Genomic DNA, 60,948 nt, shown 5'->3' with positions numbered 1-60,948 from the left:
AGCAAATTTGGAAAACTCAGCAGTGGCCATAGGTTGGAAAAGGTCAGTTTTCATTCTAATCTCAAAGAAAGGCAATGCCAAAGAATGTTCAAACTACCACACAATTGCCTTAATCTCACACGGTAGCAAAGTAATGCTCAAAATTCTTCAAGCAAGGCTTCAACAGTATGTGAACCGAAAACTTCCAGATGTTCAACCGGGGTTTAGAAAAGGCAGAGGAACCAGAGAACAAATTGCCAACATCCATTGGATCATTGAAAAAGTAAGAGAGTTCCAGAAAACCATCTACTTTTGTTTTATTGACTATGCCAAAGCCTTTGACTGTGTGGATCACAAGAAACTGTGGAAAATTCTTAAGAGATGGGAATACCAGACCACCTGACCTGTCTCATGTGAAGTGTGTGTACAGGTCACAAAGCAACAGTTAGAACTGGACATGGAACAACACACTGGTTCAAAACTGGGAAAGGAGTACATCAAGGCTGTATATTGTCAGCATGCTTATTTAACACATATGCAGAGTACATCATGAGAAATGCTGGGTGGGATGAAGCACAAGCTGGAATCAAGATTGCTGGGACAAATATCAATAATCTCAGATATGCAGATGACACCACCCATTATGGCAGAAAGTAAAGAAGAACTAAAGAGCCTCTTGATAAAAGTGAAAGAGGAGAGTGAAAAAGTTGGCTTAAAGCTCAACATTCAGAAAACAAAGATCATGGCATCTGGTCCCATCACTTCATGGCAAATAGATGGGGAAGCAATGGAAACAGTGACAGACTTTATTTTGGGGGGCTCCAAAATCGCTGTGGTAGGCAACTGCGGCCATGAAATTAAAAGATGCTTACTCCTTGGAAGAAAAGTCATGACCAACCTAGTTGGCATATTAAAAAGCAGAGACATTACTTTGCCAACAAAAATCCGTCTAGTCAAAGCTGTGGTTTTTCCAGTAGTCATGTCTGGATGTGAGAGTTGGGCCATAAAGGAAGCTGAGCACAGAAGAATTAATTGATGCATTTGAACTGTGGTGTTGGAGAAGACTCTTGACAGTCCCTTGGGCTGCAAGGAGATCCAACCAGTCCATCCTAAAGGAAATCAGTCCTAAATATTCATTGGAAGGACTGATGCTGAAGCTGAAACTCCAATACTTTGGGCACCTGATGTGAAGAACTGACTCATTTGAAAAGACCCTGATGCTGGGAAAGATTGAAGGCAGGAGAGGAAGGGGACGGCAGAGGATGAGACGATTGGATGACATCACTGACTCAATGGACATGAGTTTGGATAAACTCCAGGAGTTGGTGATGGACAGGGAGGCCTGGTGTGCTGCAGTCCATGGGGTTGCAAAGAGTCAGAAACGACTGAGCAATTGAACTGAATAGAATCTTGAATGACATTCTGTCTGCTGCTCTGCTTTGTCTTCTGGTAGGAGAAAGCTAACAGATTTCTCTCATGCCCTGTGCTTCACTGCAGTGGTCCTGTTAGTGTATTAGGGTTCCCCAGTAAAGCAGAACCAATAGGATTTGTACATATATTACAGGTAATTGGCTTATGAGATTATGTACAAATGCATGTATGCATTTAGTATGTTATTGGCTCACATGTTTGTGGAGGCTGGAAAGCCCCAACATCTGTAGGGTGAACCTGCAAACCAGAGACCTGGGATATCCCATGGTGTGCTCCAGTCAGCATCTGAAGTTCTGAGAACAAGGCAGTCTTGAGACCCAGGAAAAAACAATGTTTCAAGTCCAAAGGCAGGAAAAATCCAGTGTCCCAGTTCAAAGACAGTCATACAGGAAGAATTCTCTCCTAAATCGGGTGAGGGTCAGTCTTTTTGTTGTATTCAGGTCTTCAACTGATTGGACGAGGCCCACCCATATTAAGAAGGGCTATCTGCTTTAATCTTAATCTTATGCAAAATCACTCTCCCAGAAAAACCTAGAATAACGCTTGACTAAATATCCAGTCACCTTGTGGCCCAGTCAAGTTGACAATCAACGTTAACTGCCACACCAGATTTAAAGTTACTATGATCTGAAGGTAATTTGCAGAATATGTGAGAAAAAAGTTTTATGCAGAAAGAATTTTTAGAATTAAACTCCATCAACAAAAAAATAGGGGATATTTGTGGGAGAGCATTTTAAAGCTTAATTCAAAAAGATGGGAAATGATGTTGGCTTAGTACTTTGAAGTGGTATACTTTCCAGAGATTCTGTATTCAACATTCAGTTACAGGAAGCCAGTAGGATTTATACTAAATTTCATGATGCTAATGAAAATGAAGATCAGATACTGGCCCATTGTAAATATAACAGGAAGACCCAATATCCCTTGACACCACTTAGGAAGTAGAAAAAAGTCCAAACTGAATATAATCAACCCTCTAGATCTAACTACCAGTTTACAGGAAATAGAGGGAGTACAGCTACACATTCAGTGACACGATAGAGATGAAAGAGTGGAGTCCAGAATGTAGAATATTCTACAGGACACGTATGACCCAGTTTCTCCAATAAATAAATGTCCGAAAAAGAGAGATAGGAAGCGGGAATTTACACATTAAAAGCAACTTAAGAGACTTATATGACCAAATACAATGTGGAAACTGGATTCTGATTCAAACGATCCAGATGTGAAACAAACAAAAATTAACAAATTAAAGAGAAGTCAGGGGGAGGTATACACTGACTGAAATGATCACTATAATTTTATAAGCATGCTGATAGCAGTGTATCTATAGTAAAGATGCTGCTTAGCATTTTAATTGGGTAGTAGTCACTTGAGCAATGCATTTGTCAGAATTCACAGACCTGTACAGAAAAAAGATGTATTTTACTGTATATAAACCCTAACTTAATAAAACTACACATTGCAAAGAGAAGGAAATGCCACAGGAGAAAACAGACAGGAAAGAACACCCTGAAACAAAAAAAACTGGGGTTTTGAGTGACAATGGACAAGGCTGTTCCAACTCCAATGAGCAGTAACCAAGAGTTATAACATGAACTAGGTCGCGAAGAGTCAGACACAACTGAGCGACTTGACTTTCACTTTTCACTTTCATGCATTGGAGAAGGAAATGGCAACCCACTCCAGTGTTCTTGCCTGGAGAATCCCAGGGACGGGGGAGCCTGGCGGGCTGCCATCTATGGGGTCACACAGAGTCGGACACGACTGAAGCGCCTTAGCAGCAGTAGCAGCAGTCATAACTCAAATTCCCTACTGGAGCAGAGCATCCTGGCAATTCCTACAAAACATAATTTGATCATTGTTATGGGGTTGTAACTGCCAAATTTTCCATTATCCTCTTTTCTGAATAAAAATTTAAGTTCCTGGATTCTGGCCATACTCCACTCTGGTGTATCAGGTGTGTGAGTAGCATGAGGAGGAATGGGCTGATATGTCTCTGGGCCATGAGGAGTGGCATTCAGGTGTGATGAAGAGAAACACGTTACCCAGCAATGCTGGACTATCTTGGAGAGTGAGTAGGTGTGCTTCATGTCATGGAAGGAAGTGTATATAAGGTACTAAGGGGGCTGAATGGGTAGGACTGTGATTAAGGTTGCTCAGTTCAGTTCAGTCACTCAGTCGTGTCCGACTCCTTGTGACCCCATGGACTGCAGCACACCAGGCTTCCCTGTCCATCACCAACTCCCAGAGTTTACTCAAACTCATGTCCATTGAGTCAGTCATGCCATCCAACTATCTCATCCTCTGTCATCCCCTTCTCCCGCCTTCGATCTTTCCCAGCATCAGGGTCTTTTCCAATGAGTCATTCTTCGCATCATGTGGCCAAAGTATTGGAGTTTCAGCTTCAGTATCAGTTCTTCCAATGAATATTCAGGACTGATACCCTTTAGGATAGACTGTTTGGATCTCCTTGCAGTCCAAGGGACTTTCAAGAGTCGTCTCCAACACCACAGTTCAAAAACATCAATTCTTCAGTGCTCAGCTTCCTTTATAGTCCAACTCTCACATCCAGACATGACTACTGGAAAAACCATAGCTTTTACTAGACAGACCTTTGCTGGCAAAGTAATGTCTCTACTTTTGAATATGCTATCTAGGTTGGTCATGACTTTTCTTCCAAGGAGCAAGCGTCTTAATTTCATGGCTGCAGTCACCATCTTCAGTGATTTTGGAGCCCCCCAAAATAAATAAGGCTGCTAGTTTACCCAATATCCATTTTCCTATCCTTCCACAGTATTAGAATTTAGGCTATGCATCTGGTCAAGTAGAACAAAGACAACATTTCACAGTCTGATTATAGTTTTAAAAAATTTTATACAATTTTAAAGGTTACACTCCATTTACAGTCATAAAATATTGGCTGTATTTCCTGTGTTGTACAATACATCCTGTGGTCTACCTCACATCCAGTAAGTACTGCACCACCGAACTGAAGTATTTAAAGTGATGCTTTAGATTGCTGAAAAGAAAAAAAGCCAATGAGAGAAAAGAAAATCAATGCTCATTTGAGCTCTAATATGTGTTTTGTACATCCACATGATTCTCTTAAAGTTTTTTTCTAATTGAGAAATTATATTCATTATACTTTAAAGAAACAGCCCCAAATGTTGAGTTGGCCAAAAAGTTTTTTTTTTTTTTTCATTTTCACCAAGAACTTTACTGAATAATGTATTTACTGCCTTTTGCCATTTTTCAGGCAATTTTATAATATTTTCATCTTTTTGATCAAAGAACTGTTCCAGATGTCTTTTATAGTTTTCCAGGGAATTGAATTTTTTCCATTAAGAGAACTCTGTAAAGACCAAAACAAATGAACATCTGAAGTTGCAGTGTCTGATGAAGATGGTGGATGAATCAGAACTTCTCAGCTAGACTGTAACAATTTTTGCCTGTTTATCAAAGAAACATGCAGTCTGTGTCATCCTGATGTAAGAGGATGCACTGTCTGTTGACTAATTCCGGATACTTCGTGCAAGTGCTGCCTTCAGGTGGCCTAATTCAGAGCAGTACTTATTGGAATTAATCATTTGGTTTTCCAGAAGAAGCTCATAATAGAGGACACCCTTCCAGTCCCACCATACACACACATTACTTCTTAGGACAGAGACTGGCCTTTGGTGGGGTTGGTGGCAGTTCATTTCACTTGCTCCACGATCTCTTCCATTCCATACTATTGTACAGTATCCACTTTTCACCACCCATTACAATTTGTTTTAATGGAAAGTTTTTGTTAGGTGTCAGTAGAGAATTCCATATGGAAATGCAGTCAAGGTTTTTCTCGCTTAACTTATGTGGAACCCAAACATCAAAGTGATGAACATAACCAAGCTGGTGCAAATGATTTTCAATGCTTGATTCAGATATTTTGAGTATGTCAGCTATCTCCTGCGTGATATAACACTGATTGCTCTCAGTTAATGTCTAGATTGGATCACTATTAACATCAATTTGTCTATTAGATCATGGAGCATTGTCCAGTGAGAAATCTCCAGCACACAAATTAGCAAACCACTCCATACACTGCACAAATCTTTTAATTTCAATAGTTTTAACCTTACTTGAAATAATAAAGCATAATATGCCAACAATGTTTTCTTCTATCTTCAATATTAAAATGGCTACACAAAAATTCACTAATTTTGATGTTTTTTTAAAATGCCTGCTGATACAACAGCTGTCACAATATGAATACAATATAATGAAATTGTTTCAAATGAAGTTTAAGAAAACTAAGAACTACTAGAGCCATCATACAGAAAAAAAAAAAAAACAAACCAACTTGTGGCCATCCCAATACTTTAAATCATTGGCATGTGTTTTTGAAAGCAGCATCCTTTTCCTAATATTGCATGGATTCAATCTGACTTTCTTGAAGTGACAGTTCTTGTTTGTTATCTTTCTCTTCATTGTGGCTCTCATTTTTCTCTTCTTGTAATAATTTGTACAAGTTCTCATCTTTCTGTTTAATATCACAAAGAATAGATTCCATAGAATAGCCAAATTCAATAAGGGCATAAGCCTTATTTACACGGCTATAAAAATGCCCAAAGCTGTGCATAGCAACCAACTTGCCAGATGCATTAAACACTGGGGAGCCAGAAGACCCACTAGAAAAATAAGTATCATAACTAAGTGTGTTAGTGCTCCACACCTCTGACAAGAAACTTCTCTGGGTAAACATAGGGAAAGCATTATAAATGTCTGAACAGGATCCTGGTACTACCCCATCTGAATAATGTTCTTTGTACCTCTCTAACCGTTGCTCTAGAGAAATCACAGAACAACCATCTATTTTCTTGATCTGGCCTTCTGGGTGACCAATTAAATAAAGTAAACCATCAGATGGTTGACGAAAAATCAGTTTTGACAGACCTGGAGGAAATCCATTTCCATTTTCACTCAGTTTTAAAATGGCATAATCTAGAGTTTCACCAGACACCATAAACCATGGCTCAAAGGAAAGCCAATCAACATCGTTAGGGCAGAACTCTTTATAAGCAAAAGTAACCTTTGCACATGTGCTTATTATATCTGGCCATGACTTTCGATCTGTACCTTCTCCCACGATGAGGTGTAAAACATGTCTACAGGTGAAAATAAAACCATCGTTGAAAACAAAGCAAGTAGCATTGCCTGTGTTTCCATTATTGTCCCATTTCATGAATCCAACTGACTTACTAAGATGAACAAGACGTTCACAGATTGCAACTGAAACAGAATTTTCAGTCACTTTTCCAAAGTAATGTTTATACATGCTGAATTGTTTAGACGTTGTCAGTTTCATTCTCTCCCGTTCTTCCTGAAAATACTTTTGTATCCGAAGTGCTTCTTTATTAAAATTTGGATACTGATGCATCATAACTTTATTCAATATTTGTAAATTCTTTACCCAGAGATTAGTTGTCTCCCTTTGGATTGCCAGAATAGCATATTGCCTACCTAGAGAGGGCCTTCGCCTAACTCGTGTGATTTTTCTCCGAAGTCTTTTGTAGAGATTATTATTGTAATAACGTTTAATTTCGGAAATGGACCGGCGTGTCTTATGTTTAATATCAAGCCCTAGACTCTCACATGGGAGAATTTTTTCTCTGTTGTGTTCTACATCTTCAGTTTCTCCATCTTTCTCTGGTTCATGGGCTTTGCTCTTAGACTGTGTTAAAGCCTGCAGACTGATATCTGCAGTGGCATTTTCATCTTCTGGTTTAATTTTTCTATGGGTACATTTCTTGATAGACAGTTTTTTAAGAATTTCCAATTCTAAGACTTTTCCAGATACTATATCCACAATGGACTGTTTTCCATAAACGTTTTTGTGATCTCTTAGTGTCCATTCAAGTGTGTCTAGATTTGAGAGAAATCGGCCATCATTGCAAAGGGCTTCTTTGATAGTCTCACCTTTCAAGGCATAGACACAAAGTGTAGTTCCTCGTTCATGAAGTTCATTAATCTTAACAATCTTCTTTTTGGTCTTCCCAATAGCAACAACGTGAAAAAGAATGCATTCAGTGTCTGGATTTTTACATGGGCGTAATACCTGATCATCTTTCTGGTTACTCCTTCTTTGACCAAATGTTATTTTCAAATGGGAACCACTAGGTAGGCATCTGAGAGGCATTCCTAAATTTATATACGCTTTTATTGTTTCTTCTTCATAAACAATGATGTTCTTCTTTACATGTTTCTTCATCCTTTCACTGAAATGGTCATCAGCACTCAGAACTGAATAGATATTCTCATTGGGCCCACCAAATGCTGTAAACACACTATGGTCTAACTTCCTGAGGCGTTCATTCAAACTAAAGGTGAAAAGACATTTCTCACTGGTGCTCACGTGTGGGTTCTGTCGTTCAGAGGATGTTTCCTGCTCAATGACTTCACTTTTAACTTTAATGGTGCTGTTATGTTCTCGTATGTCAGACAGAGACTGATCAACAGGTGTGCCAGGACATGCCTCCTCTATGACAGTATCCTTAGAAAAGGAAAGATTAAAAATTTAGTAAGGATCACCTTTAATAATAATGTTCCATGCCTTTTGAATTATAAAATCAAAATATACCATGCTGCATATGAGTTCATGTTTCACTAAGCAGTCTGTCAGTGCTTTTGCATATCATTAAACAACCTTTGAAAACATAATTTGAAGGGCTATATGATAGTTCACTGTACAATAGTTTCTAATCCATTCTTCTGTTGCTGGCTATTTAGATTATTTCTAATTTTTTTACTATTCTAAATATGACAAACTTTTCTATACACAAAACGTTTTGTCTAAAGTCTTAAAATATTTTCCTATGCTAGATTCCCAGCAGCGGAAATAGATTATAAATGTACTTCACCACGTACACTGCCAAACTGCTTTCTCGGAAGGTCACATCAATTCCCCCTCCCCGTTCTTTCCTTATTGCCCAAGGAAATCAGTATTATGGTTAATTCTTCAAAAGGATTTGAGTACTACCATTTTAAAGGTTTGGTAACTGGGAGATATAGCTTGACTTTTTTTTTTACATTTATATGTATTTACTTACTAACAAAGCTGGTTTAACATATCACTTGGACATTTGAAGTACCACCTTTTAAAAAATTCCTGTGAAATATTTACTGTCCAGTTTATTCTGTACATGGTATCAACAGCACTAAGGAAAGATACTAACATGATTAATGAATCACAGGATTGGACAGATATACAAATCCATATTAAAAACATATTATACAATCAGTTGGAAATCGCCTAGGAAAAAGTATTTTGATAATCTGCTGGCAACAGATTCTTTAGGGACATATACGTATAGTGGCTCAGATGGCAAAGGAACTGCCTGCAATGCAGGAGACAAGGGTTCAATCCCTGGGTTGGGAAGATACCCTGGAGAAGGAAATGGCAACTCACTTCAGTATTCCTGCCTAGAGAATTCCATGGATAGAGGAGCCTGGTGGGATACAGTTCATGGGGTCGCAGAGTTGGATAGGACTGAGCAACTAACACACACATATAAGTAGCATAGTCTTTAGCTTTGTCTGTTTTTGATTTTTGCATAAATGCATCTTTTGAATGTGTCTTCTTTTTTTTTTTTTTAGTTTTATTTACTTATTTTACTTTACCATATTGTATTGGTTTTGCCATACATTGACTTGAATCTGCCATGGGTGTACATGAGTTCCCCATCCTGAACGCCCCTCCCACCTCCCTCCCCATCCCTTCTCTCTGGGTCATCCCAGTGCACCAGCCCCAAGCACCCTGGATCATGCATTGAACCTCGACTGGTGGTTCATTTCACATATGATAATTTACATGTTTCAATGCCATTCTCCCATACCATCCCACCCTCACCCTCTCCCACAGAGTCCGAAAGACTGATCAATACATCTGTGTCTCTTTTGCTGTCTCACATACATGAATATGTCTTCTGCGATTTGTTTCACTATTTTTTTGACGTTCTTTCCAGTTGATGGAGCTTTAAATTCACTTTCACAGTTAAATAGAATCCACTGAAGAAATTAACTGGTTATGTGCATTTCAGTTATTTCTAGTTTTTTTTTTTTTTTCTACCAACTACAGTAGTACAGTTCTGCTGTGAATATCTATTAATATGTTTCCTGGTGCACACGTGCAAGAGTGTCTCTTGGGAATAGATTAGGAGCTGAATTGCTCAACATCTGGAATACACATACTCACCATTATTAAATACTGTCAAATGATTTACTAAATGGTTGTACCACTTTACACCTCTACCAGTGGGAAATGGGAGTTCTCACTGCCTCCACATCCTTATTAAAACATGGTACTGCCCAACTGTTAAAGTTTGCCAATCTTGTGAATGTGAAATGACATCTTTCAAACAAATTTTCACTAGGGTATAGTTGATTTGCAATGTTGTGTTAATTTCAGGGGTACAGCAAAGCTAATCACGTATCAGTTCAGTTCAGTCGCTCAGTCGTGTCCGACTCTTTGCGACCCCATGAATCAGCACGCCAGGCCTCCCTGTCCATCACCAACTCCCAGAGTTCACTCACACTCATGTCCATCGAGTCAGTGATGCCATCCAGCCATCTCATCCTCTGTTGTCCCCTTCTCCTCCTGCCCCCAATCCCTCCCAGCATCAGAGTCTTTTCCAATGAGTCAGCTCTTCGCATGAGGTGGCCAAAGTACTGGAGTTTCAGCTTTAGCATCATTCCTTCCAAAGAAATCCCAGGGCTGATCTTCTTCAGAATGGACTGGTTGGATCTCCTTCCAGTCCAAGGGACTCTCCAGAGTCCTCTCCAACACCACAGTTCAAAAGCATCAATTCTTCGGCGCTCAGCTTTCTTCACAGTCCAACTCTCACATCCATAAATGACCACTGGAAAAACCATAGCCTTGACTAGACGGACCTTTGTTGGAAAAGTAATGTCTCTGCTTTTCAATATGCTATCTAGATTGGTCATATCTGTCCTTCCAAGGAGTAAGCGTCTTTTAATTTCATGGCTGCAGTCACCATCTGCAGTGATTTTGGAGCCCAGAAAAATAAAGTCTGACACTGTTTCCACTGTTTCCCCATCTATTTCCCATGAAGTGATGGGACCAGATGCCGTGATCTTTGTTTTCTGAATGTTGAGTTTTAAGCCAACTTTTTTACTCTCCTCTTTCACCTTCATCAAGAGGCTTTTTAGTTCCTCTTCACTTTCTGCCATAAGGGTGGTGTCATCTGCATATCTGAGGTTATTGATATTTCTCCCGGCAATCTTGATTCCAGCTTGTGCTTCTTCCAGCCCAGCATTTCTCATGATGTACTCTGCATGTAAGTTAAATAAGCAGGGTGACAATATACAGCCTTGACGAACTCCTTTTCCTATTTGGAACCAGTCTGTTGTTCCATGTCCAGTTCTAACTGTTGCTTCCTGACCTGCATACAAATTTCTCAAGAGGCAGGTCAGATGTTCTAGTATTCACATCTCTTTCAGAATTTTCCACAGTTTATTGTGATCCACACAGTCAAAGGCTTTGGGATAGTCAATAAAGCAGAAATAGATGTTTTTCTGGAACTCTCTTCCTTTTTCGATGATCCAGCAGATGTTGGCAATTTGGTCTCTGGTTCCTCTGCCTTTTCTAAAACCAGCTTGAACAACTGAAAGTTCACGGATCACGTATTGCTAAAGCCTGGCTTGGAGAATTTTGAGTATTACTTTACTAGCATGTAAGGTGAGTGCAATTGTACAGTAGTTTGAGCATTCTTTGGCATTGCCTTTCTTTGGGATTGGAATGAAAACTGACCTTTTCCAGTCCTGTGGCCACTGCTGAGTTTTCCAAATTTGCTGGCATATTGAGTGCAGCACTTTCACAGCATCATCTTTCAGGATCTGAAATAGCTCAACTGGAATTCCATCATGTATACATACATATATATCCGCTCTTTTTGTTAAGATTCTTTTCCCATATAGACCATTACACAGCACTGAGTATAATTCCCCATGTATACAGCAGGCTATTATTAGTTATCTACTTTATATATGTGCTTAGTCGCTTAGTCAAATCCGACTCTTTGCAATGCCATGGACTGTAGCCCACCAAGCCCCTCTGTCCAAGGGGATTCTCCAGGCAAGAATACTGGAGTGTGTTGCCATGCCCTCTGCCAGGGGATCTTCCCAATCCAGGGATTGAACCCGGGTCTCCTGAACTGCAGGCATATTCTTTACTGTCTGAGCCACCAGGGAAGCCCAACTTTATATATAGTAGTGTGCATATGTCACTCCAAATCTCCCAATTTATCCCTCCCCTGAAATGGCATCTTATTGGTAGTTTAATAAGTTTAATAACTTCTGCCTGTTCATGTCTTTTACCCATCTTTCTATTGGATTATTTTTCATTATTGAAAGTACTTTGTATATCCTGGACACATATTATTTATTCATCATATGTATTAAAAATGTATTCTCTGAGTTTGTGGACTTCCCAGGTGGCTCAGATGGTAAAGAATCTGCCTGCAGAGCAGGAGACCCAGGTTGGATTCTTGGATTGGGAAGATCCCCTGGAGAAGGAAATAGCAACCCACTCCAGTATTCTTGCCTGGGAAATCTCATGGACAGAAGTGCCTGGCAAGCTACAGCCCTTAGGGTCACAAAGAGTAGGACACGACTCACTTTCTTTCACTTTCTAAGTTTGTGGATTGCTTTTCGTATCAGTTCAGTTCAGTTCAGTCACTCAGTCGTGTCCGACTCTTTGAGACCCCATGAACTGCAGGACACCAGGCCTCTCTGTCCATCACCAACTCTTGGAGTTCACTCAAACTCAAGTCCATCAAGTCGGTGATGCCATCCAGCCATCTCATCCTCTGTCGTCCCGTTCTCCTTCTGCCACCAATCCCTCCCAGCATCAAAGTCTCTTCCAATGAGTCAACTCTTCACATGAGGTGGCCAAAGTACTGGAGTTTCAGCTTTAGCATCAGTCCTTCCAAAGAACACCCAGGACAGGTCTCCTTCAGAATGGACTCGTTGGATCTCCTTGCAGTCCAAGGGACTCTCCAGAGTCTTCTCCAACACCACAGTTCAAAAGCATCAATTCTTCGGCACTCAGCTTTCTTCACAGTCCAACTCTCACATCCATAAATGACCAGAGGAAAAACCATAGCCTTGACTAGATGGACCTTTGTTGGAAAAGTAATGTCTCTGCTTTTCAATATGCTATCTAGGTTGGTCATAACTTTCCTTCCAAGGAATAAGCGTCTTTTAACTTCATGACTGCAACCACCATCTGCAGTGATTTTGGAGCCCAGAAAAATAAAGTCTGACACTGTTTCCACTGTTTCCCCATCTATTTCCCATGAAGTGGTGGGACTGGATGCCATGATCTTCGTTTTCTCAATGTTGAGCTTTAAGCCAACTTTTTTACTCTCCACTTTCACTTTCATCAAGAGGCTTTTGAGTTTCTCTTCACTTTCTGCCATAAGGGTGGTGTCATCTGCATATCTGAGGTTATTGATATTTCTCCCGGGAATCTTGATTCCAGCTTGTGTTTCTTCCAGTCCAGCATTTCTTATGATGTACTCTGCATATAATTTAAATAAGCAAGGTGACAATATACAGCCTTGACGTACTCCTTTTCCTATTTGGAACCAGTCTGTTGTTCCATGTCCAGTTCTAACTGTTGCTTCCTGACCTGCATACAAATTTCTCAAGAGGCGGATCAAGTGTTCTGGTATTCACATCTCTTTCAGAATTCTCCACAGTTTATTGTGATCCACACAGTCAAAGGCTTTGGCATAGTCAATAAAACAGAAGTAGATGTTCTTCTGGAACTCTCTTGCTTTTTCCATGATCCAGCAGATGTTGGCAATTTCATCTCTGGTTCCTCTGCCTTTTCTAAAACCAGCTTGAACATCTGGAAGTTCATGGTTCATGTATTGCTGAAGCCTGGCTTGGAGAATTTTGAGCATTACTTTACTAGCATGTGAGATGAGTGCAATTGTGCAGTAGTTTGAGCATTCTTTGGCATTGCCTTTCTTTGGGATTGGAATGAAAACTGACTTTTTCCAGTCCTGTGGCCACTGCTGAGTTTTCCAAATTTGCTGGCATATTGAGTGCAGCATTTTCACAGCATCCTCTTTCAGGATTTGAAATAGCTCAACTGGAATTCCATCACCTCCACTAGCTTTGTTCATAGTGATGCTTTCTAAGGCCCACTTGACTTCACATTCCAGGATGTCTGGCTCTAGGTGAGTGATCATACCATCATGATTATCTCGGTCATGAAGATCTTTTTTGTACAGTTCTTCTGTGTCTTCTTGCCACCTCTTCTTAATATCTTCTGCTTCTGTTAGGTCCATATCATTTCTGTCCTTTATTGAGCCCATCTTTGCATGAAATGTTCCCTTGGTATTTCTAATTTTCTTGAAGAGATCTCTAGTCTTTCTCATTCTGTTGTTTCCCTCTATTTCTTTGCATTGATCGCTGAGGAAGACTTTCTTATCTCTCCTTGCTATTCTTTGGAACTCTGCATTCAGATGCTTATATCTTTCCTTTTCTCCTTTGCTTTTCACAGCTATTTGTAAGGCCTCCTCAGACAGCCATTTTGCTTTTTTGCATTTCTTTTCCATGGGGATGGTCTTGATCTCTGTCTCCTGTACAAGGTTATGAACCTCCGTCCATAGTTCATCAGGCACTCTATCAGATCTAGTCCCTTAAATTGATTTCTCACTTCCACTGTATAATCATAAGGAATTTGATTTAGGTCATACTTGAATGGTCTAGTGGTTTTCCCTAACTTTCTTCAATTTAAGTCTGAATTTGCCAATAAGGAGTTCATGACCTGAGCCACAGTCAGCCCCCGGTCTTGTTTTTGCTGACTGCATAGAGCTTCTCCATCTTTGGCTGCAAAGAATATAATCAATCTGATTTTGGTGTTGACCATCTGGTGATGTCCATGTGTAGAGTCTTCTCTTGTGTTGTTGGAAGAGGGTGTTTGCTATGACCAGTGTGTTCTCTTGGCAAAACTCTATTAGCCTTTGCCCTGCTTCACTCCATATTCCAAGCCCAAATTTGCCTGTTACCCCAGGTGTTTCTTGACTTCCTACTTTTGCATTCCAGTCTGCTATAATGAAAAGGAAATCTTTTTTGGTTGTTAGTTCTAAAAGGTCTTGTAGGTCTTCATAGCACCATTCAACTTCAGCTTCTTCAGCATTACTGGTTGGGGCATAGTCTTGGATTACTATGATATTGAATGGTTTGCCTTGGAAACAAACAGAGATCATTTCTGAGATTGCATCCAAGTACTGCATTTCGGACTCTTTTGCTGACCATGATGGCTACTCCATTTCTTCCAAGGGATTCCTGCCCACAGTAGTACGTATAATGGTCATCTGAGTTAAATTCACCCATTCCAGTCCATTAGTTAGCTGATTCCTAGAATGTCGACGTTCACTCTTGCCATTTCCTGTTTGACCACTTCCAATTTGCCTTGATTCATGGACCTAACATTCCAGGTTCCTATGCAATATTGCTCTTTACAGCATCGGACCTTGCTTCTATCACCAGTCACATCCACAACTGAGTATTGTTTTTGCTTTGGCTCCATCCCTTCATTCTTTCTGGAGTTATTTCTCCACTGATCTCCAGTAGCATATTGGGCACCTACCGGCCTGGGGAGTTCCTCTTTCAGTATCCTATCATTTTGCCTTTTCATACTGTTCATGGGGTTCTCAAGGCAAGAATACTGAAGTGGTTTGCCATTCCCTTCTCCAGTGGACCACATTCTGTCAGACCTCTCCACCATGACCCGCCCGTCTTGGGTGGACCCACACAGCATGGCTTAGTTTCATTGAGTTAAACAAGGCTGTGGTCTGCGTGATTAGATTGGCTAGTTTCCTGTGGTTTGTGTGTCTGCCCTCTGATGCCTCTCACAGCACCTACTGTTTTACCTGGGTTTCTCTTACCTTGGACATGGGGAAGAAGCTATTAGGTGGCATCAATACTGCTAGTATACAGACCACACTTTGAGAAGGACAGAGTTCCTTAACCTAGAGTAGCAGTTTGCAACTTTCTGCAATGATGGAAATTTTCTATATCTGCTTTGTTCAATATGGCAGCCATGAGCCACATATGGCTTCTGAGCACTTGAAATGTGGTTAGTGCAAAAGAAAATTAATTTTAAATTTCATTTACCTTTAATCCAATGAATCATTTTTGTTATTTCAAAGTTAGATGATTTTCCCCTGACAAAATGTTTTTACTGATATAGTCTACTGTGATCTTATACTAAATCGTATTCCCAGTATTACTTGCCTACTATGTTCTTGAATTCTCCTTACATACATACCATCAAATCTAGCTATACGATTCCTCAAATAGGTTTGCCTGTGTACATGACTTTACCCAGACTATTCCCTTATACTTGATCCACCTACCTTGTGAAATTGTGGCCATTCTTTAAGATATTTCTCACATGACATAACTTTAATTTCTTGAGTCTCAATTAAACACTCTTTTCTCTGCACTCTAAAAGCAGTTGTTTATATTTTGATTTAGTATTACTATTTTGCGTACTTTGAGTACAACCGCGTGTTGGTCCAAAATTGCGTTCTGAAGTCTGATTGCCTGGGTTAAAATCCTTGCTCTGAAGTCCATTACTTTTGCAATTTTAAGAAAAGTGAGGGTCAGTTTCTCTATTTAGGGATGATAATTTCTATTGCAAAGAGTTTTATTAAATGTTAAAGGAGATAATCCACAGGAAGTGACAAGCCTAATTCCAAGTACTCAGTAATTTCTCAGTACATATTAACTACCTTATTATTTTTGCCCATCTATATTTCCAATGATACTGAATGTCTATACTGTCACCTTGCTGTTTAACAAGGTATTCTTTGCTTTGTTAATTCATATACTATCATTTTGTTTTTACACAAACACTTATATATATGATCTCCCTAAATATATTTTAAACAATACATGAGAAGGGGTTATAATTGCCATTCTTTATACACTTATCCCCTTCAAGGATCCTAAGACAGTTCTATAGTTAGAGTGCCATTCCAGCAAAGTTGTTTAGAAGTACACACACCTTTGATGCTTCAGGTCTGGTACTCTGGTCATTTCCTGTAGCACTGAATGATGTATTCTCTTCAGTCTTTATGAAATTCATGATGAGTCCCAAGAGAATATGACTTTCTTCCACTACTGGCCAAGAAAGAGAAACAGGATTGAATTTACCAACCCCTTAATGACTAAAACAATAAAACACAACATATATGAAATAGTAAGTTTCAAACACTGGTTATCAGGCAGGGCAAAACAGTGATCTCTGACCCCAAGAGAGAGAGAGAGAAATCGGAGGTAGGACCTACAGACATCTACCTTGCTGCCTGGGGAGCATCTCCAGGCTGTATCTCAGGGAAGGGAGACACAAGCAGAGCCTGGCACTTTCCCCAAGTGGAGAAGACAAGCTAAGAGTCCTGGTGGGGCCAGGAGGCTGGAGTTTGTAGGGCTAGAGTACTAGAGAGCTACAGCTACACAGAGTGTTAGAGATCTGTAGTGGGCACTGCCGGGGTCCAGCCCCGGCTGATCCAGGGAGTTCGAAGCGGGGATGGCGTCGGCGAGGATCAGGATACAATAGCTTCAATTAGATATTAATTAAAGATGTAAAGAGTAATAGAATGAGGATAGCTCAGTAGGAAAATTCAGTGGAGAAAAGAGGCTGAGTAGCTTGGTTTACGCGGGAATCCAGTAAAACTTCAAGACAAGAAGCTTGCACCACTTACATAGGCCGCAGGCGTCCTTCCGTTCTCCCAAAGGGGAGGAGACACTGAGGCCTCCCCGGTCGGATCTTAGAAGCCCAGGCATAATTAGTAAGCATGGCGGGTTCCGCACTCCAGATGGAGACTCAGCCAGAGTGAGAGAGAGAGAGAGAGAGAGAGAGAGAGAGAGAGAGACATGGGAAGACCAGTCTTTCAAGGAACTGATCCCAATTCTTTATTTTCCATGGTCTACTTTTATACACTGAGATGTTAAGCAAAAGTCACGCGGGGTCAGCAGTCCTGACTTTTATCAAAGTCAGGTGCTTCGTACAAATGTATACAGAGGTCTTAGGGGTGTTACATCATCTTCTGGCCAGGGGGCCTGCTGACAATTTATGACCCTCTCCTTGTGACAGCAGTCAGTCAACCAGGACACTTATTTTTCCAGGGGTGATTATTCTTAAAACAGACGCCACCCAAATAAAGTTACATTCCTATAGGGTAAGGGTGTAGTGGGTTTTAGTTAAGGAAAGAATTTACTTAGCCTAAGGTCTACTGTGATTAATATCAAAGGTTAATACTTATTTCTTCTATATATTCATTAATGTGTGTAAGGGCAAGGGATGTGGAGACTTAGCAGTAAACATTGGCTCAACAAATGAAAAACCCTTCACCAATACAATTTCTAATCATCCCACTATACTTATACTAATGGTTTTCTAACTTTTCTAAGGAACCTGTTTTTAGAAGGTTTAAAGCATCTCGTGCCTCTCCCGGTTGGGAGGCTGTGAGCAATCACATGTGGCTGGACAAGCCTGTCAGGTAGGCTAGAGAACCTTCAGAGGAGTTTGTAAGTTAAAACACTCTTGTCACACCCAGGAGTTTTTATTAACTGGAGCTCTAAGTTAACTCCTTCTCCGAAAGAGGTGGTGGGGGACAGCCCCCTGTAAAGTCAGAGGTGTAGGTGAGGGCACAAAGTAGTAAAGTAGGCAGGCTCTGGTTATGGGGGTAGATGCTCAAGGATTTCCAGGGGGACTCTTGAGGCTTGATCCCACCTTTGCGTATGTCAAGCCTCCTTCCTCATGACCTTTGCCACAGGCGGAGTGCCTCCCACCGGCTCCCCGCAGGGCACCCCTGAAATTTCAGCTGACTAGCGGTCTGTTTCTCACACTCAACTGAGAACAGTTTCTGTTTCCCACACTCAGCTGAGAATAGTTTCTGTTTCTCATGCTCAGCTGACAATAATTTGTGTTCCCAGAAGTCAAACTGGAAAACTTCATAATTCATAACATATTAGGTATTGACAAAAGTATTAGCCATAGACCAAAGACTGCTCTGGTCCCACCTGACAAAATTTAAAAGCAAGCTTTGGAAGCGTAACACTTTTCCACTAACACAATTAGAACAAAGCTCAAAAATGCTGATAGGAATAGAAACATTTCTAGCGCTCATATATGTGAAATTGACAAAGTTTGATATCCAGTACAATTCTGAGGCATAAAAAGAAGCAGAAAAATAATACCCACAATGAGGAGAGAAGTCAATGAACAGAAACATATCCAGAAGTGACTCAGATGATAGAACTAGTAGACAAGAACATTAAAATGGTTATTATCTTGGATATCTGGCCAAAGTGACAGGGACCTGACTTGCCCTTCAGTCTGAAAGCAAAAGAAGACAATAAGCTAAACAGATGGAACAAGAATTTGCAAGGAACTAGACATCATGCAGTTCGTGGCAGTGACAAATGAAGGGCATCCTGTGATGACTCCAGCTGACTGCCTTGAGAGATTCCAGGCCAGGGCGCCACGAGGGGCAGCCAGGCAGGGCCCGTTGGCATTCCTGACTTGAGGAGACAGCTGAGAGACCAAGGTGGCAGGAGTTCAAAAGACACAGAAAAGAGAGACCTGCACAGAGGGAAGTCCGGATAGATGAACACTCCGAGGCATTCAGCTGAGAACTGATCACAACAGCAACGGAAGAAGTACCCGGGGCCAGGAGAGAACCTCCACAATCCACCAAACCTCCGCGAGGTGATACTCCTTTTAGAAATCTCAGTTTCCTCATTTGTAAATTAAGGAGCTCGGCTGAAAGTTGTATTGGTCCTGAGAATTCTCCCCTCTGAATTTTTTTTTTTTTAAAGAAGAAGAAGATACCTGAATCCCATCCTCACTACGCTTGGGATGCAGTTATGGGAATCTCCACTATTAAATCAACTTTAACCACCACCACCACCCTTCCACGCCCAAGGCACACAAACGTTAACTGGAATAGCTCCCTAGGCTATCTGGAAGTGTCCTTCCAGGTGTAAAACTCTTGACCTTTGAACCTGGGGAGGGGGTTACCACAAGAGAAAACTGCTTATGCCCCCTCCCTCCAAAATTTTCTTGGATCTGGGCTGAGATCCTTCTAACTGGCGCCCTTGACAAACCTGCGCCTCGCCGCCCCAAGAACTCCACGTCCTCCTCAAGATCAGAGGAGCCGCTCACAGAAGCGGAGAATCTGCCCCGGCGGTGAGGGTGATGGCGGGACAGGGATCCGCGATCCAGGCTGCGAGGACGGCGCTCGGAGGAAACTCTTCCCGCGCGAAAGTTATCCCCCTGCAGAAGCCGATTGGCCGAGCCACTGAGAGCGGCGGCCAGAAAGGGTGGAAGCGGACCCGGTGGCGGGGCGGTTCGCGCGTCATGAGGGCACCGCCTCCAGCCGGTCCATTCGCGCGAGACCCAGCGCTCTTGCCACAGTCCGCGTCCTTGTTCCGGGTCGGGCTTCGAGCCGTCCTGTCCCTTCATGCAGCCCGCCCCCGCGTCCGCTGCTGTCAGGAGCGGGCGGAGTCGGCGGACTCACCCGTCCCCGCAGGGCCGGTTACATGAAGGCTGCGCGGAGCGCGGGGCAAAGCGCTTGGCCTCCGGAGCCGCGAGGCCAATAGCGCGGCCCGGCGGCGCAGGGAGCTCGGCCGTCACGGCTCTTCGGCCACTGTCGGGCGGCCGGCGGCTGTGGACTGGGCTCTGGAGAGGCTCCCCACCCAGCCCGTGGGGACGTCGGCGCGGTGAGCTTCGTCAGCTTCCAGCGCAGAAATGGTCCAAAGCAGGCAGTCGAGTTTCTGTCTCTAACAAAGGAGCCAGCTTAGCTTAGAACTTGTTGCAACACGGATCCTCCAGCCAGGAGGAAGAGCCCAGCTCTCCTGGTTCCCAGGCCCTGCATGGGTACATGCAGAATTTTCCAGTCCCAAGGGAGGGCTCCAGAACTAGGCGTTTCCAAACTGACGACCAAAGCAGGGGCTTGAGAAAACATCGTACAGTTTAAGAAACAATAGGAGGGGATGCCTTCACTATTAGGTGCTGTTTTGGAAAGGCTGGTCAGAGAAGGGGAGAACACAGTTGATACGTGAAGATGGTGACAACTCGTTTGAAATAGATGTTTATGTAAAAGTCGATGATATTGGAATAGTACTGAAAGCTTTTCCTAACTTGGCTTAATGTAAAATATATACAGAGAAACTATAATCACTGCTTAAATTCCAGGTACTCAGTGGGATTTGGAGAGAGTAAACTTTAGAAGTGTTACTGTAAAAAGCTAGAAGAAAAGAAGAGAAAAACTATGAGAGTTTCATCAAATCGCTGTTATTCCTTACATCATCTTAGAGCATACAGGTGACTGATAGTAACATACGTAGATGGAGAATGAATTATTGCACAAGGGACTTACAGATTCTCTTATCTTTGTAGACCCTGAGGATGTTAAAAACTTGTAAAAAGGAAGCAGTAGAGAATGGTGCTATTGAAGTTGCCTGACATTTCTAGGGACAGAGAATTTGTCCTGGAAAGGAACATACCTTAAGGAGCACATGTATTTGTCATTACCACTAAGTACCTTGTGGGCTGGATTTTATTATAAATTGAAGATTTATTCTAACAGTTTGAAACAAGGGTGCGATATAACCTGACTTTTAAAAAAAACCACTGGCAGCTGTGTGGACCAAAAACTCTAGGGGGCAAGAGTGGATGCAGATGAAGAAAGCAATTAGGAGGAGGCTCGTCCAACTTTCCACCAATGTGGGAGGCACAGCTTGACTGGTATTGAGGTGTGAATACTGGTTGGATTCTACATGTATTTATTTATTTATTTATTTTTTTGGCTGCACTTCAAGGGGTGGGGGAATCTTAGTTACCTGACCAGGGATTGGATCCATGCCCCCTTCAGTGGAAACCTAGAGTCCACTGAGTAAATGGAGGAAGTCCCTGTATATATTTTGAAGGACAAACCCATATGCTTTGTGTACGGATGGAGGGAGTTCAAGAAACAAGAGAAAAAGAGGGTTCAGTCATGATTTCTGGGCTTTTGACTTGAGTAAATGGAGTAAGGATAAAGTCTCCCTTAACTGGTGTGAGAAATCCAGGGAAGGAGTTGCTGCCGGCGTGTGTGTCTCTGAATTCTACTTTTGACATATTGACTTAGAGATACTAATCCACTCCAACTGAATGACGAGTGAAATGAAAGAATTCACATTCAGTACGTGATAGTGAACACCCAGGGAGGCTCAGGAAGGGGCATGGAACTGCCCATGGCAAGCAGTAACAGACTAAAGTGGAAGAAGAACAGAGACGTAAAGACCGAGAAGATTCAACTGGATGACGGTAATGACTTTGGCCATTAACTAAGAGCATTTGAGATGCAGTGAAAAGGCAAAGGATAAGAGGCTTATGGAAGCTTCCTGATGGGAGAGACAGGGGGAAAGTGGGTCTTGTTCTGATGGCGGGGCCATGCTCAGTAAATATTTTTTTAATTAATTAATTTATTTTAATTGTAGGTTAATTACTTTACAATATTGTAGTGGTTTTGCCATACATTGACATGAATCAGCCATGAGTGTACATGTGTTCCCCATCCTGAACCCACCCCCCCCCACCACCACCTCGCTCCCCATCCCATCCCTCAGGGTCATCCCAGTGCACCAGCCCTGAGAACCCTGTCTCATGCATCAAATCTGGACTGGAGATCTGTTTCATATATAATAATCAGTAACTCTTTAATTCAATTTTCTACTGATGGATGGGGCTGTGTTTCCTCCCTGTTGTTTGACCTGAGACCAAACTATGGTGGAGGCAATGAAGAAAATGGCTACCTCCTTCAAAAGGTCTCATGCGTACACTGCTGCACTCAGTGCCCCCGACCCTGTAGCAGGCCACTGCTGACCCACGCCTCCGCTGGAGACTCCTGGACACTCACTAGCAAGTCTGGGTCAGTCTCTTGTGGGGTCACTGCTCCTTTCTCCTGGGTCCTGGTGCACCCAAGGTTTTGTTTGTGACCTTCAAAAAGAAGTAGGGCAAAGGCTAACAGTTTTGCCAAGAGAAGGCACTGGTCATAGCAAACACCCTCTTCCAACAGTACAAGAGAAGATTCTACACATGGACATCACCAGATGGTCAATACCAAAATCAAATTGATTCTGTTCTTTGCAGCCAAAGATGGAGAAGCTCTATACAGTCAGCAAAAACAAGACCGGGACCTGTCTGTTGCTCAGATCATGAATGCCTTATTGCCAAATTCTGACTTAAATTGAAGAAAGTAGGGAAAACCCCTAGACCATTCAAGTATGACCTAAATCAAATTCCTTATGATTATACAGTGGAAGTGAGAAATAGATTCAAGGGATTAGATCTGAAAGACAGGTGCCTGAAGAACTATGGACAGAGGTTCGTGACATTGTACAGGAGGCAGGGATAAAGACCATCCCCAAGAAAAAGAAATGCAAAAAGGCAAAATGGTTGTCTGAGGAGGCCTTACAAATAGCTGTGAAAAGAAGAGAAGTGAAAAGCAAAGGAGAAAAAGAAAGATGTACCCATTTGAATGCAAAGTTCCGAAGAATAGAAAGAAAAGATAAGAAAGACTTCCTCGGTGATCAATGCAAAGAAACAGGAAAACAACAGAATAGGAAAGACTAGAGATCTCTTCAAAAAAATTAGAGATACGAAGGGAACATTTCATGCAAAGATGGGCACAATAAAGGACAGAAATGGTATGGACCTAACAGAAACAGACAATATTAAGAAGAGGTGGCAAGAATACACAGAAGAACTGTACCAGATAACCATGGTGGTGTGATCAACCTACCTAGAGCCAGACATCCTGGGATGCGAACTCAAGTGGGTCTTAGGAAGCATCTCTACGAACAAAGCTAGGGGAGGTGATGGCATTCTAGTTGAGCTCCTTCACATCCTAAAAGATGATTCTGTGAAAGTGCTGCACTCAATATGCCAGCAAATTTGGAAAACTCAGCAGTGGCCACAGGATGGAAAAGGTCAGTTTTCATTCCAATCCCAAAGAAAGGCAATGCCAAAGAATGTTCAAACTACCACACAATTGCACTCATCTCACACACTAGCAAAGTAATGCTCAAAATTCTCCAAGCCAGGTTTCAACAGTACATGAGCTGTGAAATTCCAGATGTTCAAGCTGGATTTAAAAGAGGCAGAGGAACCAGAGGTCAAATTGCCAAAATCCACTGGATCATCAAAAAAGCAAGAGAGTTCCAGAAAAACATCTACTTCTGCTTTATTGACTCCACCAAAGCATTTGGCTGTGTGTCACAACAAACTATGGAAAATTCTTCAAGTGATGGGGATACCAGACCACCTTATCTGGCTCCTGAGAAATCTGTATGCATGTCACAAAGCAACAGTTAGAACTGGACACGGAACAACAGACTGTTCAAATTTGGGAAAGGAGTAAGTCAAGGCTGTATATTGTCACCCTGCTTATTTAACTTATATGCAGTACATCATGTGAAACGCTGGGCTGGATGAAGCACAAGCTGGAATCAAGATTGCAAGGAGAAATATCAATAACCTCAGATACACACATGACCCCCCCCCCCCTTATGGCAAAGAGTGAAAGTGAAGTCACTTAGTCGTGTCCGACTCTTTGTGACTCCATGGACTGTAGCCCACCAGGCTCCTCCATCCATGGGATTCTCCAGGCAAGAGGACTGGAGTGGGTTGCCATTTCCTTCTCCAGGGGATCTTCCCGACCCAGGGACTGAAGCCAGGTCTCCCACATTGTAGGCAGACGCTTTACTGTCTGAGTCACCAGGGAAGTGAAGAAGAACTAAAGAGCCTCTTGATGAAAGTAAAGGAGGAGAGTGAAAAAGTTGGCTTAAAACTCAACATTCAGAAAACTAAAATCATGGCATCAGGTCCCATCACTTCATGGCAAATAGATGGGGAAACAGTGGAAACAGTGGCTGACTTTATTTTTTTTGCGCTCCAAAATCACTGCAGATGGTGACTGCCACTGTAGGAAGCAAGTACAAGAGAGAAAAAGCAGACCCCAGGAAAGGCTTGTGAAAGCATTATCAACCTTGCTGACCAGACACCTCAAGACATAGGACTCTTGGATTAAGCCCAGAGGGAACAGAAAAACATCTTGAAAGCAGGATGTGTGCCTGGAGGTGGAAAGCCATCATCAGACTATTCCATGACCGGGCATCTCTGAGTCAAATGTTTTTCGCATCTGGAACTTTGTTATTGAGACAACAACTTAAATCATTAGTACAAGTAAATCTTTCTTAGTTCATCTTTATGTTACATTCCTATCCTGTCTTAACAGCCTTGTGGCTCCATATGCTTCTGAGAAAGCGTTTTCCCTTGCACGGACTCCCCTGCCTGAAAACATGTAATAAAGCTGACCTGATCGGTTTGGGCACTTTCACCTGGGAGCGGTGTTGGTCTCCTGATCCTCGCTTTCAGTTCTTGTGTCTTTCTCATTCTTTCGCTGTTTTGTGCTTTCTGAAAACCCTGGCTTGTTGAGCCGGACTCGACAAGTGGCATGGGAACAGGAACCTGAAAGCGAAACCAGCCTAGGAGGCTCAGCTCCGAGCGGAGCGGCGGAGAACGCAGGGAAATCCGGCCGGCGTGGTGGACAATGCAAGTACTTGGTAAGTACACCCCCGTGGATTTGTCAATCAGGGTAACAAAGGGGCAAAATCCTTCTAAGCATGCAGAATATATGCAAGTCTTAAAGACTTTGTTGAAAAGCTCAGGAGTACAAGTCTCTCAGTCTGCTTTTAAAGACTGTATTTTCTGCTAATGAAAAACATTGCTATTGGCTTGATCTGGCTAGAGGAACTTTAAGGTATAAAGAATGGCAAGAAGTAATGCGTTGCTTGCACGGAGCTTATCAAAGTAGAGACAAATAGCCTTGTCAGTGCGGTCTTTAGGAAATTTCATTAGCACGGCTTTGGGTACACTATAATCGGAGGTTTTGGAGTCTGATTGATGATTCCGCTTCTCGAGTGAATAGAGGCGGAGTTAGAAGAAGAGTTACATATATATGACAATAGTGACTCAGAGGAGGAGGAAAAAACCTTTAAAAGCAAAAATTTTTAAAGGGAAATGTTATAAAAGTAATGAACAAATTTTGTTTGCTAGAACAGCTCCTCCGTCTGCCCCCCCTGGGTGAGCCTTCTACTTTTGATCCGAGACTCCTTGGGAAGATGGTTTTATGTTAAAGCCACAAGTAACCATTCCCAACACCATCTCTCCCTTTCATAGGGGAGTTCGTGTGGCTCAGTCACAAGGTGATGAAAATGCGTTAGCTCTTCCTGTAATAGTGATACAGGTTCCACCCGGACCTCAATTCCCAAATGGAGGATTAAATTTATAACCCTTTATCTTTCAAAACTATTGAAGAGATCAAACAGGCTTGTACTCGATATGGAACTAATTCTCCTTATACTATGGGGATGATTCAAGGTTTGTCACAGGCAGAAAGATTGATCCCTCATGATTGGGAGGGAGACGGTTGCTAGGACTTGTTTAACTACTTGGGAATTTTTACAATTTAGGACTGGTGGCAAGATGAGGCTAGTTAGCAAGCTCATAGTAATGCAGCCACTAATCCTCCCGTTAACATTTCTTTAGAACAATTGATGGGATCTGGTGCATATTTTGGAGTTCAAGCCCAGTTACAATTTGATGATCAAGTACTCATCAAGTGAGTGATGATCAAGTACTCAGCAAGTAGGAATGATATGCTTAAAAGCATGGTAAAAAGTCAATCCTCCAGGACAGGCTACTCCATCATTTACTCAAACAATCTAATGGAGAGACATATGTAGACTTCATTGCACTATTACGTCAAAATTTGACCCAAACTATTTCTCAGCCAGGACTGAGAGATTTGTTATTATAGATTCTTGCTTATGATAATGCCAATTCAGAATGTCAAAAGGCTATTCAGCCACTAAAACTCACGGTGCTGCTTTTGAAGGAATATTTAAAGGCTTGTCATGGTAGTGGGTTGGAGCCATATAAAATGCAATTATTGGCTCCAGCATTATCTAAAGGGAAAAGAGGAAATGACACTCTGTGCCATCAATGTGGAAAAATTGGACGTATTAAGAGAGATTGGAAAGAAAAAAGATTTAAAAAATGCTAAACAAGAAAATGAGACTCCACGCTTATGTCCAAAACGCAAAAAAGAAAATCAATGGGCAAATCAATACACATCTAAATATCATAAAGATGGGACATTCCCGAAATGTAATGTGGGGCCTGGCTTGAGGCCCCCAAAACAATCTGAGTGCTTGGAAGACTGTTCTTTTGTGTTTACAGCCCAGGCCCCCCAAAACAATCTGTCTATGACCTGCTCCCAGCTACATCAGGGAGCGCAGTGTTAGACATGGGAAGATTCAACAGTTCCCATTTTTGTGAATGACTCAGCTTGGCTTCCTGGCCCCTATGATCAAAGTCTCCCAGATAAACCAGAAGAAGAAGAATATATATTAAACAATTACACCATTGGGTCTGAAAATACCCCTATTTGCATTGGATATGGAGCTGCTGCTGCTAAGTCGCTTCGGTTGGGTCTGACTCTGTGTGATCCCATAGATGGCAGCCCACCAGGCTCCTCTGTCCCTGGGATTCTCCAGGCAGGAATACCGGAGTGGGTTGCCATTTCCTTCTCCAAAGCATGCATGCATGCTAAATAGCTTCCATCATGTCCGACTCTGTGCGACCCCATGGACAGCAGCCTACCAGGCTCCTCTGTCCATGGGATTCTCTAGGCGTGGAGAGATCTGTTTAAAAACAGATTATCAAAAATGTTTATCTGTTGTTAAATCTACTAAAGATGATAAGACTTCCTTTTTTCTTTCAACTGCTCTTATGTTTTTAGAAAAGGAAGATTGGATGCAATGGAATTATTGTAAAGGAGTGGAAGGCCATTTATTGATCAATACTACTGAAGGTCCCATAATTGATTGGGGACCCAGAGGGACTCCAAAATTAAAAGACACCAAAATCCCCAGTCCTTGGATATAGCACAGTGGGACTCAGTACATTTGGTAATGGATCTTTGGTTTGGAATGGGGTAGGATTTGCCCCTCCCATTCCACATCTAGTTCACCATCCTATTCATAATGAGATCTGGAAAATACCTATGGCTTTGAAAACTCTTGAGGCATGGAATGGTCGATAGACTGAATATATTTTAAATGACCCTGCTAACTGCTGCTGCTAAGTCACTTCAGTCGTGTCCAACTCTGTGCAACCCCACAGATGGCAGCCCACCAGGCTCCGCCGTCCCTGGGATTCTCCAGGCAAGAACAGTGGAGTGGGTTGCCATTTCCTTCTCCAGTGCATGAAAGTGAAAAGTGAAAGTGAAGTCACTCAGTCGTGTCAGACTCTTTGCGACCCCATGGACTGCAGCCTACCAGGCTTCTCTGTCCATGGGATTTTCCAGGCAAGAGCACTGGCGTGGGGTGCCATTGCCTTCTCCAGTAGGGCTAGATACATACAATGGAAAATTATTCAGTCTTGTAAGGGAAGAAAAGGGACTTTCTCAGTTGTCCAGTGGCTAAGACTCCAAGCTCCCAATGCAGGGGACCCAGGTTCGTTCCCTGGTCGGGAAACTAGATCCCTTATGCTGCAAGTAAGACCTGATGCAAATAAGTAAGTATTTTTAAAATAATAATAAAAAAGGGGAGAAAATTCGGACACATGTGACAGTATCAGTGAACCGTGAAGACATTATTCTAAGTGAAATAAGCCAGACAGAAAAGGACAAATATTACAGGATTCCACTTAAATGTACTTAGAATAGTCACATTTATAGAGAATAGAAAGAATCGTGACTTCCAGGGGAATGAGAAGTTATTGTGGAGTGGCATAGAATTCAGTTTGAGATGTCAGGTTTTTCTGAAGATGGATAGTGGTGATGGTTACACAGCAGAGTGAATGTACTTAACACCACGAAACTGTGGCTAGGTTCACAAAAATGACTGAGATGGTAAATTTTATGTTATAAATATCTTACCACAATTTTTAAAAAATTCAGAAAAAAAACCCAACAGATATCCTACAATTGAAAAATATACTATCTAAAATTAAACAATTTACTGGACAGGACTTCCCTGGTGGCACAGTGGATGAGAGCCTGCCTGCCAACACAGGGGACACAGGTCTGATTCCTGCTCTGGGAGGATTCCACATGCTGCAGAGCAGCTGAGCCCATGAGCCGCAACTACTGAGCCCACGCTCTGCACCAGGAGAAGCCGTCACAACGAGAAGCCTGAGCAACACAGCCGAGTCTAGAGAAAGCCTGCCATACAACAACTAAGACCCAGCGAAGCCAAAAATAAAATAACATTTTAAAAAAGTTTCACTGGACAAACAGCAAAATGAAAATGACAGAAAAAAACAGTGCATTTGAAAATCGACCAACAAAATCATGGAATTTGAAAAATGGAGAGGAAAAAAGATTTAGGGAAAAAAGAAAGTCTCAGGGCTCAGTACACAAAATGCTGAAAGAATTTCTTTAGGCTGAAGGAAAATGATACTAGATGGAAACTCAGATCTCCAGAAAGTATAAATACTGGAAATATCTTGAAATGCATCCATTAATTCAACAATATTTAACATGTACCCAGGATAGACAATGTCCTTTAGGCAGTAAACATTTCATTAACCTTGTATATAAATCATTTTTATTATTAGTTTATGCTATATTTTCAGGGATGCTTCAGCAGGAGTCCTGTATATGCCAGTTATGAAGTGTCTCTTTTTGGGGGGTGGGCAGGGGGCCACACCACATGGCTTGCAGGATCTTAGTTCTCCAACTGGGGATTGAGCCCTGACCACAGCAGTGAAAGCGCTAAGCCCAAACCACTGGACCCTAAAGCAACTTTTATTTTTACAAAAACTCTACTCATAATATGCAAGCTTGTGTTAGACTTCCTTTTGTATTCATGGTCTGTCCAGCTAATTATGATAAAAATACAGGGCTTATAGATTGTTTACAGTGTTCCTTTTACACATGTTTAAGTAATACTATCCCATTCAATGACAGTTGGCAGAGTATTTATATTCTTAAAGCTAGAGTGGGCATTTGGATACCAGTAGATTTGCAAAGATCTTGGCAAGAAAGTCCTACACTGTATGCCCTTGAAGAAATTATTAAAGGTTTAAAACATGCTGAAAGAGTCATTGGAATGCATATCGCTGCTATTTTAGGCATTAGCATAGCTATCACTACCACTGCAGCAGTGGCTGGAGTAGGTTTACATCAATCTGTTCAAACAGTGCAGTTTGTACAAGAATGGCATAAGGATGCTGACATTTTATAGTCCACTCAACAAAAAACAGATGGCAAATTAGCTTCTCAGGTGGCTGATCTCCAGCAGACAGTAATACTATTCAGAGATCAAATGGTTAGTTTACAAAAGCAACTGAGATTAAAACGTGATTGGAATTACACCTCTTTTTGTTTTAGAGCACATGAATACAATTGGTCATGGTTTAATTAGGACAAGATCAAACAACATTTATTAAATCAAGGAAATATTTCTCTAGATATTCAAGATTTACAACATGATATATTAGAAACTTTTAATAAAAAGTTAGATATGATTTCTGGATCTAATTTACTTGATACTATTGCCGATGGTATATCCTCTCTAAATCCTCTTAAACAGATCAAGGCCTATGGACATGGAATTATGTTAACCTGTGCTATAATTTTAATCGTTTTCTTTTGCTTCTGTGTAGTCTGGAGAAGAACAGCAAGATGACAATAATGTCACCAACAACAATTAGCCTTTCTTACAATTATTTCACTTGCTGAAAAACAAAAAGGGGGAGATGTAGGAAGCAAGTACCAGACAGAAAAAGCAGACCCCAGAAAAGGCTTGTGAAAGCATTATCAACCTTGCTGACCAGACACCTCAAGACATAGGACCCTTGGATTAAGCCCAAAGGGAACAGAAAAACATCTTGAAAGCAGGATGTGTGCCTGGAGGTGGAAAGCCATCATCAGACTATTCCATGACCGGGCGTCTCTGAGTCAAATGTTTTTCGCATCTGGAACTTTGTTATTGAGACAGCAACTTAAATCATTAGTACAAGTAAATCTTTCTTAGTTCATCTTTATGTTACATTCCTATCCTATCTTAACAGCCTTGTGGCTCTATATGCTTCTGAGAGCACGTTCTCACTTGCACGGACTCCCCTGCCTGAAAACATGTAGTAAAGCTGACTTGATCAGTTTGGGCACCTTCACCTAGGAATGGTGTTGGTCTCCTGATCCTTGCTTTCAATTATTGTGTCTTTCTAATTCTTTCTCTGTATTGCACTTTCGGGAAACCGTGGCTTGTTGAGCCAGCCTCGACATGCAGCCATGAAATTAAAAGACACTTGCTCTTGGAAGAAAAGCTATGACCAACCAGGATATTACAAAGCAGAGACATTACTTTGCCAACAAAGGTCCGTCTAGTCCAGGTTATGTTTTTTCCAGTGGTCATGTATGGATGTGAGAGTTGGACTATAAAGAAAGCTGAGCGCCAAAGAATTGATGCTTTTGAACTGTGGTGTTGGAGAAGACTCTTGAGAGTCCCTTGGACTGCAAGGAGATCCAACCAGTCCATTCTGAAGGAGATCAGCCCTGGGATTTCTTTGGAAGGAATGATGCTAAAGCTGAAACTCCAGTACTTTGGCCACCTCATGCGAAGAGTTGACTCATTGGAAAAGACCCTGATGCTGGGAAAGATTGAGGGCAGGAGGAGAAGGGGACGACAAAGGATGAGATGGTTGGATGGCATTGCTGACTTGATGGACATGCGTTTGAGAAAGCTCTAGGAGTTGGTGAAGGACAGGGAAGCCTGGCATGCTGCAATCCATGGGGTCGCAAAGAGTTGGACATGAAAAGGCAAAGGAAAAAATAATTGAAAGGAAGACAGCTTGGCAGAAGAAAAAAAAAAAAAAAAAAAAGCCTGGCTTGTTTCCCCAGGTCCCCCTGCTTCTTAGGTGACATTTGTATTTTTACCTCCCAATGGACTTTTGCCCATTTGTAATGGCATCCCAATGGCATCCCAACATGGTTCCTGCCAATCCCAAAGCATGTTGGTTTCTTGAGCTACCTGCTGATGCTTTATTCTCTGTTTACTGGTCACTGGAATAGCAACTGAACCATATGTTTGGAATTGTTGGCCTGATGCCATTTAGGAGGCGGTCTTCCATTTCAACCTTACACTGACCCTCATTAAAAAACTAACAGAGTTGGCTGAATCAGGACCTCTAGGTCCATGGCAGAGCTGCAGCATTGCTTCTCCTCTTGAAGCTGTGCCCTTCGAGCTCAATGCAAACCCACCACAACCTGGCAGCTGTGATGGTCAGGGAGTGCTCGAGGAATCTGCTGAGCCACCGAGACTTCACTTTCAGCTTCTGCGGATAGGATGTTGTTGAAACTGTCTGACATCCCTGAAGACAGAGTGTTTACCTTTGATAGGACCACACACTGCATAGTCCCTTGGACTAAACACCTTGTTGGCCATATGCAGTAAGTCATCTGCATTTCATTATAAATGGAGCAAGAATACATCTAGCCAAGTCTTCCCTTGTAGCTCAGTTGGTTAAGAATCCGCCTACAATGCAGGAGACCCGGGTTTGATTCCTGGGTTGGGAAGATCCCCTAGAGAAGGAAATGGCAATCCACTCCAATATTCTTGCCTGGAGAATCCCATGGACTGTAGCCTGCCAGGCTCCTCTGTCCATAGGGGTCACAAGAATCAGAGACGATTTAGCGACTCCACCTCTTAATAAACCACCACCACCAAGTCACAGGTGGTTGGGTTATTTAATTGTTGTTAAACCTATAATGGGGCTTCCCTTGTAGCTCAGTTGGTAAAGAATCTGCCTGCAGTACACGAGACCTGGGTTCAATTCCTGGGTCGGGAACATCCCCTGGAGAAGGAAATGGCAACCCACTCCAGTATTCTTGCCTGGAGAATCTCACAGACAGAGGAGTCTGGCAGGCTACAGTCCTTGGGGTCGTAAGAATCGGAGACGACTTGGCAACTAAACCACCACCACCAAACCCATAATGAGGTAAAGACTGCTCACACCTTCAAAGATGTCTCTACTCCATGCATGACGTTCAGTCACTTCAGTCATGTCCAGCTTTTTGTGACCCTGTGGACTGTAGCCTGCCAAACTCCCCTGTCAATGGGGTTCCCAGGCAAGAATACTGGAATGGGTTGCCATTTCCTTCTCCAGGGGATCTCCCTGACCCAGGGATCGAACCTGTGTCTCTTATGTCTCCTGCACTGGCAGGCACAGTTCTTTACCACTAGCACCACCTGGGAAGCTCCACCCACATTCAATAGTCCTAACAGCATGGGCTGATTTCTGTATTTAGAGTTAAAAACAACATGTTCTAGGAGCCAAGAAGACACCTTTCCTCTACCTGAGGAGAATATGTGAGAGAAAGAGAGAAAGGGAGAAGTTAAGAAGGAGAGAGAGAGAAACGTTGATTTAGATTCAAACTTGATGGATGAGGGATGAACAGGGGTTTTATGGGGGACACCCTGAGGCTGGGAAAGATTGAAGGCAGGAGGAGAAAGGGACGACAGGGGATGAGGTGGTTGGATGGCATCACTGACTCAATGGACATGAGTTTGGGTGGACTCCAGGAGTTGGTGATGGACAGGGAGGCCTGGCCTGCTGCGGTTCATGGGGTTGCAAAGAGTCTGACACGACTGAGTGACTGAACTGAACTGAACAGGGAAAACTGTCATCAGATGTACAAAGACAACACAGAATGAAGGGCTGGAGATCTGGCCTCTGGGGAAGAATCGGGGTTGAAGGCCTGGACATCCTATTCCAGAGCTGGTCCTGGAATATGCCAGAGCCCAGTGGGATGGTCTCCTCCTCCTCGCCCATAAGTTTACAGTGGGCCCACCACAGTTCAACTTAGAAGCTGTCCCCTCCCTTTTATTCTTAAAAAAAATTTTTTTTACTTTTAATTTTTTAATTGAAGCATAATTAATTCACAGTTACGTGAATGTGGTGGTTTAGTCGCTAAGTCGTGTGCGACTCTTGTGAGTCCATGGACTGTAGCCTGCTGGGCTTCTCTGTCCATGGGATTCTTCAGGCGAGAATACTGGGATGGGTTGCCATGTCCTTCTCCAGGGGATCTTCCCAAATTATGTGACTATGTTGTGCTAGTTTCAAGTGTAGAGCAAAATGGTTCAGTTATACATATATATATATATATATATATAATTTTTCAGATTCTTTCCCATCATAGGTTATTACAAGATACTGAGTCTAGTTCCCTGTGCTATACAGTAGGTCCTTGTGCTTTACCTATTTTATGTATAGTAGTAGTATGTATATGTTAGTCCCAAACTTCTAGTTTATCCCCCACCACCCCCTTTGGTAGGGGTGTCCTGATGGCTCAGCAGGTAAAGAATCCACCAGCCATGCAGGAGACACGGGAGCCGAGGCTCCATCCCTGGATCGGAAGACCCCCTGGAAGAGGAAAGAGTCAGACATGACTGTGCATTTATGCATCCCCTTTGGTAACTGTGAGTTTGTTTTCTACGTCTGTGAATCTATTTCAATTTATTTTTTTACTTTAACATTTACAATTTATTTTTAACTGGAGGATAATTGCTTTACAATGCTGCTTTCTGCCCTACGTCAACATGAATCAGTCAGAGGTATACATATGTCCCCTCCCTCTTGAACCTCCCTCCAACCCTGTCCCCTCTTGAACCTCCCTCCAAAGAGGAGGTGGGTGGGGGCTCTATATTTCTAGCAGCACCATAGGGTCAGCCCTGAAGGCCTGGCAGCTAAACTGCCTACAGAGACCCCTGGTCCATCCTGCCCTAGGAAGACAATACACTTGGGGGGCGGCAAAGCCCTCCCTTGCAGGACACCAGATGCTCCAAGGAGGTTTCCAGCAAGCAGGGAGTTTTTCCTCACCAGGAAAAGAACTATGGAGGTGACACTGCCTGGAGCCATTGCCTGGAGCCAAGAGGCAGTGTGAGCTGGATGGTTTTATTCATGCATCCTCGCAGGCACAATGGGACTTGGAAACCATCCTCTGAGCTCCTGTCTCGGTTCTGGGGATGGCTCAGAACTGGGCTGGACCAGACTCAGGCCAAACTAAGAGGCCTGGATATCTCCCCAAAGCCCCTCACTTGCTGACTTGAGTTTCCAAGGAGGCTTATTTTATCAAGTGAATTGCAGGGTCCCAGGCCCCTGCAGGAATTGCAGGCTCTGGGGCCAGACATGGATGAACACTTCCGTCCAATCCATATTCCCAGAGGGGACTTTTCTGGGTCATATTTGATCTTCACAGTCACCCCTTGAGCTAGGTGTGACTTTTGCTCCCATTTCACAGATTAGGAAACAAGATACTTTGAGGCCACTGGACTAGTTGGGGCAGAGGCGGAGGTGTGTCGGGGCGGAGTTTAACCTTAGAGCTTCACAGTTTCTTAGGACCCTGAACGGAGACCTTAGGCAAGCTCCGGTTGCATTTTGGGGTGCGGGGGTGGGGGTGGGATGGAGGGCGGGTGTCTTGATTCCCTATATGTGAATTAAAACGATCTATTCATTTGTGATTCTCCAACCATTTGCTTTCAAACTCAATCACATGAGTAGCTTTTAATAAACCACAGATTCTGGGACTCAGTTTCAGCGTAAATTCACCAAGTGAGGCTCGGTAATCTGCATCATTTAACCAGTAGAGGCATCAACAGATCTGCCTGAGGAGCTCAGACCAGCACTTCGTGGGGATCCTGTAGTGATCTTGTTGAAACACATTTCTGAGCTCCTGTGAGCTCCCGAGGCCATAAGGCTGGAGTGTGGCCAGGTGGGGTGACCTGCATTTCTCAAAAGGTGATGCCAATGCCGCTGGCGACCATCCGTTTTCACTGAACGAAAACTAAGGACTTCACAAACATTAACTGATTTCATCCCCATAACACCCCAGGGAGCAACTTCAGTCATCCCCATTTCAAAAGAAAACTACGTCCAGCGACATCAAGCAACTGGCCTGCAGGCACACAGCTACCAGCAGAGCCAGGCTGACTCCCTAGGCACGCAAGGCAGCTGGCACGTGACCTTGGCGCTCCCCCGCTGCGGTTCTAATCAGCTTCCCGGCCCACCCCAGCACCTCCCGGACTGCTTCCCTTCCGTCTCTCTTCCTGCTGCCCCAACCTGTCCCTCCGGGACCCTCCCGCACGGGGCCTGTGACCGAGGTCTGCGCGGGCAGCCCCTTCCCGGCCCCCACCCCTCCCGGCGCCGGCACTCGCGCAAGCCAAGCGAGTATTCGCGGCGGATAAAGCTGCTTCCCGGCGGATGGACACCCGCAGACTGTTCGCAGACGGAGATCAAGATCCGGGAGGACGCAGATCAAGATCCGGGAGGACGCAGATCAAGATCCGGGAAGACGGGGCGGGGCAAGGAGGCGGGGCAAGCGGAGCTGAGCGCGGACTGACAGTCACGACGGCCAATGGCAGCTCGGGGTGGCTCGCCAGGCTTCCGTGCTCTGCCCCACGACTTGGGTCAGTTCAGTCTCTCAGTCGTGTCCGACACTTTGCCACCTCACGGACTGCAGCACACCAGGCCTCCCTGTCCATCACCAACGCCTGGAGTTTCCTCAAACTCATGCCCATCCAGTCGGTGATGCCATCCAACCATCTCATCCTCTGACGTCCCCTTCTCCTGCCTTCAATCTTTCCCAGCATCAGGGTCTTTTCCAAAGAGTCAGCTCTTCGCATCAGGTGGCCAAAGCATTGGAGTTTCAGCTTCAGCATCAGTCTTTCCAATGAATATTCAGCACTGATTTACTTTAGGATGGACTGGTTATATCTCTTTGAAGTTTAAGGGACTCTCAAGAGTCTTCTCCAACACCACAGTACAAAAGCACCGATTCCTTGGTGCTCAGCTTTCTTTATAGTCCAACTCTCACATCCATACATGACTACTGGAAAAACCATAGCCTTGACTGGACGTACCTTTGTTGGCAGAATAATATCTCTGCTTTTCAATAAGCTGTTTAGGTTGGTCATAGCTTTTCTTCCAAGGAGCAAGCGTCTTTCAGTTACACGGCTGCAGTCACCATCTGCAGTGATTTTGGAGCCCCCCAAAATAAAGTCTTTCACTGTTTCCATTGTTTCCCCATCTATTTGCCATGAAGTGATGGGACCAGATGCCATGATCTTAGTTTTTTGAATGTTGAATTTTAAGCCAGCTTTTCCACTCTCCTCTTTCACTTGTATCAAGAGGCTCTTTAGTTCCTCTTTGCTTTCTGCCCTAAGGGTGGTGTCATCTGCGTGTCTGAGGTTATTGATATTTCTCCCTACAGTCTCCCACACCTTTAGGGTGCTGCAGTTGTGTCAGGGAACGGCGAGGTGGAGGTGACAGACGCTGTGTCGCGTCCTCCCCGAGAGTACCACTGTTAGCCCAAGGTTGCACTAGCTCATGTTGGCTCAGCTTTCCCCCCCGCCCCCTCAACTTACCTTCCGCTCAGTTAACTAAGGCTCAGCTCACCTGTCTCTGTCAAACTTGTGTTTTCATCACTCTGGGTCCTTGTCTATTTGGTAAAAGCAACATGGGAGCAAAGCCTGCAAGCCACCTCTCATTGTCTTAGCAGCTGTTTCCCCGCACTGACAGCGTGGAGCGGGCTGCTTGGCGGTGGGGTTGAAGAGAGGAGAGTGAGATGAAAGATAGGAACTGTCCTCTCAGTGCCAGACTCTGTGTTTTGGCCTTTTCTACAGGGTTGTCTCAATTCATCATCTTTCACTTTCACCCATTTCCTATTTCACAGATTAGGGAACAAAGTGAATAAATTGCCCGAGGGCGATCCTTGGATGATTTTAATTCCTGTCAGATGCCAACACCCAAAGTCTTTTATGGTGCCAAGGCTGCCTTTGCAGCATTTCAATGCATGCAGTTCCAGTAAATCATCTCTTCTCATACTGTTTCATCCTTCCAACCATTTGTTCATCTGTTCATTTATTAGGGACCCATCCTCAAGGCTTCGCTGATGGCTCAGTTGCAAAAGAATCTGCCTGCAACACAGGAGACCCTGGCTCGATTCCTGGCCCTGGAAGATCTGCTGGAGAAGCACTTCAATATTGTTTGGCTTCCCTTGTGGCTCAGCTGGTAAAGAATCCGCCTGCAAATGTGGGAGACCTGTCGATCCCTGGGTTGGAAAAAATCCCCTGGAGAACAGAAAGGCTACCCACTCCAGTATTCTGGCCTGGAGAATTCCATGTATTGTATAGTCCATGGGATCGCAAAGAGTCGGACATGACTGAGCGAATTTCACTTAGTCTTCAAGGCTTAGGCCTAGTTGATATTAAAAAAAAAAAAAAAAAAGGAGCTTTAAAGTAGAGGCTATAAAAATATATACACAGAGATTACAAAAAAAAAACTATACATGAAATGTTGATATCTAGTATATTCCAGAGTGGTGGAATCTGAAGACAGAGACATAGATAAAATCTATCCTTTGCCTTTCGGGTGGCTTTAAGGAGTGTAGTAATCGCTATAATTTTTATTTCCTACCCCTATGATTTTTAACTGAGCATCTACCCCATATGTATTATTTATATTATATATGTATATATATCTTCTATAATTAATATACTAAATGTTAGTTCAATTTCTTTCTTTTTTTTTTTTTTGGATAAAAACATACATGGAGGTTGACTTATTATTATTATTTTTTTTACTCCAGTGGACATGTTGGGTACTTCCTGGAGAGCTTCCGTGATCTGGAATCCACCCCCGCCCCACCCCACCCCCGCCCCCGCCACGTACACGCATGCCTGACTCTCTCCTGTCTTTCTTTGGAGCTGTGTCAAATGCCAGGTTTTCAAAGACGTCTTCCCTGACCACCCCTATAAAATATTCTTCTCTCCACCTCTGTCATCTTCTGTCCTGTTATGCCAATGTTTAATATACTGCACTTCACTGTATAGTATGATTTTTTTTTATTAGTTTAGTTATTGTTTCCTTGCATCAGAATGTAAGCTTTAAGAGGAGCGGGGAGGAGTCTTGAACACTGGGAACTTCAAGAAGAAAGCAACAGAGCCAGAGGGTTGGGGGTCCAGTGCCCCCTAAAGCCCCCTTGCACAGGGGTGGATGTGAAGGGGATATGGGTGACATTAATCCATGCCTCCCCTGAGTCCTGCATTCTTACAGTCCTCAGGGCCAGGATCACCCAGGCTTTCTCTCTCCCCACATTGTCTATACTCTCCCCTTCTCTCTGATTTTTAGAGGGATTGCACCTTAAGTGAAGGCTTGACACACAAAGAAAGACGCAGCTGTTTGTTTCTCTCAGCTTCTTCTCATTTAAGACATGCGAAGACGTTGGTGATTGCACCAGTTGTTCTGGGTTAGGAGCCAAAAGACCGTTACTGGATTTGCCTCTGAAGAAAAGAGTAAACGGGATGGTTGAATACCTTGTTCCCCTACTATCCAACATCCCTCCCGAACACAGGCACCAAGGACACCTACGAGTTGATCTTGGATGGAGCTTCTTAACCAAACTGTGTCCTGAACTGAGAAATGATTAATCTGGCCTGGTTGCCAGCTTCTGTGTTATATAAGCAGAATGTACTGAGGAACTACACAGAGCATAGAGACTACTTATTATGGTTTATGATCAGCGAGCCTCAGGTGCACCAAAGTTTGAGAATCAGTCACACACTCTCCAAGACCTAGGGCAAACAGCAGGCTATGAAGTGGAGTGTGAAGACGTGCATGAGCTTCCCTGTACCGACATGGTGCACACTCATGCCAGCCTTGCCTCCAGCCATGTCTTTGCCGTCTTCGCCATTTCATCAACTTGAAGTTGGGTTAAGCTCTAGCTTAACCTTTGACTGCTAATCCCTATTTTAGTCACTCTCTCTCCCTTCCAACCCCTTTACTAGTCATCCACTTCTTAATAGCAATATGACCTAAACAGGTTACCTTCTTTCTTTGAGCCTCAATTTCCTCCTCATAAAAACGAAAAAAAAAAATTGGTCAGTCTAAAACATGAGGTCACAGGGTGTCAGTCTGCCATGGGTCAAAGAAAGATATTGTGGATTTGGAAGACTTCAGAAATTATATCACTAGTTATATCATATATCACTCATATGTAGAAAATAGTAGAGTGAGAATTCTAACCAAATATCAAATACATAGGAACAGAAACCTCAGATTGCAACAGAAAAAAAAAAAGAGCAAATAGTGGTGAACAAAAAAATTTGTAGCACATTTTATCTATGTATGTTGTTGTTGTTTAGTAGCTCAGTCATATCCAACTCTTTTGTGACTCCCTGGATTGTAGCCCACTAGGCTCCTTTGTCCATGAGATTTCCCAGGCAAGAATACTGAAGTGGGGTGCCGTTTCATTCTCCCAGGGGAACTTCCCTACCCAGGGATCAAACCCATGTCTCCAGCATTAGCAGGCGGATTCTATACCCCCAGCCTCCAGGGAAGCCCTTTATCTATGTTGTTGTTCAGTCACGCAGTCATGGCTGACTCTGTGCAGCCCCACGGACTGCAGCACTGCAGGATTTCCTGTCCTTCACCATCTCCCGGAGCATGCTCAAACTCATGTCCTTTCAGTTGGTGACACCATCCAACCATTGCGTCCTCTGTTGTCCCCCTCTCCTCATCCTTCAATCTTTCCCAGCATCAAGGTCTTTTCCAATTAGTTGGGTCTTTGCATCAGGTGGCCAAAGTACTGGAGCTTCAGCTTCAGTATCAGTCCTTCCAATGAATGGTGTTCAGCTTTCTTTATGGTCCAACTCTTACATTCATACATGACTACTGGAAAAACCATAGCTTTGACTAGATGGCTCTTTGTTGGCAAAGTAATAGCTCTGTTTTTTTAGTACGCTGTCTAGGTTGGTCATAGCTTTTCTTCCAAGGAGCAAGCGTCTTTTAATTTCACGGCTGCAGTCACCATCTGCAGTGATTTTGGAGACAAGGAAAATAAAGTCTGTCACTGTTTCCACTGTTTCCCCATCTATTTGCCATGAAGTGATGGGACTAGATGCCATGATCTTAGTTTTTTGAATGTTGAGTTTTAAGCCAGCTTTAACTCTCCTGTTTCACTTTCATCAAGAGGCTCTTTAGTTCCTCTTCACTTTCTGCTATAAGGGTGGTGTCATCTGCATATCTGAGGTTATTGATATTTCTCCTGGCAATCTTGATTCAGGCTTTTGCTTCATCCGGCCCAGTGTTTCTCATGATGTACTAAGCATATAAGTTAAATAAGCAGGGTGATAATATACAGCCTTGATATACTCCTTTCCCGATTTGGAACCAGTCCGTTGTTCCATGTCCAGTTCCAACTGTTGCTTCTTGAGCTGCATACAGATTTCTCAGGAGGCAGGCAAGGTGGCCTGCATTCCCATCTCTTTCAGAATTTTCCACAGTTTGTTGTGATCCACACAGTCAAAGGCTTTGGCATAGTCAATAAAGCAGAAGTAGATGTTTTTCTGGAATTCTTTTGTTTTTTCTATGATCCAGCAGATGTTGGCAATTTGATCTCTGGTTCCTGTGCCTTTTCTAAAACCAGCTTGAACATCTGAAAGTTCTCAGTTCACATACTGTTGAAGACTCGCTATATATATAGAAATTACCTATATAGTTAAATTTAAATGAACAGTGGTAGACTCTCTGGGAATGGGTAATAGAACTTTTAATGAAGGAGTCTTTCAATGGAAGTGACTGACTGCAAGGGAAATTTTGTGATATCTGGAGCTGAAACAGCCAGGGTATGGCTGAAGGGGACCACAGATAGAACTGTAGAGGCATTTTGTCTTACCATCACACTCTTCTGGGTAGGAGGAGGGACAAGAATAGGAGAATGAATCTTTGGGGAGATGTTATCTTTCGGGATGCAAGTGAGAGCAGAGTGAGAATACTGGTACTTTGTTTACATATAATAGTAGAGAAATTTGTGTTCAACTGTGAGCACTACTGATTGAATAAACACTAATAAGAGGATGTGAATAGGTAAATTCATAAGGTTCCTTAGTGGAGGTAGTATTTGTTACTTTCCTATATATTGATAATAAACCATGAGAAAGACAAAACAATTAAATAATCCCATTTAAAATCAGATCAAAAATAATAAAATACCTAATAATAAACTTAATTAAGGAAAGGAAAGACTTATATTCTGAAAACTTTAAAACACTGATGAAGGAAATTGAAGATGATATGAATACATGGAAAGTTATTTTGTGTTCTTGAAAGAATTAATATTGTTAAAATGGCCACACTACTCAAAGCAATCTACAAATTTAAAATTTAATCCCTATGAAAATACCCATAACATTTTCCACAAAACTGGAATAAATAACCCTAAAATTTATATGGAACTACAAAAGACCCTGAATTGCCAAAACAATCTTGAGAAAAAAGAACAAAACTGGAAATATCAAGTACTCTGACTTTAGACTATACTACAGAGCTACAGTAGTCAAAACAGTATGGTACTGGCACAAAAATAGACACAGATTAATGAAATAGAGAGCTCAGAAAAAAACCTACACACTTACAATAAATTAATCTAAGACAAAGGCCAGAATACTGGAATGGGTAACCTTTCCCTTCTCCAGGGGATCTTCCCAACCCAGGGATCAAACCCAGGTCTCCCTCATTGCAGGCGGATTCTTTACCAGCTGAGCCACAGCAGAAGCCCAAGAATACTAGAGTGGGTAGCCCATCCCTTCTCCAGACACAGAGTATAATCATCAAAAGAGAAAAAAGTATATACAGGGGAAATAAATTCATTTTCAAGACACTACTTTTTCTGGGATAATCAATGACTATACAAGCATGATAACTCCTTTTCAATGTATTTCATGGCCGATGAGCAGTTCAATGTTCATATGTAAGAAGACTGGCTGATCTGGCAGGAAATGAAATCTTACCTTAGATATATTTGTCATGAATAATTTTTAGACATTCAGTGACTATGCCAAAAAGGGATTTGCAAAACCTCTGTGATGCATGATTTGGGACACACAAAGCTAAATATTTAGACTAAGTTTAGATGAGATCAGGAGATAAAGAGGCTAGCAGAGGTGTGTGTGTTCAGGTAGGGACAGGTGGGTAGCTGTTAGGATGCTAGTGAGGTGTTACGATCTCCAGGTCCTGGAGTAGCCTGTGGGAAGCCAAACTGTTTGAAACGGTTGGTACTGGTACTTCTTTGGTGGTCCAGTGGTTAAGAATCTGCCTGCCAATGCAGGGGACATGGGTTTGATCCCTGGTCTGGGAAGATCCCACATGCCCTGGAGCAGCTCAGCCCGTGTGCCACAACTACTGAGCCCACACTCTAGAAACCTCAAGCTGCAACTGCTGAGCCTGCACGTCAGAACTGCTGAAGTCCATGCTCCCTCCAGCCTGTGGTCCGCAACAGCAGAAGCCACTGCAATGAGAACCCACACATCACAATGGAGGGTGGTCCCCACCATCCGCAACTGGAGGAAGCCCACACACAGCAACAAAGACCCAGCTCCACCGAAACAAACAGACACTTTTTTAAAAAATTAAAAGGTTAATGCCTTTACCTGTTTTAAGTATTTTTATTATTAATGCTGGACATCATTCTTAAATTTTTAAACACATCCCACAGAGGCTACTCGTCTCATGGAGAAAAGATAAGCCTTGGTTGCCAAGAACTTATGTCAGACTGCCCCTACTTTTACTCTGTGAAAACAGGTGCTTCTTCAGGAGAGGGAGGGAGGTGGGAAGGTCCCTGGTAACCTGTCCCCACTCCGCTTTCAAAAGACTCTAAATGGGCGAATCAGAGGTAGTCCACTGTCTTCTCCCCATAGCCCCAAGCTGAAACCCTCCCTGAAGGTAAAAGAAAAGATTGTTCACTAGTTATTGGGAAGATTCATATGTAAAGCCCAAGACTCAGGTACTATTTCAGGTACTATTTCAAATCCACAGTAAGGTAGGATTGGCCCAGGTTCATCTGACTGTAAGGGCAGTGGTATAAGGTAAATACAAAGGAGCTGGTATGATGTGGAGGGTGGGACCAGCCTGGCAGAAGGAGTGCAGAGAAAGAAGGCCAGGGGGAGAGGGGATCGAGGTGGTGAACTGAACACGTGTCCATCTTCTTCACACCAATAATTACATAAGATAATGGGAAAAATAAAAAGAGACACAATAATCTGTCCCAGAAACATACCACCATTAAGCCTGAAAGTTTGAGCAGATGGTTGAGCAGAGAGGAAACCCCAGACTGGAGCAGACTGCTGTGGAGATAGGAGCTGTGAAAGCAAAACAAGCTCACGTTTGGCATGACAGAAGTAAGCAGTTGGGTGGGAGATGGCCTAGGATGTCTAGTAAGCTGCTGTCTTTCCTCCATCCTCACATCCCGATTTCTCCTAAGCAGCATTTATCTGTAGGTGAAAGGAACGGCTGTCAGCACTGGACTAGAGATACAGATCTTGCTCAATAGACAGTTGATGATCACAAGCAGGGACCAGAACTACGACTTAGAAACAAGTGCCCAGTGCTCTACATGTGGATATGCATCCTTGGAGGTCGCTCTACATGTGGATACGCATTCTTGGAGGCCAGCTATGATGGACAAACACATGAACAGTTCTCAAACACATAAGTAGAAAACCAGAAATCATGAAAAATTTAAATTATAATGGTGTGATATAAATCCAACTTAAACAAAATTTACTCCATCTGCTGCTTTCTGTGGAAAGAGTCCTGAATTCTCCCCCTTCGATTGTGGACTTACCAATCACTCTTTGCACGTCTGTATATTCCATAGCTGTCTTGTGTTGTTAGGAAGATTTCATAACCCATCTGTGGGGAGGACTCTGTGCTTATCAAATGTTCAAGTTCTGTTTTCTCCTTCAGATACTGATGTTATTAGCTTGCTTTCAGTTTAACATTTGTTGAGTGTATCTGTTTTCCATCCTTTTAACCCTCACATGCTCTTTGTTGCAGATGTGTGGATTGAATGTTTTTGTGCCTTCCCTTCCCTCATTTATGGGCTGAAACCCTAACCTCCAGTGTGATGATTTTTGGATGTTTAGTGGAGGTCATGAGGGTGGAGTCCCCATGATGGGATTGGTGTCCTTCTCAGCAGAAAAAGAGAGATCAGAGCCCTCTCTCCGTCTGCCTCTTTCTCTTCCACATGAGGACATAGTGAGATGGCATTCAGCAGCAAGCCAAGAGAAAAGGCTCAGCATGAATCTACCTTGCTGGTACCTTGACCTTGGGCTTTTCAGACTCAAGAACAGTGAGAAATAAATTTCTGTTGTTTAGGCTACCCAGCCTATGGGATTCTGCAGCCCGAGCAGACTATGTGCTTCTTGGACTTTGTTTTTAACTCAATGTATAAGAGACCTGCATTTTTAGTAGGGAAATTAATTCATCTCTTTTAACTGTGGTTATTGATAATTATGGGCTTCCCCGGTGGCTCAAACAGTAAAGAATCTCCCTGCAATGCAAGAGAGCCAGGTTCGATCCCTGGGTCAGGAAAATCCCCTGGAGAAGGGAATGGCTACCCACTCCAGTATTCTTGCTTGGAGAATTCCATGGTCAGAGGAGCCTGGTGGGCTACAGTCCACAGGGCCACAAAGAGCTGGACCCAACTGAGCAACTAAGACACACTAAAATACATGCATTGATAATTACATGCTCAGTTTTGCCACATTAGAAAAAACTCCATTTCCCACTTTTTTGATGTTGTTTAATTCCAACCAGTCCGTTCTGAAGGAGATCAGCCCTGGGATTTCTTTGGAAGGAATGATGCTAAAGCTGAAACTCCAGTACTTTGGCCACCTCATGTGAAGAGTTGACTCATTGGAAAAGACTCTGATGCTGGGAGGGATTGGGGGCAGGAGGAGAAGGGGACGACAGAGGATGAGATGGTTGGATGGCATCACTGACTCGATGGATGCGAGTCTCAGTGAACTCCGGGAGTTGGTGATGGACAGGGAGGCCTGGCGTGCTTCGATTCATGGGGTCGCAAAGAGTCGGACACGACTGAGCGACTGATCTGATCTGATTTCAGGCACATGATCGGTTTTGGAATCACTGTCTTAATTGGAGCCCTTGAGCCTAAACCCTTGAATAAATATTATTCTCTGGATATAAGACCTGCCTGAGGCATCATTTTGAAACAGACAAATCTATTTGCTTTCTCTTCTTTCACCTTCCATGTTTTCTGAATACTGATTGCCAGAATATAGTTGTTTTCGTATAGCACTAACTTCTTGGTTTCATGTATTCATTTTTTTATCTGAGACTTCTATACCCTTCGAAATCCAAAGTGACCTCTTTCCTTTCTTTCTCAGTGGATGCTTTCATCCAGTCAGTGTAACATTCAGCCAGGTCTTAGGAGTTTAATCACCTGAGTGGGCTGATTTATACTATGCCATGAGTGACAAATCTACCATAGCCTTCTAGGAGACTTGAAGTTTTTACAAAAAGCTTATTAACTGATATGATTCTTTAATTGCTGTAACCTCATCCTTTAAGCTCATACCAAACGTAAACAGTAATTCTGTAGAGGTTTACTATTTTTTATAGAGAGATGTGCTAAGTCGTTTTAGACGTGTCCAACTCCTTGAGACCCTATGGACCATATCCCACCAGGCTCCTCTGTCCATGGGATTGTCCAGGCAAGAATACTGGAGTGGGTTGCTATGCCCTCCTCCAGGGGATCTTCCCTACTCACATGTCTCTCATCTTTTGCACTGGCAGGCTGGCTTTTTACCACTAGTGCCACCTGGGAAGCCTTTCATAGAGAGATGGAAATTGGCTAATTACCCAAAGCCAATTCAGTTAAGATTTCTTTTTTAAGCAGTAGTTGCAATGTCCACAATGACCCAAGTTGCAGTGTCAGGAAAAAAGCCAAAAGAGGCCATTGCTATGTCTGTGCTGTTCCTGAAGTGCATATTATTTTTTGTAGATCAGGAATTCTGATTGGATAATACAAGTTTTTAGTTAGAAATGGCTCGTGTCTGGAACGAGTTCTCTCCTTCATCTAGGATTTCCCATCACTTTTTTTTTTTTTTTAAATCTGGCTCATTCATACTCAATCTTCAGTCCTCACTGTAGTTGTTACTTCTTTCCAGAATCCTCTGGATATCAAGGAGGATTACTCCTGGCACAAGCACATTGGGCTGAACAAACCACCAGATTTACAGGAGATGTGTTGCTCAGCACCACACTTCACAGATGACTAATGAAGCATAGAAGAAGGAGTCACAGCAACCATCCCCACTGTGAAGAGGTCCAGAGTCCCTCAGGCTCCACTCTCTGGTTTCCATTTCCCATGTGGCCATGATGACAGTTATTAATAACTGCACGAACGGGTCACGTGAGCCTCGGGAAGCCATCTGTTTGGGATTTCACCTCTTCTTCTTAAACTTTTTCTTTTGTATTGAGGTATAGCCAATTAAAAAACACTGTTGTGATAGTTTCAGGTAAACATGGAAGGGACTCAGCCACACATGTACATGGATCCATTTGCCCCCAAGCTCCCCTCCCATCCAGCCTGCCACATACATTGAATGGAGTTCCATGTGCCATACAGTAGGTCCTTGTCGGTTATCCATTATGAATATAGCAGTGTGTACACGTCCATCCCGAACTCCCTAACTATCCTGTATGACACCCCTTGTATGTGGAATCTAAAAAGAAATGATACAAATGGACTGAATTACAACACAGAAACAAAAAGACTCATGGCCTTAGAGAATGACCTTATGGTTGCAGGGGGTTGGGGCGGGGGAGTACGGTGAGGGGGGAAGAGATTTCACTTTTCATACACTGCTAGTCAAAATGATGACACTGACTTCCAATTCTTTGGTGTAGCTCTGCCCCATAAAGTCATAAACAGCAGATGTGTTTACACTAAACAATCCATACAGACCAGGTATAGTTGACTGACGATTGAGTAAAGTCCCTTGTTTGTCTTCCAGACAATGATTCTATCAATTGAGTCCGATAAGGAGTTCTGATTCTCAAACGTAAATATGGCCTATGCTTCCCAGTCACATGTGCATCTGCGTGTGCCTAGTCCCTCAGTCGTGTCCAGCTCTCTGCGACCCCAGGGACTGTAGCCCGCTGGGCTCCTCTGTCCATGAGATTGTCCAGGCAAGAAGACTGGAGTGGGTTGCCCTTCCTCCACCAGGGGATCTTCTTGCCGCAGGGATGGAAGCTGCATCTCCTGCGTGTGTTCCGCATTGGCAGGTAGATTCTGTACCGCTGATCCACCTGGGATGCCCTCCGAGGCACATACCTACCGGCACCTCCTTCCTTCCCAACAGCTCACAATACATTTTGAAAGACTTTTTCACTGTTTCCCAAAGTAGGGTCTGGCTGCTCACTGCTCAAAAGCCAATAAAGAAGCCAAGTTGTGGGAAAGGAAAGCTTGCTCTACTTTGGATGCTGGCAACTGGGGTCGGGGTGGGGGAAGGTGGGGGTGGACTTCTGTCCAAATGCTGGTTCCACCCCAGGGGCAGTCAGCGGGCAGGAGCGTTTATAGATGGAGGGGGGCTACATGAGAAGCAGCGCAGCCAGCCCTGACGGTCACCTTGAGGTTGGTCATCGGGGGTCTGCCCAGGGTCACCTCGGCTGTTTTAAGTACAGTTAATGTTCAGTTCCAGGGCCAGTATATTCCCATTTCTTTGAGGCCAACTCTTAGAACTGTGGCAGCTTATTTCATGGCCACGTCCTGCTCAGCATGTGGGTGACTCCTTCCACCTGGCAGGGGTTTTAGTATCTGCAAGACAGCTCCCAGGATATGGCTCAGAATATCATCTCTAGCCCTTGAGAAGGAACTAAAGGTCCTTGATGTTGCTTTCTAACTAAACTCTGATTAGTTTGTTCTGCTTACTCTTTTTTGGCTACTGTGTTTTCTCCCTTCTAGGATTAAACTTACTCTTTGGCTAAAGACTTTCCGCAGACAAAAGGCAGGCAGAGGGCTTGGTAGTACAAGCCGTAGAGTCCTGCTCTGTGTCATCACCACCACCATGCCTGCCGGGCTTTGCGCTCCTCAGGACAGTGGCTGTATCTTTTAACATTACATCTCCATGTTAGCAGGGTTCGTGGCATATCCTGACTGCCTGATAAGCCTTCGTGAGGGAAAGAAAGCTGTTGTGTGGTGTGTGCTTCAATATTAAGAAAGGACTTTCCAAGATGGCCAAACAGCCTCATCGTCTGAACAAATGGAAATAATTTCTGTGGGTAGCAGGTCCATTGACACCTCACAAGAGGCCACGAAGGAACCAGATATGTCATAGATCTTTGGGATTTTTCATTCTGTTTCAGCACAGAAGGGTAAAGCAGAATATTCTGTTGATGCACATATTCCATGTAACACACCACCAGGTGTCTCAGGATGTCCTTGCTTTGGTTTGCATCCAGGGGCTTGGCCGTTTTGCCAGTGGGTCTGCAGGGCCTGGCAGACAGTTCACAGGCAAGTCTGTGACGGGGAGGGGGCAGTGAAGCCGCCTCTAGCCCTGACCTGGTTTCCAGCCGTCACTCGCCAGCCTAGGACAAGAAGCACCCAGCTGGTCAGACTTCCAGTTCACACCCTCACTGCAGAAACGAGACAGGGAAGGAAGACCTGAATCCTGCTCCTGTAATTCCCAGACCCTGTCCAGACACTAGAGCTTGCCAGCACCCACTTTTCTGATTAAATTCCTACCTTTGCAGACTACTGACAACCTTCATTCATCCCAATGAATGCATTTGTCTTCTCCTCACTCCCAGACTAATTTGTGAGAATTGCAGAAGGTGTAAGGATGAACAATATTAAAGAAAAGCCACAGGATCGGTGAGCACATGTTTTTGAACTTCCCAAATTCTTCATCTAGGTGACCTATCTCATGCCAGCTTCCAGGTGAGGAACTAAGCTTCAGAATATCTTTATTGTGATAATCTGGAACTGAACTTGCAATAATGCCTGTATTTACAAAATCCAAGAGACCTTGGCAAAAAAAAAACAAACAAACACACACACACAATTAACAAACAGGATCTTAAAGGATCTTGTGACACATTTTGAAAATTAAGAACACAAATAAAAATTAAAAACTAATAATAGTCAGAAATGGAGAGGGAAAAATAATTCCATTGACTGTAATGACAAATAGCATAAAATATCTAAGGATAAATTTAATGGAAAATCATTTGGCTAACCCAAGGAAAACATCAAAATTTTACCAAATGGTATGAAAAAGGAACTGAGAAAATTGATATATATACCATGTTTCTAGAAGAAAATATTTAGTATCATAAAAATATTAATATTTCCATAATTGATTTCGATTAAAAGTGAATCCAATTCTAATCATTATTGCAATTGGTAGCTGGTATAATTGGTGGGAAGCTAGAAAAATTAGTGCAAGTCCTATAGCTCTTAAGTCCATAAAAGACAAAAATTAAAAAAAAAGAATAGTGGACAGATATTTACTTTATAAGATATTAAAACTTACTGTAAAGGCACTGAAATAGCTTAAGAAAAGACTAGAAACAAATTCATAAATGGATTAAAAAATATACAAGTGTGTTATACAGCAAAAGAAATATTTAAGTTTCAGTAGAATTATTTATTTAATAAATAGTATACACAATTAGCTAGCCATACGGAAGAAAGACATAAAATAAATTCAGTCAATGCTATTAAAAATATATTCCTAATGAAACAAAGATTAAAATGTAAAAAGTAAAAATTTATCTGTTGTAAGAAAAAATAGGAAAATATTTGTATAATGTTGGAGTAATAAAAATATTCCTAATTAAAAATAAACCAAGTCATAGTGAGAAAGATATTTGAGGACTGAAAATTATAAGTTTCTGCATGCCAAAGACTGCACTGTTAAAATAAGAAATAATTATAAATTGGGGGAAAAATTTGTAGCATACTTGCAAATGTTGGTACATTTAATATTCAAAATTCTTTTACAGAATTTTGAAAGAGTGAAAGTGAAAGCCACTCAGTTGTGTCTGACTGTGACCCCATGGACTATACAGTCTATGGAATTCTCCAGGCCAGAATACTGGAGTGGGTAGCCTTTCCCTTCTCCAGGGGATCTTCCCAACCCAGGGATCGAACCCAGGTCTCCCACACTGCAGACAGATTCTTTATCAACTGAGCCACATAAGAAAGACAAAATAGCCTAGTATTAAAAGGGTCAAAAGATAGAAGCAGAAACTTCAGGAGTAAAGCCCAAATGACCAATAAACATGAAAATATGTCCAATTTCACTAGTCAGGAAAATGGAAATTAAATCTATAATAAGATGTCATTCATCATCCATGAATTTGGTATAAATTTAAGATGGATATCATCTAGTACTGGTGAGAATGTAGGGAAATATTTCTTCCATTTATTGCTGATGGAAATAAAGTTGCAGTCATATTTTGGGAAAGAAATCTGGTGGTACTTTGTGGAATATAAAATGCACAGGTACTTTGATTTGACAATACCACTTTTTGGAGTTAATTTCATAGAGAAAAAAACCTTCCAGGATGTAAACAAATGTGTACAAGGATGTTTAATGAAGCTCTGTTTACAGTGGCAAAGAACAGCAGAATGGTCAATTAAACTGTCCCAAGCATTCACTTGAATGTTACTCAGTTACTCAAAAGAATGAGTTAGTGCTGTATGGACTGACCCTAAGGGATGTCCATGCTAAGTCAAAGGCAAATAAAAATTATGAAAGAAGACATACCCCTCTATGCCTTGGATTAACAAGGATACTATAGTTATCTCAACAGCAGGGGCAAGGAGAGGAGAGGAAGGAAGGTGAGAGATTATCAACTTTTAAAAAAAAACATTGGGTCATTCTACTTGTATAATCAGTATATACTATCTTTGTGATTAAAACTTGGCAAAGAAAACCATTTAAACCTTGTTTAGATTAATTTTCCTGCATCTCACCCCTGAAGGTTCTTATTCATTACATCTGGGGAAGACTTTAAACCTGTAGTTTAAATTATCTTTCCACTGGACTTGGGTGCAGGATGAACCCTCTATTGTTCAATTGAAAGAACTAAAGTTCAGTTGAAAGACTGTGCCTTCCCAAGATCAGCTGGTAAGTGGTCAAGTTAAACATAAGGACTAGTCCAGTATTAGCTCTGCTCTTCCTAGATACTGTCCTAAAGTTGTGAGGAAGTTAACAGACTTTTTGGTTCTTTAAATTTAAAAAAAAAATTTTTTTTTTTACATTTTGTATTGGAAAATATGTTACATCAAAGTAGAAAAATATAACAACTTCTCAATGTACCCATGACTCAGCTTCAATGATTATCAAACACGACCAATCTTGTTTCCTCTGTATCATCACATTTTTACTAATGGACTGTTTCATCTTTAAATACTTCAGTTTGTAACAGAATGTTGACATTCTTTTGGATAACATCCCTAATGTTTGTGGGACACCTAAATTTGGGTAGAGTCTGAGTAAAGTTTCTATATATAAATTTGAATTTTTGTAACACCACAGAGTAATGTGGAATTTGGTCACACAAACAAAGGAAGATGATCGAACTTCAGAATACAATTTGGGATCAAGACTTAGGGTAAGAGGTGATAATAGCAGGGTAGCTCAAGTGATTTCTATGTGCCCTGTACTTTGAAGAAAAAAATCCAAAGACTGTATAAAAGTTGATTTGGTTTTAAAAAATTGGTTGAAAGACTCTGATGAAAAGCCCACCACTGCCTCAAAGTTGACGTGGTCAACAGAGCCATGCCCTTGAAGGAGGACCACACCCGTGACAGGACTGATGAGCTGTCTTCAGACCACGCTGACGGAAATGAAGTCCCCAGCAGGAGGGTGGGATAGAAGAACTCACAGGTATCCTCATGATAACGATCGGTCGGTCCACTAACTGGGCGCCTGCTGTGCTTGGCACTTACACGGTAGGGACCTTAGCACTCACAACAGTTTTAAGAGGGAGGCGTTAATACATTTCACAGATGAAGAGGCCAAGGTGCAGAAAGATAAAGTAACATGCCCAAAGCTAACCAGCTATAAAGTGGCAGACTTGGAATCTATGCCCATTCCGTCTGGCTCTCAGAGGTCTGCCCCTGGCCCCTGTCGGCCACTGCCTCTCCAAGTGATTGGCAAGGCCTCCCCACCGGGCCCAGTTGCCGCCCCCCTCCCCCCGACAAGAAACGGCAGTTTTAGGTGCATCTCCCCCTCTGCCCTCTTTAAAAAAATTATCAGAGTGGAGTTGCTTTCCAGTGTTGTGTTAGTTGCGACTGGACTGCAAAGTGAACGCACTAGGGCCTACATGTATCCCTCCTTTACCGCATTTCCTTTCCATTTAGGCCACCGCGGAGCACTGGTTAAAGTTCCCTGTGCTGTACAGCAGGTGCTCACTAGTTATCTATTTTATACACAGAACCAACAGTGTACGTATGCCAATCCCAGTCTCCACATCCATCCCAGCTCCATTTTCTCCCCTTAGCGTCCATTCATTTGTTCTCTACCTCTTTGTCTCTGTTTCTGTTTCACAAAAAAGATCATGTACATAATTTTCTAGATTCTGCGTATGTGCATTCATATACAATATTTCTTTTTATCATTCTGACTTAATTAGCTCCGCATGACGGTTTCTAAGTCCATCTCTGTCTCTACAAATGACCCAATTTTGTTCCTTTTTTTGGTTGAGTAACATTGCAATAGCCAGGACATGGAAGCAACCTAAATGTCCATCAACAGAGGAGTGGATAAAGAAGATGTGATACATACACACAGTGGAATATTGCTCCATCCTCTTTTGCAGCTCCAACCCTCTGCCAAGAGTCAGGGACCAAAAAAACCAGAATCCAGAGGCTGCTCTTTTCTCATCCTCAATGCTGCATTCCACACCATGGTCTGCCGCTCCTCAGTCTGAGAGACCCAGAGATGCTTCTGGCAAAGGATTTGTATAAGGTCAGCAGCTTCTGGGAGTCACAGAGCAGAAGGATTTTATGGGATGCTCCAGTATTTGAACTCTTCAAGGAGAAATTCTGAAAAGATGAGAGGTAAAGGGAATATGTTCGGGGACCAAAGAAATTAAAAAATGCACTTTAAACGTGTCCACTAAGTAATTTTCATGAGGCTGTTACGATCATCATCACTTTGAAGACATCAAAGCTCACCAAGACTAAGTAACTTCTTCAAGTTTGCCCAGAAATGAAAGGCAGACTTAGATTTTCAAACCATGTATGAATGACTCCAAAATTCACGCTCTTTCTCCCTAATGGAATGAATATTAAACATTCTGTGAGATTTCCAAATGCCTACAACAGAACCCCTCACCACCATCAAACACTTTTCCTGTGTCTTAGTTATCTGATGCCTGGCAAGTCTTCTTTTACCTGGAATAGAGACTATCACCCCTTCTAGGGCTGTTAAGAAATGAAAACTTCACGTTGGAGTTGATAAACCTGTTCTTGAAGGCCATCTAGGCCTCCCTGGTGGCTCAGATGGTAAAGAATCCACCTGCAATGCAGGAGACCTAGGTTTGATCCCTGGGTCAGAAAGATCCCCTGGAGAAGGGAATGGCTACCCACTCTAGTATTCTTGCCTGGAGAATTTCATGGATTGGGGAGCCTGGTGGGCTATAGTCCATGGGGTCACAAGAGTTGGACACGACTGAGCAACTAACACACACACACACACACACACACACATACACACAAAGGTCTACCTACAGTTCATTTCAGAAGTTATCTTAGTTTCATTACAATATTTGAAAATAAAGTTTTGAACACATGCCCATGGACTTCCCTGGTGGCTCAGATGGTAAAGCGTCTGTCTACAATGCAGGAGACCTGGGTTTGATCCTTGGGTCGAGAAGATTCCCTGGAGAACAAAACGGCAACCCACTCCAGTACTCTTGCCTGGAAAATCCCATGGATGGAGGAGCTTGGTGCAGGCTACTGTCCATGGGGTCGCAAAGAGCTGGGCATGACTGAGCGACTTCACTTTCCATGGAATTCAGTTGGAACACCATTCACAGTTCTCTCGGGTGAGGCAAAACTTTAATAACTTGAGAAGGCCATCGGCATAGCTGACAGCAGTCCAAAGCTCAGGCTGGGTTCAAATTTTAGCTTTGCCTCTTGCTTCTTTGAAAGTTGTTTAGTCAATCAGAGTTCCAAAGTGTTTTCTAATTAGTACATTGGAAGGTAGAATGCATTATTTTCAGAGCTATAATATTACATGGTATCATGAGTATAAAATACTTAGCATTAGACCTAGCACAAAATAATTAACAGATCCTGGGTTTCTGTGTTGACTACATTATCAGCATGCCATTTTTTTCAGATTTAGCAATTATACCCAATGATGTGAAATATGAGGAAAAAAAATCTATGGATTGGACAGTGGAAGCAGTCATTAGCTATTAGCTAACCAAGATGTTTGAATTTTTTGGCATTTGGTGGGACAAATTGAGACGGTAGATTGACATATATACACTATCGTGTGTAAAAGAAATGGCTAGTTGGAAGCAGCTATGCAGCTGAGCTCAGCTCAGTACCCTGTGACTACTGGGAGGGGGGCAAGGTGGGGAGTGGCAGGGAGGCCCACAGGGAGGGATAGATATGTGTATTTACTTATGGGTGATTTGAGCTGTCGTACAGCAGAAACTAATGCAGCACTGTAAAGTAATTGTCTTCCAATTAAATATTTTTTAAAATGTTTTTGGAACAAAGTTTAAAAGTTAAAAACTATTTTTTTTATATCTAACATGTTTAAAAATTTGTGTCTATTTTTGTAGATTAAAAAAATTATTGGAGTATAGTTGATTGATAATGTTGTGTTAGTTTCAAGTGTACAGTAAAGTGATTTAGTTATATATATCTACATATAGCTGGGGCTTCCCATGTGGCACTAGCAATAAAGAATCTGCCTGTCAATGCAGAAGACATAGGAGATATGTGTTCAATCCCTGGGCAGGAAGATCCCCTGGAGGAAGGCATGGCAACCCACTCCAATATTCTTGTCTGGAGAATCCCATGGACAGAGGAGCCTGGTTCGTAGGGTCGCCAGAGTCAGACACAACTGAGTGACTTAGCAAGCGCATACACACGTACACGTGCATACATATAGTCATTTTTTTTAAGGTTCTTTTTCCATATAGGCCATTACAGTGTACTGAGTAGAGAGTTCCCTGTGCTATGCAGCAGGTTCTTATTAATTATCTGTTTTACGTATAGGAGTGTGTATATATCAGTTCCAATCTCCTAATTTATTCCTCCCCGCCCTTAACCCCTGGTAAACATAACTTTGCTTTTTTTTCCCCTTCCATTTGTGAGTCTTCTTCTGCTCTATAAATAAGTTCATCTGCACCCTTTTTTAGAATCCAGATATAAACAGCGTCATGTGACGTGTGTCCTTCTCTGTCTGACTTACTTCACTTAGCATGACCATCGCTAGGCCCATCCATGTCACTACACATGGCATGATTTCATCCTTTTTTATGGCTGAGTAATATTCCATGATATATGTGTGCGGTATCATTTTTTTTCACCTCCAAGTACTTTTCCTGGTCTATGTTTCTCCCCCAGTTTAGCTAAAATCACCCATTCCTATGTCTTCCACCATCACTTTTCTCCTTCAAACTTTCAGTCAAGGGTTTGAAAGTTTCAATGGAAGCTCAATCTTGCTTTATCAGTCCCCAGACAGAGGGAGTGTCCTGTTTAAACTGACACTTGGCAAGAATGAACGTCTATTCCCACACACCCGTCGCTGCCACATCCTTCAAACTGCCTCACGATCCCAGCCCTCGCCTCATCCCTCAGCCACGCCTCAGGTCAGGGTCTCCGCCTCGTGTTAGAACGTTGCCGTTACCTCCTCTCTCTGGCCCCTTCTTCCAACTTCAACCCAAATAAAATGTTTCCTCTATCCTCACAGTCGATTTTTTTTTTCCTAAATAAGAAAACTGCTTAAAAACGTGGGGAGACCTCCCTCCCAGCTCTTTCTTTTCATTGGGATAAAATATACATAACATCCAACTTGCCTTTAAGCTATATAAACGTACCTTTTACTGTCATCGCTATTGTGGCTACACTGGGTCCTCGCCGTGGCAGGCAAGCTGTCTCTAGCTGCAGTGCGCACGCTCAGTTGCCATTCCGCATGTCGGTTCTCAGTACCCCAACCAGGGATCAGACACACGCCCCCTGGGTTGGCGGGTGAATTCTTAACCCCTGGACCACCACGGAAGTCCTTCGAACCATTATTTTTCAAAGAAATATATATATTTGTGTACGTGCACTGCTGTATTTATGTATTTTATTTTTGCCTGCACTGGGTCTTCATTGCTGTAGGCCGGCTTTCTCTATGGCCAGAGCGGGGCCTGTTCTCTACTTGTGAATGCTCCAAGTGGATTGTTAACCAGTGGGCCACCAGGGAAGTTCCGTAAACTACTTTTAAGTGTACAGTTTAGCAACATTAAGTACCTACACAATGTTGTGTGACCATCATTCAGTTGCAAAACTTTGTGATCGTCCCAAAGGGAAACTTTGTACCCCAAAAACAACCCTCCCATCCCCCCACTCCCTCCCCCTGAGCATCAGCCTGATTCTTTCTGTCTGTCTCTATGAATTTGTTCTAGATGCCTCACATAAGTGCATCTTACAGCATTTGTTCTTTTGTGTCCATGAGCATAGGGAGTCTTTTCACTTATTTAGACCTTCACTCATTTTTTTTTTTCAGCAGTGTTTTGTAGTTTTTGCTGTGCAAGTCTTTCACTTCTTCGGCCGCATTTATTCCTACTTTATTCAATTGGATGCTATCAGGAATGGGACCGCGCTCCACGCCCATTCTTCATGTATCAGGACTGCATCTCGCTCCTTAATTTTATATTTGAGGCCATCACAGTTAGACCTCAGCGGAGCCTCCAAGCTTCATTTCTCGCTGTGTCCTCTACCCACCCGTGTTTCACAAGGGCTCTTCTTCTTACACATCAGATGGTTTCCAAGCGCAGGAAACCAAAGTGCATAAAGAAGCAACTCTCCTCCCGTCCTTCTAAACTGGTGAAATCCTGCTGGCCACACCAGATCCCAGTCTCTGACCCTGGGAACTGAGGTCCCAAGCAGTGAATGTTTGCAGAAGCCACAAACTCCACTAAAGATCCTCCTGACTGTACCTCGAGTTAGCAGAACTTATGAAAAGGGCAGTTGACCCCATACACTGAGATTCCAGGTGATACAACTTCCAATGACAAATCTCAAAGCAAACAGGAAAAATTTAAACTAACAAGGGATTAAAGTTAAATATATAGTTAAGTTAAACTTTTTGATTTGAGCATGTCCTAAAGGTATAAAATAGTTTGCAAAAAACCCCAGCCATCTTTAGATTAGTTGTTAGTGTTTGGCATTGGTGTTTCCAACACAGAGATAGGTGTAAACAATTTTCTTCAGAAGTTTGTAGTCCTCTGAAGAATAAGCATGAATTTGTAAAAGGCGGTTAATAGGCATGCACACAGGCAGTAGTCATTGAGAAGACTATATATAAAAGCAACTATAATGATTATATTAGTAAAAAGCAGCATATATAATAGCTTGCACTCGATATCTATGCAAGAAATATGTGCATGTGGACCAGGGCTTGAAGGTACCAAATGAACATGAAAATTATTTTGGGGTCCTGTCACATGGATGATTTACTTCTTACTTCAGAATTTCTTTAATACGATGCATATATTTTTTAATTTCTATACAAATTAGAAAAACATGTAAGATACTGTAACAATCAGGATAATGAAAAAAGGTCCTATTTTCCTTTTCATATTTATAACTTTGTACAGCTAAATCTCCTTTCTCCTAAAGAATTATCAAAATTCTAGACTAGATGCACTGTGTGCGTGTGATAAGTCATGTCCAACCCTTTGTGACTTCAAGGCAGTAGCCCACCAGGCTTCCCTGTCCATGGGATTTCCCAGGCAAGAATACCATTCCCTTCTCCAGGAGATCTTCCTGACCCAGGGATCAAACCCACACCTCTTGAGTCTCCTGCATTGGCAGGTGGGTTATTCACCACCAGCACCACTTGGGAAGCCCTCTAGGCTAGAGAGTGGTTGGCAACTTGTCAGAGTGGGGCCACTCCCGCTGTAAATGCAGCATAATGGGGAGAAGCTCGGACTCAGGAAGGTGACCCGCTGGGCTCGGATTCCAGCCTCAGCAGTTCCTCCACCGCGGAAACTCTCAAGGGCCACGTGCCTCCTCGACCCTTTGGTTGCAGGCAACAGAAACTGGTTCTGGCTCATCGAAGCCAGAAATAGATTACTGAAGTAGTGGGCAGCTGTCAGAACCCAAGGAAAATTTAATTCCCATACCTTGCTGAGGACAGCAGTCAGGCAGGCCTTGCCTATCTGGTGCTTCTCTGGGACATTCTTACAGGGGTGAGTCAATTCCATTCTCTCCATCCATGTGCCTTAGCCCTCAAGACTCAGCTTCCAAAGGTCTGTCTAGACTAGTGTGGGACTCACTCCCACCCCCATTGGGTCGGGGAAGAGTAGGGAAACGTACCTGACCGGCCCACTAAAACTATAGGCAACGGAGACGACTAGCTAGGGGAAATGAGGTGTTAGCAGAAAAGTGGAGAAAAAATGACAATAGCAACCAAAAAAAAAATTACTATAACCTCCCTTATAGGGTTGTTCTGAGCATTAAATGATATAATGTGTATAAACAAGTAACACAGTGACTTGTAAATGAAAATGAACCACAAACGTCACCACCATTGATTATTAGTAATAAAGATAATTAGTACAGCCTCTCAAGGACTTCTGATAGCTTTGTGAATAATTACATGTCTTCTAGAAAGAATGTATCAAAAAAATCTCAGCATTACTCCTCTCCTTTGACCCAGAAATCCCACTTCCAGAAACTTAGCCTAAATAAATTATAACCACAAAAACTGACAATGAGATACAAAGATGTCCTGAAGCACTTATTGTTTAGTAAGAGCAAAATTTCGGAAGCACCCTACATGTCCAAAGCAGATAAATGGTTAAGTAAATTAGGGCATGTTTACATGATAAGATAGCTCATTATGCAGGCCTTAAAGTTAGGCTTAAGAATACTTCCTGTACGTGTGGGCACGTGCTGAGTTGCTTCAGTCATGCTTGGCTCTTTGCAACCCCACGGACTGTAGCCCTCCACACTCCTCTGTCCATGGGATTCTCCAGGCAAGAATACTGGAGTGGGTTGCCATGCCCTCTCCAGGGGATCCAACCCAGGTGTCTTTGTCTCCGGCATTGGCAGGTGGGTTCTTTATTTACCACTAGCGCCACCTGGAAAGCTCTAAAAATACTTCTTAGTGATAATGAAACTTGCAACGATACAATGTTAAAAGAAGACGGTAGTAAATAGAATTACAGACTCAACATAATTGAGTCGGATATGATTATATATCTGTATAGATATATAAAGATGTTAATAGTACTTCAGAAGGGTGGTAGATTAAGGCTAGTTATATACTTTTTTGAATTTCCACTTTTGACAATAATCTTGCATTACTTTTATAATTAGGAAAAAAAAAACACCCTGTTAAAAAATTTTTTGTTGACTGTGTATTCCATGAGCAAGCCACTGGTTAAATATGAAAAGGATATTTCATAAAATATTCTATGGTAGTGTTTGTCCTTAAAAAAACCAGCCTATCCTTCAACAAGCAATTTTTTATATCTATAAGTCATGGAGTTTTTTTCTGGTAATGAGCTTCCTCAAACTCCATGATTACTGTCTGAATCCATGGCTCTGGGCAAGGTTAACTGGGTTTGGGGCCATTGTCCTTCACTTTGGACTTGAAACTGTCTCACCTCTAGAAACCAAGACTTGAAACCAAGTCTCTCAGCCTTTCTTCCCTCTTCCCCATGTAAATACAATCGAAAAGGATATATTCATAAGAGCTCTTCAGCTTACATCTAAACTTGACGTTGCTTCAAAGACATTTTAGACAAAAGTGCCAAACAAGACAACAAACAAACAAAAATAGTCATATTCACAGCATTAGTCGCTGAGTCATGTCCAGCTCTTTGCGATCCCATGGACTGTAGCCCTCCAGGCTCCTCTGTCCATGGGAGTCTCCAGGCAAGAATACTGGAGTGGGTTGCCATTTCCTTCTCTAGAGGGCCTTCCTGACCCAGGTATTGAACCTGGGTCTCCATTGCTGGTGGGTTCTTTACCATCTGAGCCACCAGGGAAGCCCATATGCCTTGAATACACCTAAACTAATCTCATGAAACCCTTCATACTTTTTCGTATTAGTCACTTCAAGGAGTCCAGGCTCTCAGAACACTTCCCATCTCTCTGTTCTAATCTCTGTAAGGCTCCACTCTCCCTCCCATCTTTCTCCAGCTCCAAAATACCTTCCACTGAGGCTCCTGTAATTCATGGTCAACTGTCAGTAGCCTCTCCAAAACCCGTACCTCTTCTGTGAACAGCCTGTGTCCCCTTTGCACTCCCAGCTGTCCCCTGAGGGCATTGCTTCCCTTTTAGC

General features: G+C 42.7%; 1 protein-coding gene and 2 long non-coding RNA genes across 7 annotated transcripts; 1 reads left to right on the top strand and 2 right to left on the bottom strand.

The window, feature by feature from the left end:
- Positions 1–4,267: 4,267 nt before the first annotated feature.
- On the bottom strand, positions 4,268–24,877 carry FAM111B (FAM111 trypsin like peptidase B). 5 transcript variants are annotated; one of them, XM_086338798.1, is made up of 3 exons: positions 24,854–24,877; positions 16,496–16,608; positions 4,268–7,942 (listed from the first exon to the last, which is right to left on the bottom strand). In XM_086338798.1, the coding sequence occupies exons 2-3, from the start codon at positions 16,574–16,576 to the stop codon at positions 5,813–5,815; spliced, it is 2,211 nt and encodes a 736-aa protein (XP_086194924.1). In that variant the 5' UTR covers positions 16,577–16,608; positions 24,854–24,877; the 3' UTR covers positions 4,268–5,812. The 5 variants fall into 5 exon arrangements, with proteins under 5 accessions (XP_086194924.1, XP_086194919.1, XP_086194920.1 ...); XM_086338793.1 differs by lacking the exon at positions 24,854–24,877 and adding an exon at positions 19,600–22,553 and having other exon boundaries at positions 16,496–16,611; XM_086338794.1 differs by lacking the exon at positions 24,854–24,877 and adding an exon at positions 19,600–22,553.
- On the top strand, positions 23,040–30,759 carry LOC147358848 (uncharacterized). Its single transcript, XR_015141716.1, has 2 exons — positions 23,040–25,101; positions 28,572–30,759. It is a non-coding gene; the product is annotated as an uncharacterized LOC147358848 (long non-coding RNA).
- Positions 30,760–33,446: 2,687 nt separating this feature from the next.
- On the bottom strand, positions 33,447–35,014 carry LOC147358847 (uncharacterized). Its single transcript, XR_015141717.1, has 2 exons — positions 34,923–35,014; positions 33,447–33,660 (listed from the first exon to the last, which is right to left on the bottom strand). It is a non-coding gene; the product is annotated as an uncharacterized LOC147358847 (long non-coding RNA).
- Between the last annotated feature and the right edge of the window lie 25,934 nt (positions 35,015–60,948).

The sequence above is a fragment of the Bos grunniens genome, chromosome 15, assembly GCF_055505025.1.
Source record: "Bos grunniens cultivar Pamir isolate PY7600 chromosome 15, Bosgru_T2T1.0, whole genome shotgun sequence".
Lineage (NCBI taxonomy): Eukaryota > Metazoa > Chordata > Mammalia > Artiodactyla > Bovidae > Bos > Bos grunniens.
Note: the sequence above shows the minus strand (reverse complement) of the source record. Positions and strands in the feature narration are given on the sequence as shown.

Excerpts from the sequence above, each read along its gene's own strand:
- FAM111B (XM_086338793.1), bottom strand. The coding sequence starts at position 19,957 with ATGAAGGGACAGGACGGCTCGAAGCCCGACCCGGAACAAGGACGCGGA. Across the intron at positions 16,612-19,599 it reads CTTGGGGCGGCGAGGCGCAG|TAGTGGAAGAAAGTCATATT; the intron begins GTTTGTCAAGGG and ends TTTCTTGGCCAG. Across the intron at positions 7,943-16,495 it reads CCAGACCTGAAGCATCAAAG|GATACTGTCATAGAGGAGGC; the intron begins GTGTGTGTACTT and ends TCCTTTTCTAAG.